This window comes from Nicotiana tabacum, chromosome 4, assembly GCF_000715075.1.
Source record: "Nicotiana tabacum cultivar K326 chromosome 4, ASM71507v2, whole genome shotgun sequence".
Lineage (NCBI taxonomy): Eukaryota > Viridiplantae > Streptophyta > Magnoliopsida > Solanales > Solanaceae > Nicotiana > Nicotiana tabacum.
In genome coordinates, this window is record NC_134083.1 from 96408109 (window position 1) to 96480197 (window position 72089).

Below are 72089 nucleotides of genomic sequence, written 5' to 3' on the forward strand. Positions count from 1 at the left end.
TTGTGCTTTCAAATAAGACACCACCCTACTGGGAACATAACCCAATGAACCTCTCGACTCTAACGGTTGCATCCTGCCATTGCCAACGTCATGATCTTAGCGTGATAATCCAAAATAGTATGATATGGTGACAATCAGTCCATGCCCAAAATAAAATCATAGTCCACTATGTTGAGTAAACGAAGATCTACCCTAGTCTCGTAACTTTCGATAGAAACCACACACGAGCAATAAATATGATCTACCATAATAGAATCTCCCATAGGCGGTAGACACATAAACAGGAGCACACAAAGAATCATGAGACATATCCAAATATGGGGCAAAATAGGATGATACATACAGATAAGTGGAACTAGGATCAAATAAAACTGAGGCATCTCTATGGAAAACTGGAACAATACCTGTGATGACCGCATCAGATGACTTTGCCTTAAGTCTAGCTAGAAATGCATAGAAACGGGGTTGAGCCCCACCAGTCTAATCTCCACCTCTTTGACACCTCTCCTTGGCTGGCCTCCACTTCTAATGACCTGACCACCACCCCAGGTTGCCTAACCCCGCCTCTAGCTGGCTGAGCAGGTGGTGGAGCAACTGGTGCTGGAACCATGGAACTAGAACCCAGCTGAGGCACACTGCTCTGAAGTCTCGGACAGTACCTTCTTATATGACCCATACCTCCATACTCAAAGCACTGTCTCAGCTGTTGTGGCTGCTGAAGCTATGACTGACCCTGACGGTCTGGATAACCACTGTGATAGCTCTGAATCGGTGGTGCACTGATAGGACCTCGAGGTGCACTATAGGCTAGCTGCTCAGGACGAGACCCATAAGAACCATGACTGTCTAAAGCACCATATGATGCCTGAAGTGCTGAGTGAACCGGCTTGATAGGATGGCCTCTACCAAAAGAACCCCACTCCAAATGAGGCACCACTGAAACCACTGAAATGACGAGGCCTCTTCTCAGATACCGCCTCTCTACCCTGACCATGAACCATCTCAATACGTCTAGCAATTATACAACTCGGTTGAAAGAAATATCATCCTCAATCTCTTTGGCCATATGTAGCTTGATACCAAAAGTAAGGCCATCAATAAATCTCCTCACCCTCTCCCTCTCAGGAGGGATCAAGACAACTGCATGGCGAGATAAATATATGAATCTGTTCTCGTACTGGGTAATGGTCATACTACCCTGATAGAGGCACTCAAACTGGCTGCAGTACTCCTCTATTAGAGTAAAAGGAATGAACTTGTCCAAAAATAGTTGTGAGAAATGATCCCAAGTGAGTGGAGGTAAACTTGCTGATCTGCCTCGAACATACTCTTGCCACCACCTTTTAGCGGAACCGTGCATCTGAAACACCGTGATGTCGACTCCATTGGACTCCATAATACCCATGTTATGCAACACCTCATGGAAATGGTCTATGAAATCCTGTGGGTCCTCAGAAGGTGTGCCACCAAAGTGAAGAAAAATAACTTAGTGAACTTGTCCAACCTTTTCAACCCCTCAGATGACATAGCATGCCTCTCCATGGGCTGAGTAACAATGACAGGCTGAACTACTCCAACTGTTGGGACTGCCAGAGTCTAATATATAGGAGTCATCTGCTCTGGAGTGTGAGTAACGGGAGTCTAGGCACCTCTCCCACCTTGAGAGATGGTTGGTGCCATAGGAAATACTACGGCATGGGCCACACTCTCCATAAGGCACACAAGACAAACTAGAACATTCTGAAGTACGGGAGCGGCTATGAACTCCTCCGGGACCCGAGATGGTCCAACTGGCGCAGTATGAACAAGGATCTCCTCCTTCTGCTCGATCTGAGGCTTTTTAATAGGTACTGCTGCACGTGCCCTAGGCTGAGCTCTGCATCTGCCCCTACCTCGGCCCCGGCCCCTACCCTTGGTAGTGGCTGCAACTTGGGGCTCCGGCTCCTGATTTGTGATGGATGATGTGCGTGTCCTCGCCATCTGTGAGAGAACAAGAATAGAATAATTCAAACTCAATGATAAAATAAAATCGTACGTTTGAGAAAGAAAGAAAAGTGAAATTTCTTAAAGCCCTATTGTCTCTAGAAGATAAGTACAACCGTCTCCATACCTATCCTTCACACTCTACTAAGCTTTCCCATGACTCGTGAGACCTAGGCAACCTAGTGCACTGATACCAACTTGTCATGACCCGAAATTCCAATCGCGGGGCAGTGATGACAACTAACGTTCCTTGCTAGGCAAGCCAACATTAGTACACAACTATTCTATTTAAAACCAATTTGAAAGCAATTTAATAATAAATAAACCTGTAGTGTTTTAAAACAGATATAATTACTCCAAACGCCAGCTAATCAAATCCCGGAATCTGGTGTCACAAGTACATGATCATACTAGAAGTGCTACAACCAAAGTCTGAATAAAAATACAACTATGAACTTATGAACTTTGGGCAAGTTAAATTATGAACTTTTGAGTATATATTAATTTATTTATATAATATTTGGCTAGTTTCGGGTTGTTTGGCACCAAGTTGAGGATTTAAAGCGTATTTGCGGACCGAAAATGAGCTTGAGGACGAGGTAAGTCGCTTGCCTAACCTTGTAAGAGGGAATTTACCCCATAGGTGATTTAAATTACTATTTGATTCTAATTGTGGGGGCTACGTACGCACGAGGTGACGAGAATCCGTGCGTAGCTACTAGTTATGCTTAAGTCGGGGTAGTTTAGGACCCAAATCATGAAATACTTGTGGTGTTTGCACCCTACTTGTTAATTAAAGTGCCTAAATTATATTGAAACTTGTTAAAGGATTTGTAAAGACCGAATTTCACTTACTTGAGTTTTGGCGGGTCACTTGACCGTCAATAAAGATTGTGCTTCTTTGTGTATTAGCCTTATAATAGCTTTTTAATCGAATGTTCATAAAGTAATCTCTCTTCTTGTGGAGCGAGTCGAACGCTTCGGCAGTATAATAGCTGCATCTATGGTTCATGCCACTCGACCCTCGGTAATGTACACATTATTCTGGATTGGGTCGTACGACCTCGGCATAAATCGTGCGTGTTAAATGTTTGGAGCCCGAATACACTTGATATTATTTTCATGAATTGGGAAGTTATAAATTTATTTGTTGTTCGGAATTAATTTGGAATTAGTAAGTGTAAGTGGAAGACTTTTGGAATTTACTATTAGTTAAAGAATCATTTAATCACTTGTTGTTGTGTTATTATTATTATTCACATATTCTATGCCTATTTAGAATTCCTGTATTTTATTGTTAGCCCATAGTACATGTCGATGTCGACCCTTCGTCACTACTTCTTCGAGGTTAGATTGGATACTTATTGGGTACATGTTATTTATGTACTCATGCTATACTTTTGATCGAGGTTTTATTTGGTACGAGGTTTACTACCGGTACCAGATTTTCTTCTTGGGCAACTATGGTGGTCAGCAATTATTGATGTGAGTATCTGAGTTATGTGGTATTATGTAATTACAACTTGGGTTATGGTTATGGCTTGACACAGCTTGTTCAAACTTATAGTGTATAGATGCGAGATTCGGGTCTTGTAATGAATTCTGATATTATGTTGACAGGCTTGCGGGGATTGGGGTAACGTGGGATTGCCCCCGGGTTTGTCTGTGGTGAGTTTATACAGTGATTTGATGGCTTTGGAACGACACTTGGCACGTTCGAGGGAGAACATATGTTTAAGTAAAGGAGGATGTAACGACCCAACCGGTCGTTTTGAGAATTTGCATTTTGTTCAGCTGTTTGAAGTCTCGCGTAGTTTCATCTGATGTATTATGACTTGTGCGAATCATCGGTTTTGGTTTTCAGGTGATTCAAGATCGACTTAGAAGAATGAATCTCATATTAGAAGCCTTAAGTTGGAAGAGTTGGTCAAGTTTGACTTTTGCATATTTGATCTCGAATCGGAGTTTTGATGGTTCCGTTAGGTATGGATGGTGATTTTGTACTTAGGCACATGCCCGGAGTTGTATTTGGATGTTTCTTGAAGGTTTTGGCGTTAATTAGCGAAAGTTGGTAATTTGAAGGATTGAAAAGTTCATAGGTTTAACCGGGAGTTGACTTTGATTATATTGGGTTCGGATTGAGGTTCCTGGAATTGGAATTGCTTCATTATGCCATTTGGGACTTTTGTGCAAATTTTGAGGTCATTCCGGGTAGATTTGATATGGTTCGGCACGAGTTATGTAAGTTGAAAGTTCAAAAGATCATTAAGTTTGATTTGAGGAGCGATTTGTGGTTTTGATGTTCTTATTTGTGATTGTGGCCTCGAGTAGGTCCGTGTTATGTTCTGAGACTTGTTGGTATGTTTGGAAGGGGTCCCGAGGGGCTCGGGTGAGTTTCAGATTGATTTCGGACCCTTTTCCTCATGTTTGGCATAGCTAATTCTCTGTTGGTCTGGTGTTTCAGGTTTTCTTCGCGATCGTGTCGGAAAGACGCGATCGCATAGAGTATTGGGGAGCTGTTAGTTGTTTCTTCATCGCGTTCGCGAGAGGTAAAGCGCATTCGCAAAAGGTTGAAGGGTTGGTACATCGCATTCACAGGTGAAGGCTCGCGATCGCGGAGCAGCTGGGAGCTAGGGACTTCTTCTTTGCGTTCGTGTGGTTGTGGATGTGTCCGCGTAGTGTTGGTGCATGTGTTCATTGCATTCGCAAGGGTAGTGCCGCAAACGCGAAGCACATTTTTGGCTAAGTTCATTTTTGTGCATCGCGATCGCGTGGGTGCAACCGCGATCACATAGAGTGCCACTGGTCAATGCACTTAATTACTCTATTTCTGACCTTTGAGTTATTTTATCACATTTTGAGTTAGGGAGCTCGGATTTTGGCGATTTTGGAGGCGATTTTGACCACAAGGATTGGGGTAAGTATTCTATACTTGGTTTTTATTATATTTCATGAATCTATATTCGATTTTAGTATTTGGATTATGATTTTTAAAGAGATATTTTGGGGGTTGTCTAAAGTTTTCTAAAGTGAATTTTTGAGTTTTGAACATCGACTCGGAGTCGGAATAGAGTGAAATTATTATGGTTGAACTCGTAATTGAATGAGTTATCGGATTTTATGAGTTTTGTCGAGTTTCGAGGTGCGGGTTCGGGTTTGACCTTTTGGTTGACTTTGAGCAAATATGTAATGATTCGACCTTTATTGATTGGGTTTGCTTCATATGGTATTATTTGATGATTTGGAGTTGCTTTTGGCTAGTTTCGAGCCGTTCGAAGGATGATTTGAGCGAGATGGAGCTTCAAATGTATCGATTTGTCTTGTTTGAGGTAAGTATCTTGCCTAACTTTGTTGGGAAAAATTTTCCTACTAATTGATATTGTTTGCTACATGCGGGGGAGATGCATATATGAGGGGACAAACGTATATGCATGTGTCAGGATTAATCATGCTCGGGGGTAAATTATACGATTAATTGTGCATTGTAGAATTATGTGACCTTCTTGTTTCAGGTCTTACTTGACTTCTAGATTACTAAGAATATGAAATTAAATTTAAAGGATGTAAGGCCCCGTAAAATTTTACCTAAAACCCGAGATTTTGTGGTGTCGAAGTAGACTTATGCGTTGATGATTTTAGAGATTCTTCGCAGCGAGCTTGCTTGCCGCGGTTCAGACTTTTTGAGTTGAACAATACGTTGGGGAGTCAAAAAAAATTTTGGAAGTGTAGGGCGTTTCTGCGGTCCATTCTGCGGCCGCAGAACTGATATGCGGACCGCAGACTGGTCCATTCTGGAGGGAGGTTCTACGGCGCATTATGCGACTGCAGAATAGGTCTATGGACCGCAGACTGGTCGTAGAGTGAGGCAGAAATGCCCAGTTCCGAAGGGCCATTATGCGACCCATTTTGCGGACCACAAAAGCGTGCGACTGTAGATGTGCATTGGGGCTTCATTTTTTCTAAATTTTGAATCCGACCCCATTCTTATAAAACAACATTAGGGATCATTTCAGAAGGTTAAAACTTATATTTCTAGAGAGAGGGAGCATCATAGAGTGAGAGGGGAATTTCCTAAGCTTATCATTCATCAATTCTTGCTCAAAGTTGAGGAATTTACAAGAAGAACTCACTAGGTCTTCATCCTAGAGGTAAGATTTTACTCCCTAGCCCTCAATTCCGGGATTTAGTTGGAAGTAGGTAATGAGTAAGGAAATTCTTGGGGATGGGAGTTATTCATTATGCATGCATGTACCATCAAGGGTAGTGGGAAGATTGTTGAGCTTATTTGGGTAATCTTTGGGTAATGTGATGAAAGAATCCACTATAGGAGGACCTTGAAACCTTAATGCACACCTAGTGTTTGATAAAATGCTCAAATGAGCTGAAACCATGAATATCTTCCTAAATTGTGTTCAATTTTGCTATGTCTCTAAATAGATCGAAGTTGCTAGGATTTTCGGAACTATGTAGTGAATTAAGGAAAGCTCAAAGTGAGGTATGAAGGCTAAACTCTTCTTCTAGTATAGGAATTCCCGAATCCTTGTGAAATTCTATCATGTGTAGTCGAACTTGAAATGATATTGATGTGGGGTATTCAAACTAGTAAAATTGATTCTTGATTAGCATAACGTGTTAGAACCCTCGTGTATTAATGACTCTTTATTTTTGACTTAATTATGTTATACCCCTTTTGGGAAGAAGATCTTGTATGAAATCAATGTGATTAAACACTTGTTTCTCACATGATAAAACCTTATGAACTTACACTTGCTAAGGCCAAAGGTGCCAAATGGTTGATTTAAAAGGGAACTCTTTTGTACAAACTATTATTGTCTTGGGAATCCGAAATCTGGCATTGTGAATACACCTCCGCCCGCATACATTGGAGTGAGGCGGAGGAGCCGCTTTGTGTAGAGTTGTGGTATTGTGAATACACCTTCACCCGCATACATTGGGGTGAGGCGGCATGACCGCTTTGTATAGAGTTGTGGAATATTGAATACACCTCCACCCGCATATATTGGGGTGAGGCGGTGGGGCCGCTTTGTGTAGTGTTTCTGGTATTGTGATTGCACCTCCACCCATATACATTGGGGTGGGCGGCAGGGCTGCTTTGTGTAGAGGTAGTCGTAGAAGATCCCCGACTTATGAATTTATAAATGTTATTGAAAGATCTTAATAGATTTTCTATGGAATTAACAGCTAACTAAGTCTTTTATTGTTACCATGATTCATCATATTCATGTTGTATTTCCAAGTTTTTGTATAGGTGTTTGGTTTTCCTACTACTATTTGACATGTATTAACACCCTTTTATGTCGAGGGCGTTGCATCTTTAATGGATGCAGGCGGTTCCATACCAGGTGGCATTGACCAGTGATAGCAGTACACCCTCTCCTCAACTAACTTGGTGAGCCCCATTTCATTCCAGGGTCCTGTATCTCTTGTTCCATGTACATAGTGTTTTGAGGTATAGCCAGGGCCTTGTTGATGGCACTGTCGTAGCACTCTTTTATTTATGTTAGAGGCTCCGTAAACATAGTGTGGATTGTATTATGTTTTGGGAAGATTGAACTAAACTCGTTGTAATTGTATCATCTGTCCCACTTTAACTATGAATGTATAGTGTACTGTTTTGGGGACTTATTAATGACGTAACTAATGGAAGTTAATTAATGTTATTCACATGAACTCTTAATGTTTAATTAATGATATAAACGTATCTTCTCTTTATTCATGGGCGAGTTGGGTAGAAGGTATTGTACATGCTTGCTCGGTCGGGGTATATCGGTTGAGTGCCTGTCACGCGCCTTGAGGTAGGGGCGTGACAAGAAACCAAGATTTAGCTTAATATAACTTGATTAAAATTTGACGATTTTTTGTGAAACTATTGATGTGCTAAATTCGGTCATCACTATGCTTAATCACTAATACATCGATACGACCGTTATTCTTGAGATATTGAATTCTATACTTGAGTTGAAGATCATTTTTGAGACTTTTTGAAATACTTGAACAATAAGTTTCTTGAGGTTTATTAAATTTTTATTGGCTTGAAAGTTGTGATTGATATTCATTTGGAATATTCGTTTAATCATTCTCCTTGATGTTATTCATGCTTCCTAGCATGCTTGTTATTGATATACATGTGCTTGGTGAGGAAGAGTGTAAAGCACTAAGGGTGATGTCGTGCCATTGCATATACATTATCATTTGCACTAAGGGTGATATCGTGCCATTGCATCTACATTATCATGTGAGAAAGAGTGTAAAGCACGAAGGGTGATGTCATGCCATTTCATTTACATTATCACGAGAGGATGAGAGTAAAAGCACGAAAAGTGATACCGTGCCATTTCATTTACATTATCATGCTTTCATTTATATTATCATGTAAGGATAAGAGATAAATGCACGAAGAGTGTTGTCGTGCCAATTGATTTGACCTACATTCATATATTTGGTGAGGATGAGATAAATGCACGAAGGGTGTTGTCGTGCCATTCGATTTGATATCTTGAGTACATTTCTCACACTATGAAAGTTATGAATTTACTACCGTGATTTTTTCTGGTGATTCTTTTACTACTTCGCATATTTATTTTTATTATGATCATGTGAGGATGAGAGTAAAATCACGAATGGTGATGCCATGCACTTACATTTATCTAATATGGAAAGGATGGGAGTAAAAGCATTAAGGGTGATATCGTGCGAGTTTGTTAAATTCATTGTTTTACTTGATATTTAGTAATGTGAATTTTGACTTAGTGGTTTCGTTGCCCTTTTTGGAAAGGGGTTTACTTATGATTCTTTATTTATTATTGTTCTGTGTATTGTCCCCTATACTTGCCCCTATTCCGTTGTTTTATTTGGCTCTTTACTTGTTATTCCTTTATATATATATATATATATATATATATATATATATATATATATATATATATATATATATATATATATATATTGCTAGTCTACTGCATAGGTTATATCAGTGAGTATCTTTTAACTAAAAAGCCTCGTCACTAATTCATCGAGGTTAGTCAATATTTATTGAGTACATGGGGTCGGTTGTACTCATGCTACACTTCTGCACCTTGCGTGCAGATTTTGGAGCGAGAATTACTGTTTATGGCGGGAGCTGGCATCGAAGATGTACCTGCGTTCTGGTTATAGCTGTCACTTGTCCTCGATAGCTTTAGATTTTGCTAATTTATTTATGTAAACTCCGAACATATAATGTATTTATTTCGTACCAATTTTTGTAAATTCTAAGTTTTAGAAGCTCATGATTTGTACTACCAGTCAATGGGTTATTGTATAAATGTTCAAATAATTCTTTACTATTTTCTTATAAATCTCATTTGGATTGTGTTGACTGTTAGTTGGCTTACCTAGCAGGTCGAGTTAGGTACCATCACGACTAGTGAATTTTGGGTCGTGACATTATATCTCAATTTTGAGGGTGTTTGTTGAAGATTAGAGTTGATTTTGGTTGGATGTTAGATTGAAACCCGAAAGAAGAAGAATACATGACATACAATATACATACTGAATTATATTTAAATTGTATTAAAGTTGTATGTAAATTGTATTTAAGTTGTATTCTGTTGTAGTTATATATATTTTTATTTGAATATTGTATGAAAGTTGAAAAATAGTTGTATAGTGGAAAGAGGTTGTAGAGCATGCGAAAAAGGAGAGGAGAGAAAAAAGGAAATGGGTGTAACTGAATCCACTAATTTAAGGTATTAATAAATGATTGTATATAAATGGTAAGCAAATCTTATTTAGAGCGGGTAATATACAAAATTAAGATAATTTTGATAAATAAGTTTCAAAGATTGTATAGGAATGAAGAAATTATAGCACAATTAATATGAAATATCAAACAGTAATTTCAACAAATATTATCTACAGAAAGAGAAAAAGAAAAGAAAAAGAGAGTATATTTTGACTGAAGCTTCAAACAGTAATAGACATTTTAATCGCTAGAAATTGAAAAATAGTCATAGTTTCAAAAGTAATCGAAATTTAGCCACTTTTCATGTATAGATAAATCTGAACGAAAACACTATTCAAAATCCAGAAAATATTCCAGCATAATATACTGGAGTTCCAGCATAATATACTGGTCCAGCATAATATGTTGGAAGTTCATACACATGTGCTCTAATCTCCAGTATATTATGCTGTAACTTTTCGTGTGTTGGAATTCCAACATAATATGCTGGAAGTTCATACACAGGTGCACCAATCTCCAGTATATTATGCTGGAACTTTCCATGTTGCAATAAAATAGTGACTATTTTTCAATGGCTTTGCAAACGCTGGCTATTTTTCAATTATCAGTCCGAAAACTAGCTAGCCTGTGCTATTTTCACCTTTGGATAGAGTGCATCTTTTCTCTACCTTTTCTGGAAAATTTCATGACCTTAATTAACGAGTTGCTATACTTTGAAGCATTTTTCTCAATAATTAAAAAATAATAATAAAAAAAAGGCTTAACAGATCATTGAGAAGAAGGATCTGGGACTAAAATGGTAAGGTATCAGGCGGCGGCAACAACAACAACAATCACCCAGTATAATCCCACTAGTAGGGTCTGGAAAGGGTAGTTTGTACGCAGACCTTACCCCTATTCTGGGGTAGAGAGGCTGTTTCCGATAGAAACTCGGCTCTCCTCCCTCCAAGAACTCCCCACCTTGCTCTTGGGGTGACTCGAACTCACAATCTTTTGGTTGGAAGTGGAGGGTGCTCACCACTAGAGCAACCCACTCTTGTCTAAGGTATCAGGCAAGTTGTTTCAATTATTTCAAGCTACATCTAATAATATACCTTAATGCGTCCCATCCAAATGATATTAAAGTTAGATTTAGGATTAATGAATTTTTATGTTCTGGCTATGAAACCTAGCTCCAATAAATATATGGTTAGGCAAAGGTGTGATAACTAAAATATTACATGTTCAAAAAATTTGTAATCATTGGAATAATTAATCATCAATCATTTATACAGTACAAGTAATACATAAGAAAAGTCAGAGCCATTTATCAGTTACAACAACCATGAAACTATAGAGCATCCAAAGAATAGGTCTGAAACAAGTATGATGTTATCTTCTTGTAGTCACCAATTTGTGTGCCTGTATTTGGATCAACAAGGTAAGGCACCTGCAAAATGAATTTGACTTCAATTTAATTTCCACTAGCAAAAAGCTGTCTGATAACATATTCCAAGTGCTTAACAAGGAGGGCCCTAGAAATGCAGGTAATAACATAGCAACTAAGCAGAATGATGATAAGTACTTAACAAGAGGAAGTGGTATAAATGGGGGAGGTCAAAAAGTTCCCAAACAAGGGAATGGTTAACTGACTTTGCTGGAATGTAAGAGGGCTAAACAGCCCAAGTAAGCAAAAGGAAGTTAAATTCCTTTGCAATAAAGAATGGGTAGGATTAATTGGATTGTTAGAAACAAAAATAAAAAGTAACAAGATTGAAGTTATGGCAGGGAATCTATTTGGAGGATGGCCTTATACTACAAATCTAGATAGTCACTATAATGGAAGAATATGGATCACATGGAAGCCAGACTACTACACTGTGAGACCAATAGACATTACAGCTCAGGTTGTCACTTGTGCTGTCCAACATATACCATCAAGATTGGAAATTTATTATGTCATTTGTTTATGCTTTTAACACTAGAGAGGAAAGGAAGGAACTATGGAGCACATTGGAGAAATATAGCATGGTCTGTAAGCAACCTTGGATAATATCAGGAGATTTTAATTCAGTTCTGACTGTAGATGATCGTGTGGGAGGCAACCCCATAACATGGTCAGAGGTTGTAGATTTCCATCAATGTGTGGAAACTTGCGGATTAATTGAGCTTCCCCATGTAGGACAAAGATATACATGGAATGATAGACGCAGTAGTGGACAGAGGATTTTCTCAAAGATTGATTGGGTTTTCATCTACAATGAATGGCTAGACACAATGCCATTAAGTAAGTCGAATTATCTCCCAGAAGGTATAAGTGATCATAGCCCAGTAAAGATCACATTCCCGGAGGAAAAGCAAAGGTACAGGAAGTCATTCCAATTCTATAATGTTTGGGCCACGCATCCTCAGTTCAAAGAGAAGATAGCAGGGTGGAACATGCAGATACAAGGCTGTAAAATGTTGCAGGTGGTCAGAAGACTTAAATGTATGAAAAGAGGGTTGAAAGAACTAAATTCAAAGTCTTGTAGGAGCATCATTGCAGAATCAGAGCAGGATAGAGAGAAGCTCAGGCAAGCCCAAGAGTTACTCCAATCTGATCCTCTGAATGTGGCCTTCCAAGAATTGGAGAAAGAGAGATACACCAAATTTAGACAATCCTCTTACATAGCTGAAATGCACCTGCAACAGGCAAGTAAGGCTAGCTGGGTGAAACTAGGTGACGCCAATACAAAGTATTTCTACTCAGTAATCAAACATAGGAAGTTGAAGCAGGATACCACTCAATTAAAGGATGCAGCAGGTAACTGGCAGACTGATCCTGACATAATTGCAAGTATTTTAGTTGACTACTATAAGGAACTGCTAGGGAGGAGAAGCAATTATAGAATTAAGGCATTTGGAAGTATACTGAAGCTTGGGCCAATGTTGGACACTATACAACAGCTCAAACTACTTGAGCCATATACTGAGAAGGATGTTAAAAAGGCTTTTTTCCAGAATGATCAAAATAAGAGTCCAGGTCCAGATGGATATGGTAGTGGTTTCTTCAAGGCAGCCTGGGACAAAGTAGGCAGAGACATTACTGCTGTTGTTCTGAAATTCTTTCATAATGGCAAACACCTGAAGCAGGTAAATTCTACCAACATTGCTTTAATACCAAAGACTGCAGCACCCGAAAATGCTAGTCAGTACATGCCTATATCATGTTGTAATGCCCTATACAAGGGCATATCAAAATTGATTTGCACAAGACTGAAAGATGCAATAAATGCTATTGTTGCTGATAACCAGTCTGCCTTTGTGCAAGGTAGATCCATGATACATAATGTTTTGATTTGCCATGACCTCCTGAGGCACTATGGAAGGAAAACTACACCAAGATGCATGATGAAGATTGACCTATGATATGAAGTTTATGATATGGTAAGCTGGGAGTTCTTAGAGGAAGTTCTAAGAGGTTATGGATTTTCTGAAAGATTCACACATCTAGTGATGACATGTGTGACTTCTCCAACCTTTACCATAAAAGTAAATGGAGAGGGCCGTGACTATTTTGAAGGAAAAAGGGGACTTAGACAGGGGAATCTTATGTCTCCCCTCTTGTTTGTCCTCCTCTCACACTTGATTTTTGTTGATGACCTAATGATCTTCTGTAAAGCAAACACTAAATCTATCAAAAGAGTTATGGAGGCCTTAGCACATTTCAGTGATGTCTCTGGATTGGTTGCAAACATGGAAAAATCCAGCATTTTCATGGCTGGGATAGATGATCAAATAAGGGGTCAATTACTTGACATTACAGGATTTACACAAGGTACCTTTCCCATAAGGTATCTTGGACTGCCTCTCTCATCTAAGAAGTGGAACAAATTGGAATGTCAGCAACTAGTGGACAAAATCACTGAAAGAATCAACACTGTGTACTCTAAGCAATTGTCCTATGCAGGTAGACTTTTTTTTTGATGAAGGTGTTGTATTACTGGCATCAAGAAGATGCAGATAGTACAAAAGAAGATATGTTAGCTCCAATACATCATGTTCTATTCTAATAGGGAGCTAACCAGAAAAATAGGCCATCAGGACTGGCTCATTGAGCCAATAAAGTCTAGAAAAGGAATAACATTGTTTACAGGGGAGATATTACTCCAATTAAAAAGATACACCAGACATCTAGCTTTCAAGAAGTGATTAGGACTTGAAATGCCATCAAAACATCTTCGATTCATTTCTGTCCAAAGACACCAAAATATGCACCCTGGGACCATTTTCCAGATGCTTTTGATGGCCTTGCTGACTTTCCAAAAGCTCCAACTTTCAATTGCTTCCTTAATGCTCTGAGGTAGAGTCCAGTTGATACCAAAAATTGAGAAGAACATGCGCCAGAGATCAGTAGCCACTGTGCAATGCAAAAATAGATGGTTGATTGATTCTGAATTTAACTGGCACATGTGGCATCTATTCACAATCTGGAAGCTCCTCCTACAAAGATTGTCTTGGGTCAAAATAGCACCTTTAAGAGTCGTCCATGCAAAACAGCTGACCTTTGTAGGCAGTTTGGTTTTCCAGATTAGCTTCCAAGGCCACATGTCAATAGCTTCATTCGATGCACCAAGTTTGTTGTAGCCTTCCTTCACTGTGTATGCACCTTCCTTAGAAGTGCCCCATCTTAGCTTATCTGCGTGCTGGATTCTCATTGTAAAGTTTGCTAACCTTCCAAGTAGATCCACCACCCCTTCTATCTCCCAGTCTTGCATATTTCTCCTGAAAAGGACCTCCCAAGTGTTGTTGGATCTATTCTGTGCTACTGTTGAGTTAGGATCACTAGCTAGTTGGAATAAATATGGATAAGTTTCTTGTAGTGTGAAATTCCCTAGCCACTTGTCCTTCAAAAATTTCACATGTGCTCCATTACCAACTTTGAAGGACACTTCTTGTTGGAAGACTTCCTTTAGGCTGTTAATGTGTTTCTAGGGCCCAACCCCATGAGGAGCTCTAGTGGTTCTAGTACTAGCAGTATTATTTTCCATTCACAGTTTCTGGGGATCTACTTTCATTCTCCCCCAAAGCATCCTCAAAGAAGTTGACAGAAAATGCAGGGACTACTTGTGCGGTGGTACAGTAGAGAAAAAGAAGATTTCATTAGTGGCATGGGAAAAAGTTTGTAGACCAAAGAAATATGGGGTATTGAATGTCAAAAATTGCAGGGATTGGAGCATGACATCAGTTGGTAAATTGCTATGGCAACTATCAAGAAGGATTCCCTGTGGGTGAAGTAATTTCATGGCATTTACATGAGAGCAGATACTAATATTTGGACACATAAACCACCTCAAGATTGCAGTTGGTATTGGAAGAAGGTAAATGCACTGAAAGATATCATGCACGGATGGTATACTCAGGGAAAATATAATTTGAAAGAGAATGGGCAATACTCAATAACTAATAGCTACAATGTACTGGTGGGACAACAAGGTCTACTAAAGATAGCTGAATTAATATGGACTGCACTTGCCCAACCAAAACACAGATCTGTCATTTGGTTAGCTGTGCAGGGTAGGCTACTGACTAAGGCAAGATTGAGACATCTTCATTTCCCAGTAGAAGATGATATCTGTTGTCTTTGTTCCAGCCAAGCTGTGGAGACTTCATTGCATCTGTTTGCAGAATGTGACTGGATAGGAGAGGTGAGAGAAGGCATTCAACAATGGACAGGAATTCCTATACGAAAAGGAGTTCACAGGATGCTAGAAAGAGTAAAGAGAAGGAAATGGCAACAATTTCAAAAGGAGTTAATTGCAGCCATCTGGGGAACAGTGATCTATCATGTATGGAGAGCTAGAAACTGTTAGAGAAATTAATGTAAATAGCGATGTAGTGCTGTCACAGATCAAAAGAGAGATTGCACATAGAATAGAGCTACTCCAGAATTCTAGGAAAGCTAGAGGTTGCCATAGTTTGATACATAGACTACTTTTTAACTAGCTGATATGTCGGAGGCATGTTCTTCCTAACTTTGGAAGAAATGTGCTCTTTAGGTGTATTTGTTTTTTTGCGAGTTATGGTATTATTTACATTTTTACCAAATAAAAAATAAAAATGGGGAAAACAGTTTATGTCAAAACTACTCTTTTGAAGCTAGAAATATTATGAGCAATGATGCACTCTCTTGATTTAGCTTGTTATGAAACATAAAGAAATAAAGTAGAACGAGTTGCAACAAAACGATCACATCATATTCCTAAAGCAATCTAGCCAAAGTCATGATTCTTCGGATCTTTTGCAAGAGAAAACGTCAATTACAGATGGTGTTTCGCTGATGCTGCCATGATCGTGGGTTCAGTTTACTTAGAGGCGGAAAGCCTAGAAGAGGCCTAGAAGTCATAAGGAATAGGCACTGTACCGGCAGCGAACTCTAAGGTTTGGCTTTTTCTTTTATTGACTTATTTAGGTATTTTGTACTAGATGGTAGCAGATATGACCAATACTGACATAGAAGAGGGATAGACTATAAATCAGTCAATTATATATTACTCCCAACTAGTTGGAATCAACCATATGAATCCTTTGCATCCATTCCACTCTCTTCGAGACTAACGTGGCGGCGCGTGCATAGGACATGTTCCGAAAATTCAATGTTCATCGAATTCATCAAGTTTGACTATTTAGGCAGTCTGTCAACCTACCACGATCCTCCTTTAAACTGACTAAGCGAAGCTCCATTAGCAGAGCTATAGAAGGGTGATAGACTGCAGGTTAACAAGAACATCGAAAAGGAAACCTAACATCCTTTCCACCAGATATTTTTATGAGTAACTTTTCACGTGCTGATCCTTCAGCTATGTTATTCAGTATGTAAGGAAGCTCCAGTTCACAAAGTGCTTCTCTCACTATACGAGCATACTGTGACAGGATATAATTGAAAAAAGGAAGGAAACAATTTTGTCATTTTCAAAAATGTTATAGGTTTTCCTGGGATTTCCTAAGTATTTAAAGATAGCATAGATAATAGTGCATTTAGTCAAACCATGAATTGCATATGTGCTAATCTACATATTGCTTTTCATGATCAAAGGCTTATGTGAGGCAAATACGATTCAAATATTTATAGAACCTGAGCAATTATGAGAAGCTCTCAATCAATTAAATAAGCACATTTTACACAAGCTTAGCTATATGTTTCATTGGTCATTAACATTCGATACGAAGTCAATTTTTCAGGAAATAGCAGGTTCATGACTAAAGGGCCTGTATAATTTTATGTGCAAATAAATCTCGTAGCTTGTCCAGTAAAAGCTACAGCAGATCATCCAAATGACTAGTGAATGGAATGATGTGATTGGACCTTTCCTGGTAGGGATTATAAGAAGAATAGTTTCTGATAATCATAAGTGATGGCCGCCACAATATTTTCAACTTTAGCCAGTTTGTATCTGATTATCTGAAGTCTCAAATTAAATTATCACCTACGTTCATAGTGCAAAGAAAATCTGCCAAGTTACAAAATGAACAGTCAATATATTCTCTGAAATAAGCATTGATTAAGTAGTAGTCTTACAGGATTATTCTCATATGAGAAGAGTTCCAGCTTTTTAGGTGGTGGCTCTTTCCTTGATCTATCCCATAATGCCATTCCTCTTCCTGCTCGAAGAAGAGTTGGCATCCATCCTGTTACGATGGTACTGTATTTTGCCAATATATAAGTTTATGTTAAAATCATAAACAATCAATCTACATTTGTCTTCAAGCCATAAACTGGAATTCAGACTCCTGCAATATTTAGCATCACATACTTTGAAAGGAAATAATACCATCATCCTAAAGTATGAGTGACTACTGTCTTAATCAGCTGGTTTACATTGCATTGTTTCACTGCTCAATGATGTTTATAGAGACCGTGAAATTTCTCCTGTTCTGTGTGATGGTAAAACACTCTTATATGTATGCAGAAACTATCCTCAGGTTTTAGTCTGAGAAATTATAGCAGTCCAGATGGTAGAAACCTAAATGTTTTTGGCAGTATGCATAATTGTTTGTGTTACTAAGTGAAAGAAGTTAAAAAGAACTTGCTAACATATAGATATTCACTTAAAGATGCATCCATTCCTCACCAGTAGGGGTAGCAAACGAGCGGGTCGGGTCGGAGGTCGGGTTCAGGTCGAAAACGGGTAATGAAAAAACGGATAAATTATCCGACCCAACCCATATTTAATACGGATATCCATGACTTCTTGAATATGATCACTTTTGGGAGAATTCCTAGTCTCCCAAACTTGAGGAACCCCCAATTTGAGGTTTTACAAATGTAAAAGTTAAACCCATTAGTTATCCATTGGTTATCCATTTAGAAATTTTCTAAATGGATAATATGAAAAGAACAAACCCAGCCGTAAAAGAAATAAAAGAAAGAAGACAAAAGCTATAAAAGTAGACAAAACAAAAGAAAGAAAAGTCAAAAAGAGATGAAAATATGATGTAAGCACGTACGTCGGCATTCTTATGATGTAAGCGCTTACATCGGCATTCTTATGATGTAAGCGCTTACGCCAGCAGGGCATTCAAATGCCTATAAAAGGGGTATGCATTTTCATTTCCAGATCATCCCTCAACTTCTTCTTTCTCTTCAATTAATAAAGAGCTATTTTTTGTGTGGTCGTGGAGTAGGCAAAAATTACCGAACCACGTAAATCTTGTGTTGTCTTGTCTTGTGCAATTTATTGATTTTCTCTTTTAAATATTTTTTCCCTTCTATTAGCCTGACACGCTTCCCAACATCTGGTATGTGTCCAAACTTGCAGCCCAATTAGTCCTACATGAAGTCACGTTTTTATAATATAAAAAGGACTTACTTGATGTCAAAAAAAAGGTACAATAGTCATGCTAGAAGTTGAGTGCAAGTTGGTGCCAAGTTGCTTGCAAATTTCCTTCAAGATTTCCAAGATTTTATCCAAGATTGGTTTTGGACTTTCAAGATCCTATCCCAAGGTACTTGGACTTTTTGTCCAAAGTAGTTAGGACTTTCTTTCTTTTTCAAGATTTCTAAGATTTCCAAGATTGATTTTGGACTTTCAAGATCCTATCCTAAGGTAGTTGGACTTTTTGTCCAAAGTAGTTAGGACTTTCTTTCTTTGTTTTTGTGGTAGAATTTTGTGACTCCCTCTCTATATAAAGGGGTGTCGTCTTTGTTTTTAAGGCTACAATATCAACAAAAATTGTGAGATTTTTCTTGCACTCTTGTGTATGGCTACTCTTGGATTTATTCTTCAACCTTCAAAAATCAACTTAAGGTGGTAAGATTAAACCTTTTTCGAAATCTTAGATCACTTCTAGGTATTCAAGAAAGGTGATAAGTTTAGGCTTATTTTTGTTCTTGTTATTCCAAAAGGTCGGGTTTCACAATCTATCTCTTATTTTTAATTTTCTACCAAAGGCGATTAGTTCTACGTTAGCTAATTGTTGTTGCTAGGATTCAACTTCAAGAATAGACTTCTTGAATTCAAGAAACTCTTTCTTGAATTCAATCTATCTTTAATTTCTGTCTTCTTTTTTCGTTACCCTAAGTCTTTCATTTCAAACTCCTCCGCCAGTTGTTGCTTAACCAAGTTGATCTCATTTATGCTAGATCCTGCAATTAGCATATCATCAACATACAACAGTAAAATGATATAGGATTCATCAAGATTTTTGATATAACAACAATGGTCCATCTCACATCGTGTGAAACCATTGTTATGCATGAATCCATCAAATTTCTTGTACCATTATCGGGGAGCTTGTTTCAAACCATACAAACTCTTCTTCAACTTACACACAAGTTTTTCTTTACTAGAAACTTGAAAACCTTCAGATTGCTTCATGGAGATGTCTTCTTCAAGGTCACCATGCAAGAAAACATTTTTAACATCTAGCTGCTCCAAATGCAAACTTTTTTCAGCTATGATACTTAGCACCAATCTAATAGTAGTTAATTTGACTACAGGAGAGAAGATCTCGGTGTAGTCAATTCCTTCCTTCTGCTGAAAGCCTTTTACTACTAATCGTGCTTTCTATCTCTCCTTACCATCGTGTTCTTCCTTGACCATGTACACCCACTTGTTTTGCAATGCCTTCTTTTCTTTTGGTAACTCTGTAAGTATCCATGTTTTATACTTTTGAAGAGAGTTCATCTCTTCTTTTATGGCTATCTTCCACTTATGAGAGTCTATCACTTGCATTGCTTCAACAAAATGCTCTGGTTCTCCAGCATCAGTCAGAAGTAAATAGTGAAGAGAGAGGGTTAACCTATCTGGAGCATTCGTGACTCTTTTAGATCTCCTTAATGTAGGTTCAGGATTAACTGATCCCGAATTTGATTCAAGACCTGACTCCAGATCTGGTTCTCCATCTGATTTTATCTCTGGTTCTGGTTCTGGTTCTGGTTCTGGTTCTGATCCAGATTCAACTTTTGGTTCTTCATCTTCAATTTCAGAATCAGTTGTAATCCCTCTAGACACTTCATTTTTTGAGACTTCTTCTAACTGAACTGTTTCACATGTCTGTTTGCTGGTGTTGGTTGGTTCTACTTCAAGCTTGTCCTTGTACATCACATTTTCATTAAATGTGACATTCATGTGCTTTAGGATCTTTCTATTCTGATCATCCCAAAATCGATAACCAAAATTATCACCACCATAGCCAATAAAGAAACATTTCTTGGCCTTAGGATCAAGCTTATCTCTATCATTAGAGTTTACATGCACATAAGTAACACAACCAAAAATTATCAAATGTGAGAGTTACCTCCTTTCCTGTCCATACCTCCTCAGGAATTTCAAAATTCAGCGGTATAGAGGGTCCCCTGTTTATGAGGTAAGCTGTCGTGTTAATAGCCTCGACCCAAAAATACTTTGGCAATCCAGAATGTATTCTCATACTTCCGGCTCGTTCATTCAGGGTTCTGTTTATCCTCTCAGCAACGCCATTTTGCTCCGGTGTTCCAGGAAATGTCTTGATCATTCTTATCCCATTCTCCAAGCAGAATGCTTTGAACTCTTGACTATCATATTCTCCTCCGTTGTCAGACTTTTTAACTTTAGGTTTGTCTGATTTTCAACTCCAGCTTTCCATCTTTTAAAGGTAACAAACACATCAGATTTATTTTTCAGAAAATAAACCCATACCTTTCTTGTGGAATCATCAATAAAGGTGACATAATAGCGTGAGCCTCCAAGAGAAGTTACAGAAGCTGGTCCCCACACATCTGTATGCACTAGTTCCAGCTTCTCTTTCTTTGGCGTATTTCCCGCCATTGAGAAACTCTCTTTTGTTTCCCGTAAATGCAATCTTCGCACAAACCTAATTCAACATGCTTCAGGTTTGACAACTTTTCTTTGAATACCAACAACTTCATTCCCTCTCACTCATATGCCCGAGCTTCCGGTGCCACAATGTTGTATCACGACCATGATCAATTGTTGCTATAGTATCTCTCTGTATTGCAGTTACATACAGTGTTCCCTTCTTGAAGCCTCGTGCCACAACCAAAATTCCTTTGGTTATCTTCTACGATTCATTACCGAATGTTGTTGTATATCCTTCACTGTCAATCTGACCTATAGATATCAGATTTTTCTTGAGGCCAAGAACATGTCGGACATTTTGCAATTTCCATAGCGTGCCTTGTGAAGTGTTTATATGAACTTCACCTTTCCCGACAATGTCCAAAGGTTCGCCGTGTGCTAGATAAACCTTCCCAAATTTTCCAACAATATAATTATGCAATAATTCTTTGCATGATGTAGAGTGAAGGGATGCACCTGAGTCCAGAATTCAAGATTCGACTGGACTGTCTGCACAACAAATTAGTGCACAACCGACTTGTTCAGCAGCAATTGCATTTGCTAAATTATCATCCTTGTATTGATCATGCTTCTTCTTCTTTGGTTCTCTACATTGACTACTGTAGTGACCCTTTTTATCGCAATTCCAACACGTAATGTCTTTACGATTTTTGGATTGTCCTATTCTCCTTGACTTTGATCTGCCACGACCATGACTTAGTCCTCTTTGGCTGCTTCTCCCCCTGCTCTATCCTAGGGAATCACTTGATTCTCTGCGGCGAATAACTTCATTTAGAACCAAGTCTCTAATATCATCCAATTTGAGTTTGGTACTTCCCGATGAACTGCTAATTGCAGTTATTGTTGAAGACCAACTCTCCGGTAGAGATGATAGTAGAATCAATGCCCTGACTTCGTCATCGAATATTATATTGACAGAACTCAACTGAGTTAATATTACATTAAACTCATTGATATGTTCCGTAATAGATACCTTCTGTCATCTTTAAGTTGAACAATCGACGCATCAAATAGACTTTATTTGAAGCATATGGTTTCTCGTACATATTTGATAACGCCTTCATCAGGCCTGCAGTGGTCTTCTCATTAATGATGTTAAACGCCACATTTCGTGTTAGCGTCAAACGAATCACACCAAGAGCTTGGCGATCTAATAGATCTCAATCCGCTTTGGCCATATTCACGGGTTTTACCTCGGTCAGAGGTAAGTGTAATTTTTTCTGGTACAAATAATCCTCTATTTGCATTTTCCAGAATCCAAAATATTTGCCATTTAACTTGTCAATCTTATCTTTCCCTTCTTCCGATGCCCTTTTTCAAAAAACAATTATGTGAATAGTGCCTGTGAATAGTAACGATGATCAATAGTGTCACACTATTCTTGTGAATAGTACATGCACCAATACCGTACTTTTCTACCAGAATTACACTATCTGTGCTTTGATACCAGTTGTTGGCAAGTGTGTCATGCTAATAGAAGGGAAAATATATTTAAAAGAGAAGCAATAAATTGCACAAGACAAGATTTACGTGGTTAGGCAATTTTTGTCTACTCCACCGTCACACAAAGAATAGCTCTTTATTAATTGAAGAGAAAGAAGAAGATCTGCAAATGAAAATGCATACCCCTTTTATAGACATTTAAATGCCCTGCCGACATAAGCGCTTAAATCATAAGAATGCCGACGTAAGCGCTTACATCATAAGAATGACGATGTAAGCGTTTACATTTTAAGAATGCCGATGTAAGGGCTTACATCATATTTTCATCTCTTTTTGACTATTCTTTTTTTTGTTTTGTCTACTTTTACAGCTTTTGTCTTCTTTCTTTTATTTCTTTTACAGCTGGGTTTGTTCCTTTCAATAAGAATTACACTATCTGTGCTCTGATACCAGTTGTTGGAAAGCGTGTCAAGCTAACATAAGGGAAAAACATATGAAAGAGAAAAAAAATAAATTGCACAAGACAAGACAAGTTTTACGTGGTTCGGCAATTTTTGCCTACTTCACGGTCACACAAAGAGTAACTTTTTATTAATTTAAAAGAAAGAAGTTGAGGGATGATCTGCAAATAAAATCCGTTGTTGGAAAAAATAATATCCCGCCCAGGAATAATATCCACGATAAATAATAATGACACAAGAAAGTAACAATGACACCAAATCTTTTAACGGGGTAAAATACAATACCCGAAATGAGCATATAATATACCACTATAATATTACAATTTTGTAGTGTCAAAAGACTACTACAACTCAAAAGAAATAACACTCTTTATTTTAAATATCCCACCACAGTATTATTCCCACACTATTTTCTCACAGACTATAATAGTTTGTGGCTTACTCTCACAGCTCTAATACTTCTCTCTTATTTTTGGTGTGTTTGAGATGAAACTGAATGGCTCTATTTATAAGGGAAGGACTCGTCCAATTCAGCTAATCAAATTTGACTTTTGCAAAATGCAAATTGCTCACAGGCGCCCACAATTGCTTGACATTGCATTCCTTGTCCGCCTACAATGCTTGACCTTTAATTTCAACTTGCATTCCTTTTGCTTTTCCTTTTCTAAATCATTTTCTCTTTCTTTTCTCTATTCTTTTTTTATTTAAATAGGTCCCACAAATTTCCCCCTTAATTTTGATTTTTCTTCTTCATTCAAAGATTTGATCTCAATCTCTGAAAATCTTCAAACTTGAGAGGTTTGGTAAAAATATCTGCAACTTGATTATGAGACTTCACATATTTGAGCTTGATTTCCTTCTTGGCAATGCATTCTCTGATGAAGTGATACCTTGTATCTATATGCTTGCTTCATAGTCAATGCCTTGCCTTTGCTTGTAGCCTTTTGAACTCGTATCATAGCCAACAAACACATGCTTGACACTTCGATCGTCAAGCTTCGCTCTCCCTTGATGTGGAACATGAGCATAGGCTATGCTCCCAAAGATTCTCAAGTGCTTGGCACTTGGCTTTCTTCCACTCCATGCTTCTTGAGGGGTTTGATCTCTAACATTCCTTATTGGAGACCCGTTGTTCACATAAACTGCACAAGAAACAGCTTCGACCCAAAATTCCTTGGGCATGCTTTTAGCTTTCAACATACATCTAGCCATATTAAGAATCGTTCGATTCTTTCTCTCTGCAACTCCATTTTGTTGGGGTGAATAAGGTACCGTTAGAGGGCGACGAATTCCATGAGACTGACAGAAGTCATTAAATTCTTTTGAAGTGAATTCGCCTCCTCTATCGGACCTTAAAGCTTTTATTTCATAGCCACTTTCTTTCTCCACAAGTACTTTGAAATTTTTAAAAGCGGCAAAAGCTTCAATTTTTTTGTTAAAGAAATAAACCTAAGTCTTTCTACTAAAGTCATCAATGAAGAGAAGAAAGTATTTTCTTTTACCAAAGAAAGGTGGATTGATTGGCCCACACACATTAGTGTGAACAAGTTGGAGTGGAATGGTTGCTCTTGACATGGACTCCTTCGGAAAACTCCTCGTTGCATATTTTTCTAAGAAAACAAGCTTCACACAATTGATTGGGATGGTTGATTGATGGTGTACCATGCACCGTATTCTTTTCTCCCATTGATTTGAGCGCTGCAAAATTCAAGTGCCGAAATCGCATGTGTCAACACCATGATTCATCTTGCACATTAGCCTTCAAACACTTTGCATCAATTGTTTTAAGATTCAAAGAAAATAATCTATTTTTTGACATATGCACTTTAGCAATTAGAATTCCACTTGAATCTCTAAGCCAAAGATACATATTTTTCATGTGGATGTCATATTCCTTTTCAAGAAGTTGGCCCAAACTCAAAATATTACTTTTTAATTTTGGGACATTTAAAATATTACTTTTTAATTTTGGGACATAATAAACATCTTGAATTAACTTGTAGTCACCATTTTTACAGGAGATCAGAATCGTACATATTCCTTCGATTTGAATCTTTGAGGTATCTCCAAATGACACATTACCTCTCATTGTTTTATTGATCTCCACAAACTTCTCTTTGCATCCACACATATGATTGTTTGCTCCATTGTCCAAATACCGCCTTCCTCACTTTGTCAACTCCTTGAAGAGAATTTTGTAAAATCTTCCAAGCTTCCTTTGAGGTGGTAGCATCTGCCACCTTCTCAAACATGGCATCATCCAAACATTGGTGGATGAGTGTGAGGGCTTGTTGATCCTTCTTCCTTGTCTTTGCCATGACATCTTTCTCAATTTAAGGCAGAGTTTCCTCATTATCGTGTTTTACATACCCTCTATCTACGATTTTTCACACATTTTGAAGGCTAACTGATGTAAGCGCTTACGTCGGCAGGGCATTCAAATGCCTATAAAAGGGGTATGCATTTTCATTTGCAGATCATCCCTCAACTTCTTCTTTCTTTCTTCAATTAATAAAGAGCTATTCTTTGTGTGGCCGTGAAATTGCTGAACCATGTAAATCTTCTCTTGTCTTGTCTTGTGCAATTTTATTACTTTTTTCTTTTAAATATTTTTTCCCTTCTATTAGCCTGTTGTTGGGAAGTGTGTCAGGCTAATAGAAAGGAAAAATATATAAAAGAGAAAAGCAATAAACTGCACAAGATAAGATTTACGTGGTTCGACAATTTTTGCCTACTCCACGACCACACAAAGAATAGCTCTTTATTAATTGAAAAAAAAAAAGGTAAGGGATGATTTACAACTGAAGGAGGGGATGTCTATTAATAGGCAGAACGTCTGTTGAAAGAAAATTTTCAGCGAATGTGAATACGAAGAGGACGGCACCGCAAATTGCGCATTTTTCCACGTTTTCTTTCTTCCCTTTTTCTGTCTTCTTTTATAGCTTTTGTTTTTCCACGTTTTCTTTCTTCTCTTTATCTTCTTTTACGGCTTTTGTCTTATTTCTTTTACAGTTGGGTTTGTTCCTTTCAATCTCCCACTCAAACCCATATACATCAAGAAAGATAATTAAAAAAAAGATATGTTATTCTCTGGTGGCGCCTTTACATTATCAATCTTGAAGGCTAGCTGAGGCGGTGCACAGCCTCAGTTTGTCAACATCGACAACTTTGGTTAACATGTCTGACGGGTTCTTCGATCCTGGTATCTTCTGCAGGGAAAGAGTTCCTTCACTTATCAACTCTCGGATATGATGATACCTCAACTGGATGTGCTTTGATCTTGCATGAAATACTAGATTTTTGGCAAGATGAATTGCACTCTGGCTATCGCTGAAAAGCTCACAATTGTCCTGCTCTTTAAGAAAACTCTTGAGCCAAATCATCTCTTTTCCAGCTTCTAAGATTGCCGTGTACTCTGCTTCAGTGGTAGATAGAGCAATACTTTTCTGAAGTCTGGATATCCAGCTAACAGCAGTACCACCCAAGGTGAACACGTAGCCTGTGGTACTTTTTCGACTATCAAAATCGCCACCTAAATTTGCATCAGCAAAACCTTGTAAGATAATATTGCTCCTTTTAAAACAAAGTGTCATACCTGAGGTGCCTTTGAGATATCGCAATATCCATTTCACCTTCCAAATGCTCCTTTACTGGATGTGACATGTATCTACTGACAACTCCAACTGCATGGGCTATGTCAGGTCTATGCGAACCATAGCATACATCAAACTTCCTACTGCTGAAGCATATGAAACTTTGGACATGTACTTTCTTTCTTCATCTGTCTTAGGTGATTGATTCTTCGACAGATTAAGATGGCTTCTGAGTGGAGTGCTTCTGGTCTTTGCATCATGAAGACTGAAGGAAGGAATTGACTACACCGAGATCTTCTCTCCTGTAGTCAAATTAACTACTATCAAATTGGTGCTAAGTATCATAGCTGCAGAAAATTTGCATTTGGAGCAGCTAGATGTTAAAACTGCTTTCTTGCATGGTGACCTTGAAGAAGACATCTACATGAAGCAACCTGAAGGTTTTCAAGTTTCTGGTAAAGAAAACCTTGTGTGTAAGTTGAAGAAGAGTTTGTATGGTTTAAAACAAGCTCCCGGACAGTGGTACAAGAAATTTGATGGATTCATGCATAACAATGGTTTCACACGATGTAAGATGGACCATTGTTGTTATATCAAAAATCTTGATGAATCCTATATCATTTTACTGTTGTACATTGATGATATGCTAATTGTAGGATCTAGCATAAATGAGATTAGCTTGGTTAAGCAACAACTAGCGGAGGAGTTTGAAATGAAAGACTTAGGACCAGCTAAGCAAATGCTTGGGATGAGGATTAACAGAAACATGTCTGAAGGAATCTTAAAATTGTCTCAAGAAAAGTACATACAGAAGGTATTAAGTAGATTCAGTCTTCATGATGTAAAGACCAGAAGCACTCTACTCGGAAGCCATCTTAATCTGTCGAAGAACCAATCACCTTAGACAGATGAAGAAAGGAAGTACATGTCCAAAGTTCCATATGCTTCAGCAGTAGGAAGTTTGATGTATGCTATGGTTCGCACTAGACCTGACATAGCCCGTGCAGTTGGAGTTGTTAGTAGATACATGTCAGATCCAGGAAAGGAGCATTGGGAAGGTGTAAAATGGATATTGCGATATCTCAAAGGCACTTCAGGTATGACACTTTGTTTTAAAAAGAACAATATTATCTTACAAGGTTTTGTTGATGCAAATTTAGGCGGCGATCTAGATAGTCAAAAAGTACCACAGGCTACGTGTTCACCTTGGGTGGTACTGCTGTTAGCTGGAGGTCCAGACTTCAGAAAAGTGTTGCTCTATCTACCACTGAAGCAGAGTACATGGCAATCTCATAAGCTGGAAAAGAGATGATTTGGGTCAAAAAATTGCTTAAAGAGCTAGGTAAAGAGCAGGACAATTGTGAGCTTTTCAGCGATAGCAAGAGTGCAATTCATCTTGCCAAGAATCCAGTGTTTCATGCAAGATCGAAGCATATCCAGTTCAGTGTTATCAAAGGCGCGCTTAAGCCCCTGAAGCGAGGCTCAAAACATGTTGAGCGCTTTGCCTCGCTTTGTGTGCGCTTAAGTGTCGCATCAAGGCTCTAAGGCATACTTTTCATTGCCAATGAGTGTAATCCTGAAAAGAAGACATTAAAAAATTAATATTTCACTTTCTCGTAAATGTTTTCCAATTTTTTTGTCCATATATTTGTTATTCATGCTTAAAATTGTTAGTATTGGACTACATATACATATTTATATTTTTTCTCCAGTTGCGCCTTTTTTCATTAAAGCCCACACTTTATTTGCGCTTTGCGCTTAAAGCCCCAACGGACCTTAGCCTTGTGCGCTTTAGTGTCGCATCAAGGCTCTAAGGCATACTTTTCATCGCCAATGCGTGTAATCCTGAAAAGGCGACATTAAAAAATTGATATTTCACTTTCTCATAAATTTTTTCCAATTTCTTTGTCCATATATTTGTTATTCATGCTTATAATTATTAGTATTGGACTACATATACATATTTTTATTTTTTCTCCAATTGCGCCTTTTTTCATTAAAGCCCACACTTTATTTGCGCTTTGCGCTTTGCGCTTAAAGCCCCAACGGACCTTAGAAATCTTTTTGCTCTTTTCGCCTTTGATAACACTGATCCAGTTGAGGCAGAAGATACCAAGATTATAGAACCCGTCAGACATGTTGACCAAAGTTGTCGGTGTTGACAAACTGAGGCTGTGCACTACCTCAGTTAGCCTTCAAGACTGATAGCGTGAAGGCGCCACAAGAGAATAGCAAATCTTTTTTTTTTATTTCTTTCTTGATGTAACATAGGTTTGAGGGGGAGATTGATAGGAGCAAACTTGTTGTATGTGAAAGAAAGAAAAGTAGACAAAACAAAAGAAAGAAAAGTCAAAAAGAGATGAAAATATGATGTAAGCGCTTACGTCGGCAGGCATTCAAATGCCTATAAAAAGGGTATGCATTTTCATTTGCAGATCATCCCTTAACTTGTTCTTTTTCTTTTCAATTAATAAAGAGCTATTCTTTGTGTGGCCGTGGAGTAGGCAAAAATTGTCGAATCACGTAAATCTTCTCTTGTCTTGTGCAATTTATTGCTTTTCTCTTTTAAATATTTTTTCCCTTCTATTGTATGGAATAGTTGCATCGACAAGTATTTTCAAGAAATGGGTTACTCATTGTCTCCAAGAATATGCTCTTTACCTTAAAGTTCATACTAATGAAGATATCTTGTTTGTTTGTCTTTATATTGATGATCTTATTTTCACTGTAATAACCCAAGTTTGTTTGAAGCTTTTAAGAAAGGTCTCCTCCTTCATGGCTTGTCTCCAACTTTTGTCTGTAATAGCTTTATCAAAGTTCATTGGCTTGTCTCCACCTTTTTAAATAGTGTTATTTCCTTTGAGTCGTAGTAGCCTTTTGACACTACAAAGTTGTAATATTATAATGGTATTATATTGCTCCTTTCGGGTATTGTATTTTACCCCGTTAAAAGATTTGGTGCCATTGTTACTCTCTTGTGTCATTATTATTTATCGTGGATATTATTCATGGGCGGGATATTATTTTCTCAATAACGTGGTATCAGAGTCATGGCGAATAATGGTCCGTTGTCTTTTCAGTACCCCCGTCTCACAAAAGATAATTATGAGAAATGGTGTATACGTATGAAAGCCATTCTTGGCTCCCATGATGTGTGGGAAATCGTAGATAGTGGGTATGCAAAATCCGATAATGAGGAAACTCTGTCTCAAAATGAGAAAGAGATCTTGACAAAGACAAGGAAGAAGGATCAACAAGCCCTCACACTCATCCACCAATGTTTGGATGATGTCATGTTTGAGAAGGTGGCAGATGCTACCACCTCAAAGGAAGCTTGGGAGATTTTATAAAATTTTCTTCAAGGAGTTGACAAGGTGAGGAATGTAAAATCTCAAACTCTAAGGACTGATTTTGAAGTTTTAAAAATGAAAGAATCTGAATGTATTTCGGATTATTGTTCAAAAGTGAAGGCCATTGTAAATCAATTGAGAAGATACGGGGAGGACATAGAAGATGTCTGTGTGGAAGAAAAGATCTTTCGCACTTTAACACCTAAATTCGATTTTGTGGTGTGTGCTATTGAAGAGTCGAAAGATTTAGACTCTATGATAGTAGAGCAATTGGAGGGTTCTTTACAAGCCCACGAAGAAAATATCAAGAGGAGACAAGAAGTGTCATTGGAGCAACTTCTTAAAACTCAGGCATACTTTAAGGATTATGGAGGTGAAAAGAGCTAACGAGGGAATTGGCGAGGACGAGGCCATAGCGGTCATGAAAGAGGAACAAGTAATGGTAACAACTTCAACAATGAAGTTAAAATCCACCAAACATTCAGAGGTCGTGGCCGTGGACAAAGAGGAGGAAGAGGACGTGGCTGCTACCAAGAAAATAATGGACAAAGGTATGACAAATCAAAAATCGAATGTTATAATTGTCATAAATTTGGTCATTACTCTTGGGAATGTCGTAGCAATGTTGAAGAAAAAGCTAACCTTGTTAACGACAAGAAAGAAGAAGATGAGTCAACGTTGTTGCTGGCACTCAAGAAAGTAGACAAGGATGATTGTAGCTCGTGGTATTTGGACAATGGCAAGCAATCATATGTGTGGATGCAAAGAGAAGTTTGTGGAGATCAATAAAACGGTGAGAGGTAATGTGTCATTTAGAGATACCTCAAAGATTCAAATCGAAGGGATAGGTACGATTCTGATCTCCTGTAAAAATGGTGACCACAAGTTAATTCAAGATATTTATTAAGTCCCAAAATTAAAAAGTAATATTTTGAATGTCCCAAAATTAAAAAGTAATATTTTGAGTTTGGGCCAACTTCTTGAAAAGGAATATGACATCCACATGAAAAATATGCATCTTTGGCTTAGAGATTCAAGTGGAATTCTAATTGCTAAAGTGCATATGTCAAAAAATAGATTATTTTCTCTGAATCTTAAAACAATTGATGCAAAGTATTTGAAGGCTAATGTGCAAGATGAATCATGGTGTTGGCACATGCTATTTGGGCACTTGAATTTTGCAGCGCTCAAATCAATGGGAGAAAAGAACACGGTGCATGGTATACCATCAATCAACCATCCCAATCAATTGTGTGAAGCTTATCTTCTTGGAAAACATGCAAGGAGGAGTTTTCCGAAGGAGTCCATGTCAAGAGCAACCATTCCACTCCAACTTGTTCACACTAATGTGTGTGGGCCAATCAATCCACCTTTCTTTGGTAAAAGTAAATACTTTCTTCTCTTCATTGATGACTTTAGTAGAAAGACTTGTGTTTATTTCTTGAACCAAAAATCTGAAGCTTTTGTTGCTTTTAAAAATTTCAAAGTACTTGTGGAGAAAGAAAGTGGCTATGAAATAAAAGCTTTAAGGTCCGATAGAGGAGGCGAATTCACTTCAAAAGAATTTAATGACTTCTGTCAGTCTCACGGAATTCGCCGCCCTCTAACGGTACCTTATTCACCCCAACAAAATGGAGTTGCAGAGAGAGAGAATTGAACGATTCTTAATATGGCTAGATGTATGTTGAAAGCTAAAAGCATGCCCAAGGAATTTTGGGCCGAAGTTGTTTCTTGTGCAGTTTATATGAACAACGGGTCTCCAATAAGGAATGTTAGAGATCAAACCCCTCAAGAAGCATGGAGTGGAAGAAAGCCAAGTGTCAAGCACTTGAGAATCTTTGGGAGCATAGCCTATGCTCATGTGCCACATCAAGGAGAGCGAAGCTTGACGATCGAAGTGTCAAGCATGTGTTTGTTGGCTATGATACGAGTTCAAAAGGCTACAAGCTCTACAACCCAAGTAGCAGCAAGGTGGCGGTAAGTCACGATGTTGAATTTGATGAAGAATTGGCATGGAATTGGGAAGCTCAGGAAGAAATTTTATATGATTTTCTTCCATACTTTGGTGATGAAGAAGAAGCAGAGACCGTGGAACCTGTGCAGGATACAACTCCACCTCCTTCTCCAACAAATGTTGCATCTCCCTCTTCTCAAGAAAGTTCAAATGAACAACCGCAAAGGACAAGGATTATTCAATAGCTCTATGGGAACACAGAAGAAGTTACTAATTTTGATTTTTTATATTGTCTCTTTGCTGACAGTGAACCAATGAACTTTGATGAAGCTGTTACAGACAAAAGGTGGAGACAAGCCATAGAGGAGGAGATTGAGTCAATAGAGAAGAACAACACTTGGGAGTTAACAACTCTTCCCGAGGGTCATCGAGCAATTGGAGTAAAATGGGTATACAAGACAAAGAAGAATGTTGATGGCGATGTGGAGAGATACAAGACACGACTTGTGGCTAAAGGCTAGAAACAAAGGCACAGCATTGACTATGAAGAAGTCTATGCACTTGTTGCCCGCATAGAGACGATCCGTTTGCTCATCTCTTTGGCGGCGAAAATGAAGTGGAAGATCCATCAACTAGACGTCAAGTCAACCTTTTTGAATGGCTATCTTGAAGAAGAAGTCTATGTTGAACAACCATTGGGCTTTGTGGTCAAAAACCATGAAGATAAAGTGTTGCGGTTGAAGAAAGCTTTATATGGATTAAAGCAAGCCCCACGAGCATGGAATAGTTACATCGACAAGTATTTTCAAGACAATGGGTTTACTCATTGTCTCCATGAATATGCTCTTTACCTTAAAGTTCATATTAATGGAGATATATTACTTGTTTGTCTTTATGTTGATGATCTTATTTTCACGGGTAATAACCCAAGTTTATTTGAAGTTTTTAAGAAAGATATGTCCCGTGAGTTCGAGATGACAGACGTAGGGCTCATGTCATACTACCTGGGCCTAGAAGTGAAGCAGATGGAGGATGGAATTTTTATCTCTCAAGAAAGCTATACAAAAGAGATATTGAATAAGTTAAACATGCTCGATTGCAACCCCGTAAACACACCGATGGAGAGTGGGACAAAATTGTCCAAGTTTGATTAAGGAGAAAAAGTGGATCCCATATTTTTTAAAAGCCTTGTGGGAAGTTTGAGGTACTTGACTTGTACCGGGCCAGATATACTCTTTGCGGTTGGAGTAGTAAGCCGCTTCATGGAAACTCCTACCTCCACTCATTTGAAAGTCACTAGATGAATTCTTCGTTACCTAAAAGGTGCGATCGACTTTGGGTTATTTTATTTTTCTTCTAATGATTTCAACCTTATGGGATATTGTGATAGTGATTATGCGGGAGATATTGATGATAGAAAAAGCACAACTGGTTTTGTGTTTTTCTTGGGTGATTCTGTTATTTCTTGGAGTTCAAAAAAACAATCCATTGTTACTCTCTCGACCTGTGAAGCCGAATATGTAGCAGCAACGTCAAGTACCTGTCATGCTATTTGGCTGAATAGATTATTAAAGGAGCACAATTCGCCACAAATTGAAGCTACGGAGATTTGTATTGACAACAAATCCGCACAGGCACTTGCCAAGAATCCGGTGTATCATGATCGAAGCAAGCATATAGATACAAGGTATCACTTCATCAGAGAATGCATTGCCAAGAAGGAAGTCGATCTCAAATATGTGAAGTCTCATGATCAAGTTGCAGATATTTTTACCAAACCTCTCAAGTTTGAAAATTTCCAGAGAGTGAGATCAAATCTTGGAATGAAGAAGAAAAATCAAAATTAAGGGGGAAATTTGTGGGACCTATTTAAATAAAAAAAGTATAAAGAAAAGAAAGAGAAAACGATTTAGAAAAGGAAAAGCAAAAGGAATGCAAGTTGAAATTAAAGGTCAAGCATTGTAGGGGGACAAGGAATGCAATGTCAAGCAATTGTGGGCGCCTGTGAGCAATTTGCATTTTGCAATTGCAAAAGTCAAATTTGATTGGCTGAATTGGACGAGTCCTTCCCTTATAAATAGAGCCATTCAGTTTCATCTCAAATACACCAAAAATAAGAGAGAAGTATTAGAGCTGTGAGAGTAATCCACACACTAGAGAATAGCAAATCTTTTTTTTAATTTTCTTTCTTGATGTATATGGGTTTGAGGGGGAGATTGAAAGGAACAAACCCAGCTGTAAAAGAAATAAAATAAAGACAAAAGTTATAAAAGTATATAAAACAAAAGAAAGAAAAGTCAAAAAAAGATGAAAATATGATATAAGCGCTTACGCCGGCATTTTTATGATGTAAGCGCTTACATCGGCATTCTTATGATGTAAGCGCTTACGTCGGCACGGCATTCAAATGCCTATAAAAGGGGGTATGCATTTTCATTTGCAGATCATCCCTTAACTTTTTCTTTCTCTTCAATTAATAAAGAATTATTATTTGTGTGGCCGTCGAGTAGGCAAAAATTGTCGAACCACGTAAATCTTGTCTTGTCTCAGTGTTTTTGAGAGCGAGAAGCGCAAAAAAGCGACATTGCCTTGCCTCGCTTCAAAAGCGAAGCGCACGCTTCATTGAAGTGAAGCGCAATTTTTAAAAAACATAATGGAAACCTTGCAAAGACACAATATAAATAATAAAAAAATTCAATTTAAAAACTTTGGGACATTTTTAAATCCCTATTAATATAAGAAAATACATAATCAAATAAACTGAAAATACATATAAAATTAATCAAATAAACTGAAAATATAACATATATATAATAATTAATTATATAAACAAAAATACACATTAAAAAATTCAAATAAACTGAAAATAAAACATATCATATATATATATATATATAATAATTAATTTTATAAACTGAAAATGCATATAAAATTAATCAAAATAACTGAAAAATAACATATATATATATATAATAATTAATTTTATAAACTGAAATACACATTGAAAAATCAAATAAACTGAAAATATAACACACATGTATAATAATAATTAATTTTATAAACTGAAATACATATAAAATTAATCAAATAAACTGAAAATATAACATATATATAATAATTAATTTTATAAACTGAAATACACATTAAAAAAAATCAAATAAACTGAAAATATAACATTTTAAAAAATCAAATAAACTGAAAATATAACACACATGTATAATAATAATTAATTTTATAAACTGAAATACATATAAAATTAATCAAATAAACTGAAAATATAACATATATATAATAATTAATTTTATAAACTGAAATACACATTAAACAAATCAAATAAACTGAAAATATAACATATATATAATAATTAATTTTACAAACTAAAATACATATTAAAATTAATAAATAAGAAGAATAAAGAGGATTGGGGGGGAACCAACGCCTGCCCTAGCACAGACACTGGACGAGAAAAACTAAAAAAGAGAAGAAGAAGAAGAAGAAGAAGAAGAAGAAAGAAGAAAGAAGAAAAATTACCTGGAGGCTGGAACCCTAGTTGGCTGCTACTGCTGCTAACGTTCAATTTTTGGCAAGACAAAGAAAGGTCTTTTCACTTTGGGTCTGTTTTGTATAACAAAAACAAAGACCCAAACTTTTTTTTTTTCAAAATGACCCCTTTGGGCAGAAGCGCTCGCTTCTGCGCTTTTCGCTTCTGGATCGCTTCTCGCTTTCTTGGCTGAAGCGATCGCTTCTGCTGGTCGTGTCGCCTTGGTAAGGAAAAAGCGACAGCTTCTCGCTTCGCCTCGCTTCTCGCTTAAAGCGACGAAGCGCTCGCTTTTCAAAACACTTTATGAATTATATGCCCAATTGGTATGTGGGTTCATTATGTGTTGTGAAAACTGTTTACGGAATTTATTAAAAAGAAGAAAGAAAGGGAATGGAAAATTTCAGTTGGCACACTATGCAAAATACCTATGATTCAGAGATGAGGACGAGATCCTCGTATTTTATATGATGTGAAATATTTAAACCAGACTACAAGCCATAGTGAAAGTTATATAAGGGTGAGGTCCTTGTGGTGAAAACTTTATGTGTTTAAATTCTTCCTTTGTGAAATTTAAATTTGTACTATAGTATTAATAAGGAGTCATGCCTGTTAGGCTTATTCGGTTATTTTGTATGTATTTTCTATGCATATTTAGCCATATTTGTGCTGTAAATATTGAGTGTTAGCCTACGAGGTGAGTGCCCAGGAGGCGTAAAATGTGACTCGTTAACTCGGGTAAATAATTATGGCGTGTTCATGCCTCGTGTCTCGTTGTTAGTAAGGCGAAGGTTTGAAACGAGATTTTTGTTAACATGAGGTTAATTGGCGATGTTGTAATTGATTATGAACAACTATTATGACTAAAGATGTGGTTATGGGCATACGTATAATGTGTGTGTAGGCACAAAACAAAATTGCTACAGCCGGTTGAGACTAACACAATGTGTTAATATGAAAATCAGGCCTTTTTGAAATTTATTGGAGTGTAGGAAATTGGCTTCAAAGTTTATAAATGAGGACAAAAGAAATAATCTCAACTGAGGTGGCGTTGTCGGATCCATGTTACATTTGTGGTGAAGTAGAATAATGCGCGGGTATGTGTGTAATAATACACTCAGTAATTTAATGTGCTCAAAAAGATTCTTGGCACGTTCGAGGACGAACGTATGTTTAAGAGGGGGAGAATGTAACGACCTGACTTGTCATTTTAAGGATTAGCATCTCGTTCAACGACTTAAGGTCATAAGCAACTTTGGGATGTGTATTATGACTTGCGTGCGTGGTTGAGTTTGGTTTTCGGATGATTCAGGAATAAATTGAAAGAACAATTCTCATTTTTTGAAGCTTAAAATGAAATGAGTTGACTAGAGTTTGACTTTTGAGGAAACAACTCCTGAATGGAATTTTGATGATATTAATAACTTCTTATGGTGATTTCAGACTTAGGCGTGTGTCCGGATTTGGATTTGGAAGTCCGTAGGACAATTCGACGCATTTTGGAGAAAGTTGGAAAATAGAAGATTTTTGGAGAGTTCGACCAAAGGTTGAATTTTTGATAACGAGGTCGGATTTCGATTTCGGAAATTGGAATAGCTCTGTTATGTCATTTATGACTTGTGTTCAAAATTTGAGATCGATCGGACTTGATTCGTTAGGTTTTGGCATCGGATATAGAAGTTGGAATTTCTTAGTTTGATCAATCTTGAATTGGGGCATGATTCATGGTTTTAGCGTTGTTTGATGTGATTTGAGGCTTCGACTAAGTCTGTAATATGTTTTGAGACTTGTTGGTATGTTCGGAAGGGGTCCCGAGTGGCTCGGGTGAGTTTCGGAGTGGTTTTGGACCATTTCTAGGCCATTTTTAGTTGTTAGTTTTTGGCCACAGTGGTATGCATCGCGATCAAGGACAAACGGTTGCGATCGCGAAGAGCAATTTTGCTGTTTGGACACTGTGAATCGCGATCGCGGAAGCCTTTTCGCGATCGCGTAGAGGAAACTCCTGCTGCACTGACCCGACTGTGGAACCTTATATCTCGAAATCTATAAAGAATCCAAAAATTTTCAAACATGAAAATTATAGCCCTTTGATTCTAGTTTCCCGAAACTTAAACCATTCATCATTTGGACATTTGTACAGAAAGTTATGGTCGACTGAATGAAGGCCGGTAAAGCTGTTTCACTAGAAATTTCTGATGCATGGAGCCTAATTTGGAAGCTTATATCTCGAAATGATTTGTATGGGATGATGCTGGGACTTACGGTATTCCCGCTTCCTTAATAATTCTATATTTCAGTACCAGCGAGGTCACATAAATAATTTTAGAATACTCGGGGTGCTACAGTAAGTTCTTTTAATGCACCACCAGCACAGGGTTCCTATAGTGGTTATTCCCGTTATCCGGCAGAGACTCATTATGAGCAGCCGAACTCGTAGAAGGGTTGTTATCAGTGTGATTGTACTAGGCAAGTCATGAGAGAATGTCCTAGACTTGGAAGAAACGTATTTCATCAGAATACTTAGGCTACAAGCTTTATTCCAGTTAATACTCCACGTGCACAGCCAGTTAGGGGTGGAGGACAGGCGGGTAGAGGGCGGCCAAGAGGGGGAGGCCTGGCCCGTTGATATAATTGCTATGACTTGGTTGGGGCCAATACACCAGATGGTGTCATACATGCATGATTTAATTTATAATAAAAGGAGCATTATTCTTATTTTGATTCAATTCTGATTATCGAGGTGAGACCTCCTATCGTGTTTCATATAGGGCGAGTTTGTGATTTGTACACCACTCACGTGTTTACCCCTGTTGGGAGATTTGATGATGTTAGTCCGTGTCTATCATTTTTATTTTTGTTCACTATTGAGGGCTATAAGTAAAAAAAAATGACTTTCTATTACTCACTACAGTGGGTTTTGATATGATTTCGAAATAATTGATTTCAATTGCAAGTTATTGCTTTTCTCTTTTAAATATTTTTTCCCTTCTATTAGCCTGACAAGCTTCCCAACATAATATGGTTCTTATTCATATTTGACCCATTTTTAAAAAGTTCATTATCCAACCCATTTTTTGTGGATAATATGAGTGGTTAACTATTTTCTTTTAACCATTTTGCCACCACTACTCACCAGTAGTTTTACTACTATAGTATTTATGTACTATGATCTCTTTCTCTAAATTCCATTTCTAAACAGACATGGAACCGTAAGGCAAATGACATGAATGTCATTTTAAGTCAAACAGCACGTGGACTATAATGAGGAAAAGATCTTTTTAGAATTATGTTTCTACAGGTGTACATGTTGCCTACGTTAGGTTGATTAAGGACATGTATGATGGAGTAAAGACCCGAGTAAGGACGGTGGGTGGGGACTCGGACCATTTTCCGGTTATGATGGGGTTGCATCAGGGGTTCGCACTCAGCCCTTTTTTGTTTGCTCTGGTGATGGACGTACTGACGCGCCACATCCAATGGGAGGTGTCGTGGTGCATGCTATTTGCAAATGATATTGTATTGATTGACGAGACGCGAGACGGTGTGAACACGCAATTAGAGGTATGGAGGCAGACCCTGAAATCTGAAGGTTTCAAGTTGAGCAGGACCAAGACAAAATACTTGGAGTGTAAGTTCAGTGGCGAGACTTAAGGAGGGAAAGGGGAGATGAGGCTGGACTCGCAGGTCATCCCTAGGAGAGGGAGTTTTAAGTACCTTGGATCTATTATTCAGGGGATGGAGAGATTGATGAGAATGTCACGTATCGTATTAGAGCGGGATGGATGAAATGGAGACTCGCTTCCGGTGTTTTGTGTCACAAGAAGATGCCACCGAAACTTAAGGGTAAGTTCTACAGAGTAGTGGTCAGACCAACGATGTTGTATGGGGCCGAGTGTTGGCCAGTCAAGATCGCTCATGTACAGAAGATGAAGGTAGTAGAGATAAGGATGTTGAGATGGATGTGCGGGCACACCAGGTTAGATAGGATCAGAAATGAGGTTATTCGCGACAAGGTGGGTGGGACCCCTATTGAGGACAAGATGCGGGAAGCACGGGTTAGGTGGTTTGGTCATGTGAGGAGGAGGAGCACAGACGCCCCGGTGAGGAGGTGTGAGAGGTTGATATTGGAGGGCCTACGGAGAGGTAGAGGTAGGCCAAAGAAGAGGAAGGGAGAGGTGATTAGGCAAGACATGGCGCAACTTCAGCTGACTGAGGACAACCCTTGATAGGAAGGTATAGAGGTCGAGGATTAGGGTAGTAGAGTAGGTAGTCTAGAGTGTTCATAACAATGGCATTGGCACGCAGTCTCGCTTTCTGATGGTAGTAGGTTTTTATGACTAACCGTTGTTTCTTTCATTGTTGATCACCTTACAGTCTTGTGGTTTTTATTCTGCTTTTATATGGCTATTGGTATTTTCCCTTCTTGTCTATAATTTCATTAATGTGGTGCTTATGCTTTCCTAAGCCGAGGATCTATTGGAAACAACCTCTCTATCCTTACAAGGTAGGGGTAAGGTCTGCGTACACACTACCCTCCCCAGACCCCACGGTGTGGGATAATATTGGGTATGTTGTTGTTGTTGTTTCTACTGATGTTATCATGAACACATTATTAGAAATGAAAACTCGTTCAGAAGTGTTTATAGTAATATACTTGAATCGTGTTTTATTAATAATGTCAAAATTCTGTTTTTGATTTGTTCATTTATTCACTTCTTTAAATGCCGACACCACTTACAAAAATTCTGAGTATGCACTGAAAATATTTATAATACCTCTCCAAGAGGCCAGTAGATGGATTCCTTCCTTGACCATATTGCTGAAATAAATATTTAACAATATCACCTGAGAAAGAAAAAAATTCATTAGTTTACTAGAGGAACGGAGTCATATTGAAAGCTCGTGCAGCCCTGCATGAAGAGTTGGTGCTAGAATGCAGGTCGTCTCATCAGTTCTTTCTAATATCATATCCCAATTAAAAAGGAGGTGCCTCTTGATAAAAAGGAGTTGACACGATGCATGACACCCACTGCAGCTATTGTTCTCTCTTTATTTGCTTTTCTTTGCTTTTGGTAAGTCGTTCATTTGCTACGACATATGGGTCCTAGCATTCATTCTAAAGTAGCTGATGTAATTTAAAATGGACAATGGTGTGCTTGGCTGGAAGAAAATGATCTAGAGAACTACAACAGTTGGTGAACCCCATCCTTATGGCTATGCTTCCTTCTACAGGAGCTGAAGAATCGAAATGGAAAGGAGACACATGTAAATATTCCATTAGAAGTGCTCATGAACTGCTAAGAAACAGGGGAATGGGCACCTTTAATGTGGCTCCTAAAAAATCCCCCGAGTAGCTTTCTTTGCCTTACCAATCAGAACAGACTTAGCACACTGGACAGATCTAAGTGTCGCGAGATTGTCGAATATAAATATCTGCTACTTTTAAACTCAGCCTGAGAGGCTGAGACAGTAAAGTTTATTTTTTTCTGGCAGTTGTTCTGGCCTATGTGCCGCCAGATTCTGCAGAATTGCCTAGTACATACAGTTCTTACCCTTGTAATGATGAGCATGCATGGTAATCCAGGTCCCAAAAGCAAGTCCTCTTTCAATAGTGGGTACTAAAGCTTGGCTTTTCTTGTCTGAAACTGTAGAAGGGGCGGTAGAATAGTAGTCAAGTTGCTAAAACCAGACATATCTGAGAACGAAGTTGTTCTCTCCTTGTTTGATGCATCTACCCCTACAACTGTACACCAAACATAAAAGTTCCTCCCTCGACCGCTAGGAAAAAAAGAGAGGATAGCCATCTGTTCTTAAGCTATTTAAGACAATCAAGGGCACAACTATGCTTAGTCTTCATTTTAATCCAGGGTAGCACAAATTAAAGGCTTAACCCACCCACTAAGATTCAAAAACTGAAGCATCTACGTAATATTGCTAACTCATTTGGTTGGAATGGAGGCTTGCATCCGCCGTCTTGTGTGATAAGAATGTGCAACCCAGTCTTAAAGGTAAGTTCTACATAGTGGTGGTTAGACCGACTGTGTTGTATGGGGCGGAGTGTTGGCCAGTCAAGAACTCTCATGTCTAGAAGATATAGGTAGCGGAAATAAGGATGTTGAGATGGATGTATGAGCATACTAGGAGACATAGGGTCAGGAACGAAGATGATCGAAATAAGGTGGGGTGGCCGCCATGGAGGATAAGATGCGGGAAGCGATGCTGAGATGGTTCGGGCATATGAAGAGGAGATGAGCAGACACTCCAGTGAGGAGGTGTGAGAGGTTGATAGCCTGTTTGGCCAAGCTGGAAAAATCTGCTTATTTTGAGAAGTGTTATTTCTAGAAGTGCTTTTCGAAAAAGTACTTTTGGAGAGTAGTTTGTGTTTGGCTAATCAATCTGAAAAGCACTTTTGAACAATAATTTGTGTTTGGTCAAACTTTTCAAAAAGTGCTTTTAAGTATCAAATTACGAATAAGGACATGAAGAGATTTACTTAATAGTTAATATTATATGAATAAATAAATAATCTCAAATATTTATTATTAAAGATAATAATTAAGTTTTTTCATTTTATTTAAGTAAAACATGAAAATAAAATTCAAAAGTACTTTAATTCTTTCAAGATGATTTAAATATATCAAAATATTATTTAACAAATAAAAGCATTCATCTCAAAAGTCACCATATTAGAAAGCTATCCTAAAAATAAAAATAAAAATATTTATACATTAGGAGAGTTCAATAATATAATCTCTAATTCTAAGTATTAGGTTTAAAATAAGTAAGGTTATTTTGATATATACCATATTTTGCTAAGGGTATTTTTGAGAAGAAGAAAAGTCAAAACCGCTTCTGCTTCTGGGGAGAAGCCACTTTTTTCTGCTTCTCCAAATCTGCTTCTGCTTCTTCCCAAAAGCACTTTTTTCCTCAAAAAAGCTTGGCCAAACACCTCAAGTTGAGAAAAAAAATGTTTTTTGAGAAAAAAAGCACTTTTGGGGTAGGGAGAAGCTTGGCCAAACAGGCTATGAATATGGTGGGTCTAAGGAGAGGTAGAGGAAGGCCGAAGAAGTATTGGGGAAAGATGATTAGGCAGGACATGACCCATCTTCAGCTTACCAAGGACATGACCCATGATAGGAGGTTGTGGAGGTCGAGAATTAGGATAGTAGGTTAGTAGGTAATAGAGCGTACTTCCTTTCCTTTCTAGTAGTTTTGGTATTAGTCTAGTTTTGCTTGTTCTTAGACTTCTTCTACTACCTATGTTGCTTCTGCTTCAGTTGTTACTATCTTCTTGTTGTTATTGCTTCTTTTCCATGACTCCTTTCACTATTATATTTCATTCCCTTACTGCTGTGATTATGCTTGACTTGAGCGAGGGTCTATCGGAACACCCTCTCTACCTGCACAAGGTAGGGGTAAAGTCTGCGTACACAATACTCTCCCCAGACTCCACTAGTGGGAATACCCAGGGTATGCTGTCGTTGTTGTTATTTGGTTGGAAAACGAACAGTTAATTAGTACTTAGATGAAACTGCCTTAAACATAAAAAATTAATAAAGAAAAGGAACTCCCAGCTTCTTACCACTTTCATAGAGCGAAGTTCCAGTATTTGGGTCCACAAGGAATGGGAACCTGCAAAGTATCAACAATTTACTAAGTTAGGAACCTAAACTTTGAAAACTATGGCCCTAAAAAAAATACCTTGTAATAGCTTCTTGTCTCTTAGTGAACCTTTTCAGTTTGAACTATTTCACCCCTGTAAATAGTGCTGACTATTTTTTGGATTTTGTTAGCTCCTTAATCTTAGCATAAACTCATTTGTACTGAAGCTATCTATCCCACCCTTTTGTACTCATGCATCTGCTTGATGCCTTTTAATGAATTTCACTTACTTCATAAAAAAATTTAGCTTCTTGTCTCTTATCCATATGAATATACTAGGCAAGGATATCCAATTAAGGGGTTATAAAAAGATAGGATTCAGAAAGACACAGCCAAAATAAGAAAACGATATAATAGAGTCATCCATGAATGATCACTTTGCATCTTCAACTTCTCATGGTTCAACATTCTTTATTCTATCTTATAACTAGCATTTCAGAACTTGTTTTCTTACAGAAAAGGAAAAAAATCTTCTAGTGCTTGCCAAATTAACAAAACCTTAATTTAAAATTCAATCTGAAGATTATCTACATACTGTTCTTTGCCTCCCAATCTTCTAACCATTTCTCGGTGTCTTACAGAACCCTTTGGACATGGATAAATCTACAAAATCACATTCGGGCCGTAAGGTAACCACATAGCAAATTACATAAGAGATAAAGCAGAAATTAAAAAGATAAATAACTTTAGTATTCAACATATCAATGTGATTATATGTTGCGGCAAAAGAATATGTTAAAACTCATAATCAAGTCACACCAAAAGAACCAACCACAGAAAGAGCTTTGCATTTAAGCCATGTTCTTTTTATTCCTATTAACAAGTGATGAGGACCAATCTGGATCTTTGAATAGCTGGAAGAATTGCAGATTTTCGTGTTTAACAGAAAGCAAATAGTCCGATGATATATCTAATTTATATACTTATGTAACGTAATGCCATGGTTTTGAGGTGAAACAGAAAGAAGACTTAATTTAGCTAGTTTGGATGAACCTCAGCTTCAGGTAATCTCCAAATAGATGCTGAGTATCCCTTTGAGGAATAGAAATTGAGATAGCATCTAGCTCGATGATGGGCGCATTGCTAAATTGTATTTCCCCTGTACATCTTCTAACAAAACCTAATAAATACAATCAATAACAACAACAACCCAGTAAAATCCCACAAGTGTGTCTAGGGAGGGTAGCGTGTACGCAGACCTTACCCCTACCCCGACGGAGTAGAGATGTTGTTTCCGATAGACCCTCGGATCAAGAAGACGAAAAGAGACAATAAATCAGTAACAGCAACAGAAACCAGAAAGATAATACCAAACCGGAAAATAGATGGAAAAGCGATAACAATAACCAGTAATAATGGAACAATACTATGAAAATAGAAAAATAGTATAAACACAACATTAACCACAATAAGTACAATCAATGATAACAGAAAAATTGGATTTTCTCAAATCTTGCTAATATCGTGATCGTACATAAGATAAATTCCCGTGCTCAATCAAGGGCGAGAAAAAATTAAACTTTTTCAGCATAAAAAGGTGGAGATCTGAATTCCCTATATCTCAAAGTTGGAAGAAGGACACTCATTTACTTTTGCTGCTTCTATGTGAATGCTAGATACAAGGATCAATCTGAATTTTGACATTTCTTGCAAAGACGCTGTATCAGCACCAAAACCAACAGCAACTCCTACTGGTTGGAAAAAGAAAACGAAAAATAAAGAAAAAACAGGAGCCAGTCCTTGCAGTGTCCCTCTATCTCCTCAAGATATCTTATATGACTGAAATTCTCACAACCCTCGTTTCAAGAAAATAACAAAGAAAAAGAAACCAACTGCTCTCCTGTCCTTAACTTGCAAAGAATGCAATTATGTAAAATTGGCTAAATACTTCCTTCCATTTTACTTGAATCCTGTTTGACTACCATGGAGATCAAGAAGAGAAAGTGTGAATGGATTATTATCATGGACTCTTTTTCTCATAAAAGAAAAATCTATTATGGAATCAGTGTGGATTATTACTTGGAAAATTATAACCAAAAGTGTGAAGGTGCGGAGAGTTTTCAAAAGTTAAAAATAAAATAAAATAAAATAAACAAATAATACCTATATCAGTGTATATTACATGGAACTTTTGAGATGGAAACTTATCCAATTGGGGAAGGGGTCAAGTACTTGGGTAGTCTAGCACTGCCTAAAATGGTAAGTTTTGTTAAGTAATTTGGAACAGAGAGGGTAAATGAGTGTGTAACTCTAATTTGGAACAGTTATCTGTGTAACTTTGATGGATGTATCTACATTCTAAAGCTAGTAACGAATACGTCAGTATAGAAAATGCAGCTCTCTTATCCACGTGAAAAGATCTTACAACAAAAATCTTACCCCATGGGTTTTGAATGAGGAATTATACTCAAAGAAACAAAGGAAGAAATCTACTTATGCAACTGAAACCAGAAAAGCTGATATCACTTATTTTAGCATATGTTCCTTCTGAATATGTAAAAAATAAACTGCAGCAAGTAAAGGATGGGGTAAACTAAAGGGTTTCTATTACATATGGAAAAACCGAAACCAAGACTAGGAATTTTGAAGAAACAGGAACAAAAATCATTACTCTTTCGTTTCGAAACAAGAAAAAGGGATTTTCCTAAACCATAAAAAAATTTAAGAGGAAAAAAAATAAAGAACAACTGAGGCTAACCGCATTTGTTAAGAAGAGCATTATGGGACATCAGAAATTCGGTGTGGACATGAACCTAGTCTAGACTCATGACTCGCTCCAAGAATATTGCACCTAATTACAACATATATGAGGAGAGATGAGGATTATCAAATTAAATCTAGAAGACAATACTCACTTCTGCAGATAGATCAAGTTCGGTCAATGCCTCTCTAACCCTTCTGCAAAATGGGCACGCCTCTGTTGACAATTCCTATAAGAACCTGAGTTATTCCATTATGAAGTAACACATACATTCCGTTGCATCATTACACGAGATAAATGTGGGTGCTACACCCCTTAACAAAAGTTTCTAATAGGGTTCATATTTAGAGTTGTATGAAAAGTTAATACTTTAATGCTCCTACAATCAGTTTAGGTTTCACATTTACTCACATTACTTAGGGGACTTTTCCAGATTTAAAGTGTGCTGTGTGCATAGATTGAGAAGCGAGAGAATACTGCAAAAGCAGACATATCAATAGAATAAGCTAGTTTTCGTCTAGTTCAACTGACTAGGAAACAAATAGCTTACCCCTTCATTTTGGGTAAAAGATGCTAACTGTTAGATGACAAGCTGGGTATTTACCAAATATAAGCGTTGATACTTTGTCACATGAGCATTCCAAGCTAAAATTCTGAACTTTCCACTTTGTTTTTGCTCATGCGTGTATGAGAAAAACATACTTCAAAGATTTTTTAGTTTTCAGCAGTCTGATTTCTTCGGTGTGTCAAATCTCATAGATACAGAAAAATTGCTAATGTTTATATTAGTCAACATCATGGATTATAATTCGAAAGGACTGATGATTTAAACTTAGCACACAGCAAAGAGATGCTCACCAAATTCAAAGATCTGCAGGTGCATTGGAGGATTAACTTTACTACCATCTTTACTACCTAATTTACCATATTGTGCTCTTGAACCCCATGGAAGTCTTGCCAAGGTAGAAAGTCTAGATGTTGCTTCCTACAAGAAACAGGTTCTCAAAGATTAGGTGAAACATGAAAGGATAAAATGGCAGCAATAAGTAAAAATCTAAAACAAATTAAGCCATCAACTCGTCTACAAGGTTAACAGCTATTTTGCATACATCCCCATAATTATGTTCAGAAAAATAAATGTGTTAGATGAGATTGTAGCTATCACATATAATTCTACAAAGTTCAAAAATCCTATCTACCCAAAACCATGTTATCTCAGAAAGACAGTTAAAAAATCAGACCATTACTTCCTTTTTCTTATTCTTCTTTTCCAGAATAAGGAAATCCAAGTTTTCAAGGGTTGTGCACATACATCAGCAAAGTCTATGCTGCTCTAAGAAAATAGTAACTTTGAGATTGACGTCTATTACAAGTAACCTAATTGTTTGCTGATCTAAGGGGGTTTAGTGAAGTATTAATTTTCACTTCTGTTGCTAATTAATCTCTAATACATCATATATCGAAATAGTCGAAATCCATGTAAATTTCAAAGTTAGCATGATCAAGTTAACCACAAAATGAATGAATTGATTTACAAACTTAAAAGTCGCTAATTTCTGCAAAATCTAGGATCATTTGGCATGGGAAGTCAATAACTGGTGAAAAGTTTGAGTCCTCCTTCTTGAGTCTCTGATTTTTCACTACTGTATCTCATGATGTTTTTGTACTTATTTCTCATCCTTCTTTCTCGTTTCCCTTCACAAGATTCATACAGCAATCTCATGTTTATGTTTCTTTAAATCGTATTATGTATTAAGTGGCATTAATGCCTAACTTTTGATAAATTCAACCTCTCTCATACATAATTATCTAAAGATCTAGCACAAATGTTATCGGAAAAATATAAAATCACCATACTCTTAATGTAGCTCAAATTTATGTAACAGCAGGAAGGAAATAAGAAGAAAAGTACAAGCAAATCTTGAACAGGATATTTATTTACAAGAGAAGCACTGGATTTTAACAGGTAACCCTGGGAAGTAACCAGCTAAGGACAAGATAACTTTACGGATCCAAACTTGCAGCTTCGTTACAAATCAAGCTATATATCCTATAAAAAGATTCCTAACCGTTTGTGAATAATAATGTTAAGATTCATTTTTCTTTTGGCAGATAAACACACGACTAGATCGTTAATCCAAGATTAGCTCCATTGTTTTTCTTTTTCCATTCCATTTGTCTATCAACCTCAAAGTAATTATGTGTGCCTGTTCGAACAACTTCTATACCAATACTGATAATGCATGACCAATTGACAATAAGAGCAATAGAAGACAAAAGTGTGCACAAATAACAGGTGCAGAACTCTACCACTTGAAATGAAAAAACAACTCGAAGAACTTATAACGTGATGGTACCTCCAATAAATAGTTTCTTTTGCTTGACGGGTCTCCTCCCTGCACGATGAACAATAATATTAGTAAACATAAGAATGTCAAATAATTTTTGCATGAAGAAAGCAGAAAAGAAAAAAAATAACATTCAAAAAATAGAATCAGCAGCACAATTAACAAACTACTAGGCATGACCTTAGACTAGACGCATCCCCTGGTAAGCAGTTGGTTTATAAATGTTAAATTGATTATAAATGAGAAATCCCAAATTTTCGAATATTGAAATGAGGAGAAAAAGAGAGTGAAAGAAGAAAACAACACCAAAGCAATATAGGAAAAGAACAAACTCACTGAAAAGAGTTTAAGCAAGGGGCAAAGAAAAGACAATAAGCTGGTAGAAGGGCTGCTGCTGCTGCTAAGGCCAACATTAATCTCAGAAGTTTCTGAGGAATCTTGGGTTTCCATTTCTTGGTCAGAAGATTTCAATTTCATTGCTGGGAATCCATTTCCTTTGCGGACGGAACCCGACTTCCCATTTCTTGAGATTACATGTTTTTGGCATTTGAAGCTGAAAATTGCAAATATTGAGGAATTAGTGGAATTGTAGGATTTGAATGGCAGAGTTGGAGGAGCGCATAGTGAGTGAGTGGGAGAGAATGTAAAGGATGACATTGACAACTATTCTGGAGGGTTAGGACCGTAGCTACAACTTTTACTTGGTTTTGCTCGATCTTTGATAATCTATCTAGTAGCGTAGAGGAAAAGACTTAGAAAATCCCATAACTATGCCTATAGGATTTTATCCCTTATCTGTACCATTGAATATAAAATATCCATTGTCTTGGTATAAGTAGACAAAAACTAACGGATATGACCCTCTGTTTGGGTTAAAAATAACGGAGCTTTACCCCATCAAAACCCAGTTAAAAATAACGAACTCTCCCTCTTTCTCTTCAACCGTCGACCCCTTTTCCCCTAAATTTCCTATCATACTGGAGGAATTCTGCTCCATTGCGAACCTAACTATGGACTGCAACTTGAAAAATTCTGCAATACAAAAATTTCTGCTGTATAAAAATTTCTGCACAACTAAATTTCTGCAAATCTAAAAAATTCTGCAATTTGTAATCAGTTCTAAAATTATATGATGCATTAAAGTATTAAAACATAGTTATAGCAATTTGCTCAAAATATGAACAACATATTGTATATGATGTTGTAAAAACATTTAACAAGAATCACTTTCTTGCACCCAACCCAAGGGTGTGGCGTCAATGAAGTGGGTTAGAGCATGGGGTCTCGGGTTCAACTTCCAGTGGAGACAAATATTAGGTAATTTCTTGTCATCTATTCAAGTCTTGATGGATAGAGTTACCTGGTACATGTTATTGGTGGGAGGTGACATGTATCCCGTGGAATTAGTCGAGATGCACGCAAGTTAGCCCGGACACCACGGTTATAAAAAAAAATCACTTCTATTGTGACTAGAAACAACAAAAAGTATGACTAAACAACATCCATGTTCCAAAGTCTTCAACGATTCCTAAACAGCAGCAAATATGACTAGAACAATGTCCACGACACAGCAGCTAAGAATTCCAACAGTAGAATGTCTTCAATAGTAGTGAGAACTACCCTGTTCTACTTCTCTTGTTCTAACCTACAAAATACAGAAATATGTTTAATGTGTAGTATGTAAATGGAACTTATTTGAGTAATTCGGCTTCCAAAAAAGAAAAATAGCAGCAACTATTAGTTAAACATCATCCAAAAATAGCAGCAAAATAATTCGAAGAGCATCCAACTTTTACCTCATTTACTTCTCCTCTTCTAACCTACAAAATAGAGAAAACATGATTTAACTTTTAACTTGTAAATAGAAAGGCGATTTAAAATATTATACCGGCAATTTTTCAGGATGTGATGATGTAGTTGATTGCCAAAAGACTGGTTCATTTAGGTCAGTTTCTCTCTCCACATAGCTAAACTTGCAAGTTCTCTTGTTGTGACCGGGCTTATGATAAATGCTAGATTAAATAGTTGTTTGCTTCCTTTTCATCCTTGTTCTGCTCGCTCCAGCTTCCCCAAATTCCTTTCTCCTCAATTTTTGCTTTCTTCCTCTTTTTTGTTTCACATTCTTTGGAGGCAAAAGAGGAATCTTACTAGATTTAGGCCACAATTGTGATCCATTAATTGGAAGAATAGCATATTCATAAATTCTCCTATATGTTTCCACCATGTAGCAGTCATCGATGTAGTTGCCGAAATGGCATGCTTGCAAGGATATCCGGTTATAGTCCACTTCCTACAACTACATGTTCTGTTATGTAGGTCCATTACCCAACCATCATCCATGCTCTCTCCAAGGATTTCATAATTCCACTTATTTGACTTTTGAGGAATAAACGCAACTGCTGCAGACTCATTTTTGTGTAAAATATTCTTGATCCTAGGGAAAACATCACCCGAATTCTATTTTTCTCCTTTATCCTTGTTAGCTTGTATCCGAGCCATCAATAAGTATCTTAATTTCTCTAACAATGTTATAATGGGCTTGTATCGGGCCTCAGGTATCATGCTATTAAAGGATTCACACATGTTATTCAACAAGATATCACACTTAGCATTTGAATCTGAGCCTAGATGTGTTCCTTGCATACCTGTCGGGCATGTTACCCGGTAGGGATATTGATTTGGTGCCAGGTACTCAGCCCAACTCTATTCCACTATATCGCATGGCACTTAGTAGAGTTGAAGGAACAATTACAAGAGTTGCTTTATAAGGGTTTCATCAGGCCTAGTGTGTCACCTTGGGGTACATCGGTACTACTTGTGAATAAGAAAGAAGATCTTATGAGGATGTGCATTGACTATATGCAACTGAACAAGGTTACTATCAAGAAAAAAGTACTCACTACTGCGTATTGATGATTTGTTTGATCAGTTTCAGGGTGCCAGGGTATTCTCGAAGAATGAGTTGAGATCAGGGTACCATCAGTTGAAGATTCGGGATTTAGATATTTTGAAGACGGCTTTCAAGACTCGCTATGGCTACTATGAGTTTCTGGTGATGTCTTTTGGGCTAACCAACGCCTAGCAGATTTTATGCACTTGATGAACAACGTATTTCAGCCCTATCTTGATTTCTTCGTCACAGTTTTTATTGATGATATATTGGTGTATTCTCGCAGCTGGGAGGATCATGAGCAGCATTTGAGAATCGTGCTCCAGACTTTGAGGGAGAAGAAGATATATGCTAAATTCTTCGAGTGCGGATTTTGGTTAGACTCGGTGGCATTCTTGGTCCACGTGGTGTCCAATGAGAGGATTAAGGCGGATCTGAAGAAGATTGAGACAGTTTAGAGTTGAACAAGACCATCTTCTGCTACTGAGATCCTGATTTTTCTTGGGTTGGCTGGGTATTATCCCCGTTTTATGGAGGGGTTTTCATCTATAGCAACCCCATTGACTAGATTGATGCAAAATGGTGCCCCATTCAGGAGGTCTGATGAGTGTGAGGAGAGCTTTCATAAGCTCAAGACTGCTTTGAATACAACCAGTTCTAGTTTTACCTTCGGGATCAGGTTCTTATACGGTCTATTGTGATGCTTCACAGATTGGCATTGGGTGTATGTTGATGTAGGAGGGGTAGAGTAATTGTTTATGCTTCGCGTAAGTTGAAGCCCCATGAGAAGAACTGCCCAATGTACGATTTGGAGTTGGAAGCCATTGTTCACGCGCTCATGATTTGGAGGCATTATCTTTACGGCTTGTCTTGTGAGGTGTTTTTAGATCACATGAGTCTCCAATACTTATTCAAGCAAAAAGATATGAACTTGAGGCAACGGAGGTGGTTAAAACTACTAAATGACTATGATATCACCATTTTTTATCATCTGGGGAAGGCCAATGTGGTGACCAATGCTTTCTGTAGGAAGGCTGAGAGCATGGGGAGTCTTTCTTGTATTCCAGTTGGGGAGAGACTGTTAGCTTTGGATGTTCAGGTTTTCACCAATCGGTTCATGAGGTTGGATATTTTGGAGCCTAGCAGAGTTTTTGCTTGTGACATATCACGGTCGTCCTAGTTTGAGCGCATCAAGGCACGCTAGTATGATGATCCCACTTGCTTGTCCTAAGGGACACGGTGCAACATGGTGATGCCAAGGAGGTTATTATTGGTGATGATGGGTTATTGAGGCTACATGGTCGGATTTGTGTTCCAAATGTGGATGGATTGCGGGAGTTGATTCTTGAGGAGCACCATAGTTCGAGCTATTCCATTCATCCGGGGCCATGAAGATGTACCATGATTTGAGGCAGAACTATTAGTGGTGGAGGATGAATAAAGATATTGTTGAGTATGTTGTTCGGTGTTTGAACTGTCAGCTGGTGAAGTACGAGCATCAGAGGCCGGTTAGTTTCCTTCAAATGCTTGATAGTCCGGAGTGAAAATGAGAGCGTATCACTATAGATTTTGTAGTTGGGCTACCACGTACCTTGAGGAGATTCGATGTGGTATGGGTCATTGTGGACGGACTGACCATGTCTACATACTTAATTCTAGTCATGACTACCTACTCTTCAGAGCAACTGGCTCGGAATTATATTCGAGAGATTGTTCGCCTTCATAGTGTGCCCGTGTCTATTATCTCGGATCGAGGAACGCAATTGACATCGTATTTTTGGAGAGCAGTGTAACGTGAGTTGGACATACAGGTCGAGCTGAGCACGGCATTTCATCCCTAGACAAACGGGCAGTCTGAGCGCACTATTCAGATACTGGAGGACATGTTACGAGCATGTGTCATTGATATTTGAGGATCATGGGATTAGTTTCTACTGCTTACAGAGTTTGCCTACAACAACAACTATCAGTCGAGTATCCAAATGGCTCCTTATGAGGCCTTATATGGGAGGCAATGTCGTTCTCCGGTTAGTTGGTTTGATCCTGGGGATGCTGGGTTGTTGGGCATTGATTTGGTCCATGATGCTTTGGAGAAGGTGAAATTGATTCAAGAGCAACTTCATACATCGTAGTCTAGGAAGAAGAGTTATGCTGACAGGAAGGCTCGTGATGTTGCATATATAGTGGGTGAGAAGGTTCTACTCTGAGTTTCGCCCATGAAGGGTGTGATAAGGTTTGGGAAGAAGGGAAAGTTGAGCCCTATTTATATTGGTACTTGTCGTACCTCCAAGTCTATTGGGAGTTCACCCAGTGTTTCATGTTTTCATGCTCCGAAAGTATTATGGTGATCCTTCACTTGTTTTGGACTTCAGCACGGTACAATTGAATGTGGATTTGACTTATGATGTGGAGTCGATGGTCATTTTGGATAGGCAGGTTTGAAAGTTGAGGTCGAAGAATATATCATCGGTGAATGTTCATTGGAGAGGTCAGTTGGTAAGTCGTGTAACCATAATTACACATATGTAAAGCATCAAATAGGGAAAATGAGGCTAAAATACGCAAAACGACTGACCACGTCGTTACAACACTTAAAACAAATATTAAAAGAAAATTAAGTAGATAATTTGATATTCTTTCTTAAAATGAGGAGAGCATTTCGTAGCACCCAAATTAAGTTTACTTTATGGAGAAATGTCATTCTTTTTTATTAATTTTAGGTTGCAAAAACACTACTATCAATTTTCCAAAATCATTATTTAAGAAAAACAAACATTTTATTTTTCTATTTCCTAATAAAATAAGTATACACCTTAATCAAATTTGACCCGTTGACAAATCCTCATAGTATCATCTGTTGATACCCAATTTTGCTCTCATATTTTAAATAAGTATATATACTTTCAAAATGTCATTTTGCATCATTACTTAATTTACAAGATTTATGCAAGTATTTTCTATAATTTTTCATAATTTTTAGAGCTTTAAAATTGATTTCTTTGCATTTAAACTACTCGATTATTTACTAATTACCCTTTCAAATTATTTTGTGATGACTTAATCATCCAAATTTATTATTTACATCTACATACACGTTTTAAAACATTTTACTTCATTTCATATAATTATATTTGTATTTTTGAGCCATTTACATAATTTTGTAATAATAGCCTTTATTTTACAATAAATTGCATCTGTCATTTTATTTAAGGTCAATTTTTTTTTACATTTTTTAATAATCTTAAACTATTATTTTAAAGTATTTAATTGATTAAAAAGCATTTTTATATTTTATTTAACTATTTTATTAAATTATTTCCCCTTAATTCCCTACTTTAAAATCTGGTCCAATTATGCCTTATTTCTCAAACCAATTGAGGTCCAAATGGACAGGCACATCCCAATTGACCGCCCTGAAGCCCAAAACCAAATGACCCAATAGGTCTGCCCATCATCGACCCGCTTTCTCCCGACCCTAGCACCCTCTAATCTCGGCCGTTGATCTCAAATGATCAACGACCCACAATAAATCCCCACCTTTCCTTATATCCCCTCACCCAAACCATAATCCCATTTCCTCACTTCATCCACCTCTAAATCCTCTCTATTCCGCCTGTCTCTGAGAAACCCTAGTAGTCGCCTCCTGATTTCTCTCTAATTCCAACCTAACAATGGAATCTCTTCTTGATTCACCTTCCTTATTTGTGTTACCGCATTAGTATCTATGCGATAATGGTGTTACTTAGTACTTGCCTAAACTTGGCAAGTACTATCTCTCAGAACCGGGCCCGTTCAACTCAATCTTGGAGATTTGGACCAAATCTCGTCCATATATATGAAGAATAGTTTGATTCTTCATACCAGTTGGCCTATTTTGAGTTTTAAACCCCAACTAGGGTTTGGAGTTTGATTTCTTTCCTTTCTAGTTACTCTACTGATTTGCATGTGAAATTTTACTCCTTTTGTTCATGTTTACTTGATTTATTTCCTTGTTTATCCGCCTGATTTTACCACTATATAAATCCCTCCCCTGATTCCCTTGGAACAGACTCGAAGGACTAAGAACTATTGTTAATATCTTACTTTCATCTTCTATATTATTTTTGCTCTCTCTTGATTGTGGTCAGATGAAATCCAAGGCCACCAGAATCTTCTCTATTAATCTTCCTAGTGCGAGCACTGCTCGAGGATCACTAAAGCTCCTGTGAACTCTGACGCACTAGGATTTGGGGGTTCTCACTATTGTCTTTCTTTTGCCATCACTACTGAGATTTTGAGTTACTAACTCTATTGCTCGTTTTTATTCGTATCTGGTTAGCATTCGTGACCCTTATAGCCTTAATTATTACTCCTTTACTTGTTCATGTATGTGTATTATGTATGCCAATACTGTTTGAACTTCTAGACAAGCATGCCTTAAGCTTCTTTGTTATTTAGAATCTTTGTGCTATAGTTAATGTCCATCATGATAAGTTAAGTGATAGGTTTGCCAAATTGTGCCCACTAGCATGTTGTTATGATGTTTGCAACCACATTTTCATTAGGTTCTCATGTTAAAACTTTCATATAATGACTGTACTCTACCTGCTTCTTGTTAGACTATTAGCTAAAGGTATTTAGATTGTTTCTGGATCATGCTTTACTTTGAAACTCTTTGAAATAGTTTGTTGTCCTATGAAGCTCAACCTTGTCACTATCAAACTCTGTTTCTGGAATTACAAATATAAGCTCGCCTCATATGTGTCTCTCGTGCCTTTTTATTTAGTATGATCCTATTTATATGTCTTGGCTAGAACTGTTAATGGTTACAACTATAAGAACTAAGTGCTTAAGTTGTTTTATGAGTATTATGTCACTTGCATAGCTAAATTTAGCATTCGTTTGGGTAAATAAGTTATTCATTGGGCCTGGAAATGGGCCATGTGTGTTGTTGGACCTGGGGCACTGGATTCAAGTGCACTCTGATTGTGTTGTGAGCCTGTGGTTTTGGCCTGCTATTTGTCCGAAGAGTAAGACTATTGAAGGCCTGGGATATCCCTGATTTACTTTTGTGTTGGGCCTGTAATTGCTTTAGTGGGCTTGTATTCGTTTCAGCCCATGTTTTGTCATTTTCAAGTCTGTATTATTTTATTCTTGGGCCTGTAATAATTTGTAAACAAACAATTAGGGTACTAGTGAAATTGGGGATACGAGTATATTCTAATATTTGCATGAAAGGGTAGAAAACCTGCCTATTGGGTCTATGTTTTATGTTTGGCTGTTTCATTCGACATGCCTTGTTTATTGTTTGATATGTGGCACAATAATAGAAACCATGCCTATAAGGAATTATGCACACCTCGCTTCCACACTGTTCAATCATGTTAGTATCTACCATGCTCATTTCTATGTTACTATTGTACATTTAGATAACGTGCCTATAGGAAGTATAACGTATGCTTTGTTGACCTAGATACCATACCTATAGGACTTCAAATAATCAATTGATCAATTACTTATATTACTTTTAAGTGTACTGCCCATCTAGAAATCATGACTATAGGATTCTAATCGATTATTTTTGTTGTTTTCATTACACTGCCTCACCTAGATGACATGTCTATAGGAGTAAAGTATTATAAAATCAAGCCCAATGTCAATCGTTGTAAAACCTGCCCATAGGATGTTTATCGACGACTTCACTGCCTACTTACACAAACGATTAGATATCATGTCTATAGGACTTGCAACATTCTAATTTGCCTACATGTTAGTCCAGAAACTATATTACTGCCTACATAACAATGGAACCAGAATCACGTAGAAATCATGCCTATAGGACTTAACAGTTCCAACACGTCTTAATGTTATATACTGCCTAACCAGAAATCTATTTACGTGTTTTTCCATGCTTATGTGTGGAGGTTTCCTGAGCCCTTTTATTGTAATTATATGCAGTCCTATCTGTTTTTGATTGTTGCCTAGTTTTATCATTTTGAGCAACTGAATTGTGTCTGGAACTACCAAATAGTAGGTCCAAAGCCTCCTGGACCCTAGGCATAGGGCGGGTAGTGCACACATAGGGCACAACTTAGAATTGAATTAGAACGCTTTTAGGTAAACAACTTCAACATAGTAATCGGGTAGAAGGAGATGATAGTCTGTGCCCGCTGAATAATATGAGCAACTCCTACCTAAAGAAAGTTGCGAAGTAATATTTATGTTGCACAGGGTGATCATTTAGGCTAAAAAACTTAGGACCCCCCTTTCCCTTATATGATTGCTAAAGGATTTAGTCATTAAGTATAGACCGACGCAGTTGTAATCCTTTGTGATCTTTAAAACATGTACCAATTATTCATATAGTTTATTTTTCCTTACGCTGGCTTATGTTATACTGTAACTTTCAACTTTCATATCCTTCTTTATTTATATGATTGCCTGGTTTAATTATATAATCCACATAGTATAAAATTCGGCCGGGAACCACAGTTGTGAACCTCGAAGAGTGCCTAACACCTTCTCTTTGAGGTAATCTAAGCCCTTACCCGATCTTTGGTGACATTGACTAGTCAAATAGAATTATTTGCAAATAGGTGTCGTAACGCACCTTAAAAAGTCATTAGGTGATGACTCTTCTCTTTTAATACCCATTTATTACAGTTGTCACATGTCAGAGCCTACTTTTGCGAGAAAACGGGGCACGACACCATCTTTCTTCTTCATAAACAACACCGGTGCATCCTAAGGAGAAATACTCGATCTAATGAACCATTTTCCAAGAAAAACTTTCAACTTCTCCTTCAACTCAGCTGGAACCAAGCGGTATGGTGGAAGAGATATGGGTCCGAGTGTCTGGAACCAAGAACAAAATTGTTCCATTTGAAATAGTTTGGGGCAAATTTGTCCTTTTTGTATTCGAGCGGGAGAGCAAGATATTTTTGAGTCAAAAATTGAATGGAGTTGGAATATTTCGTGGACAAAATTAGCTCGTTTCCCTTAAGAATCATGACTAATGACTATAGAATATGATTAAAAAGTCACGGGCTCAAATAGGGGGGGGGGGAGAAGAAGATGTAATCTTTGTGGTTGATAGCTCAATACTGATAAAGGATAAGATCGTGAACATCGCGCACAAGAGGTCACAGAAGCAGGTTAGAATTCTCCTCTCTGATGTATAATATATTGTTGCCTCAGTGCATTTTATTACTGAAAGTGTTTACCCTTAAAATCAGATAACAATTAAATTTATAAGTGGTTTTAAGGATATGCGAATTAACTTGATACACAACGATAAATTAAGTTACTATTAAATAAACAAATATAAAATAAATTCAAACCACACGAGTTGGATAGTTTCAGCCTTAGTGAAATAGCCACTCTTGAGCCGGACTCACCACGACCGGTACAAATGAAAAAGAGCAAGAGCTAAAGACAGAGAAAATAATAATGTATTGCTTTTTAGTGCTTGTTACAATGTCCTTCATGAATTATTGGACCCCTTTTTTATAGTAGGGGAGTCCTACTTTAGGTACAACTCTATAAAAAATAAATAATTTTCTGATTCACTGATTGTCAGTTCCTTATCGATACGTGCCGAGATCCCCGCCGTGATATTCGGCCAATAATGAATATTTCGGCTTTCTGTTGGCTATGCTGGATTGTCTGACAATGTTCTTCGAAGTCGTTCGAGGCTAGGATCGATTCCGGGACCATGGCCTCGATATTCTCGAGGGCAGGCGTCATGCTCCCGGGTTTTGGCCCAGTGGGACTTTGGCTCGATTTCGGTCCCTTGCTGCCATGTCTCGAGCCTGGCTTATTTTGTCAGAGGCCAGGATGTACCATGATCTCGATTTCACCCACATTCAGATAGTCCCCTCATTTTTTGGAGAGTAAATGACGAGAAACGACACGAGCTTCCGATTCTTACTTCGACACATCGTGACTGAAATGACAAAACATTTGAAACGTCTCATCATAATGACATTAAATGCATGTCAGCCGCCGGTCGGCTGTCCCTGGACGTGAAACACCATTGAACTACTATAAATACCCTCTCCTTTGTATATTTTTACTTTACATCAAACCTTCTACCATCATACCTTAAGGATTTCATACTCTTTAGCACTTTTACCCGGTTATTCGAGGTCCTTTGCAAGAATGCTTACCCATCTTCTTCTCAAGCCAACAAGTCTAACCCTTTAACTTCATTTCTTTCTTCATCTTTCTCAGATTTTCTGCCATCTTCATTTTCTAAAAGAATGGCAAAGACTTCCAAAATCGTTCCCCATAAAGAAGCTCCTTCTACTTTGTGGCCGACTACTGAGGCTGAGGAGGCAGAGGAGACCGCTCCGCGCATGGCCGTCGATGAATCAGTACCCGAACCCCCTTTGAAAATGTTCATCCCCAGGGGATGATCGGTCGACGTCGATTTCAAGATTGAAAATTATTCTTTCATAAAGGGTCGTGTGAGGAGGTCTCGAGATACACCTACTTGATTACTGAAGAGGTCCTCCATACGGTCTGAAAAGACTGTAACTGGGCCGATAAAGGTGTTGTGGTCCCCGAATCCTAAGAGGCCATTACCACCTATGTCAAGGGATATCTAAGTGTTTACACTTATCCTTTTACATTGGGTCCGATTGACCCGGTCATTTTGTATTTCTACAAGAGGTACAACGTGTGCCTAGGCCAGATTCATCCATCACTTTGGAGGATCGTGATCCTCCTCTGATTTTTTGTGAACAAAACCTATGGGTGCTCGTTCACCATTGATCATCTACTCCATTTATACAGTCCCCAAATCTTCCGAGGGGACTGATAAAGCTTGTGCGCCGGGTTAGTAAAGCCTCATTCTCAAGTATTGATGAGGACCAAGATCGAGGCTGGTAAGGCTATTTTATTCGAGCGAGGACTTCAGATTTGATCCCGGTTGAGTGCAGGCATTTCCTCGAGAAGTGGAATACGTCACGTAAGTAGAACTTACTTTCGAATGTTGATTTTATACTTACTTCTCTTTTCCTTATCGGTGCTTTGTGGTGGTGCAGTAGTTGCTCAGGTCCCAAATATTGTCCCTCGACACAAAGAGTGGGTCAAGGGTATCGTTTCACAGATGCCCTACTCCGAGCGCTCGTGGCACAAACTCTCGAAGGGGCGTTGGGAGGCCCGTTCCCATGGTGAAAACTCTTTCCCGAGTTGGTTGTATTAGGATTCTCCTTTTAACATTAAGCCCTTACTCCCTTTACTTCTTTTTACAGGTTTATCTAAGGATGTCGAGCTTAGGCCTCCAGTTGGTGGCGAGGACTTACCTGCCGAGTCCCCTGCTACGAGATAGGCCGAAGAGAGAAAAAGGAAGAGGGCTCCGTGTTCCCCAATCTCAGAGAAAAAGAAAACAAGTAGAAGGCTGGTGCACAAGTCAAAAGAAAACACTAGCTCCCGAGCACCAACTTCGAATTTGCTCTATCAGTTGAGGGATGAGTCCGAGGGAGAATCACCTTTTATTATGGTAGCCCGCGAGTCGTAGTAGCTCAAAGAGTAGGGGGCCTCTTAACCAGAGATCCGTGAGGCCGATCTGCCTCAAGCTAGGGAGGTCGATAAGGAGACCGGGGTTGAGGCTTCCCAGGATGCAGGTAGTGCCTCGAAGTAGGCACTCGACATGTTAGACATTACCGAGTCACCCTCGTTTACTGAGTCCATTTACAACGAGACCCAAACTATGAAAGAGCGCTCCAACAAGGGGGCCCACGGAGCGGACGACCCCCTCTGCTGACTTTTTGATGGTGTGGATTCCACTACCACGGAGGATGTCAGCAGATTAGGTAACTTAGAGGTACTGAGGAAATGTCTATCCTCCGGGGAAGGTGGGCCTTACTCGAGCCCGAAACCGATCAACTGGTTCCCTACCCCGAGTGTGGATCCTGATCGGAAGCGGTCCATAATCATCAACATTCTGGAGGATTCCTAGGTTTTTTTCGCCCCCGTAGGGGTGGCCAGTTACCTCTGGTGCCTGATGACCGAAGAAGACCAGGCCAAAATGAACGAGGTAGACACGCCTTGCCTGTTCAACGAAGTACAACATGCGCTGAACCGGGTAAATCTAGATAACTCCTGATGATTTCAATTTCTCCTATGATATTTGAACTAATTCATTGATAATCCTAACATTTTTCTTCGTATTTGCAGGCCTCGGTGCTTCACCACGAAACCTTCCTCCGGTATCGGGATGAGCTGAACCAACTCGAAGCCAAAGTTAAAGAGCTTGCTGAGAAGAGAGATACGTACAAACTTCTCAACGAGCAATGTGAAAGAGAGGCTAAGAGACTTCGAGCTGAGTTGGAAGCAGCTCGTAAAGAACATGCCTACCTGGTTGAACAGGTAAAAATCTTTGAAATTAGTGACGATGAGCTAGACACGGTGACTAATGGTCGGAACCCGGAGGTCCAATAGAAGATTGATCAGATCGACCAACCCAGAGCCAAGATGAATGCAATCAAGGTCGAGGCCGAAGAGTGGAGAGGCAGGATGGACCTCCTGGCCTTAGAAAAAGAGATTGCCCGAGTGCAGTTGACCTCGACGGAGGCCTAACTTCGAGCGACAAGGGAGAAGGCTGAGGCACGATCCCAAAAAATTGAGGAGCTCCCGTCTCTACTAAGCTCGGATGTTGTCGATAGAGATGCCCTTGCCAAGGAGATTAAAGTGGCTAAGTCGGTGGTTGAAGTAACCAAAGACGATGCCGATGAAATGTCGGCCTAGTATAAAGACAATGCCGAGGTAGACCAGGACCTTCTGAAAGATATTTTGGAATACGTGAAGTGGCAGTCTCAAAGGTAGGCCTTCGAGGAAGTTCATGCTCGCAGTTTTGATTTGTCGGCCAAGGTCGAAAGTGCTAAGGGGTTCAAGGCCGAGGCCAACAAGTTGGCATATCCCAAGGACGAAAAAGACTCCGAGGATCTGGCGGATCTGGGGGTGGAGAAGACTCTGATGGTCCCGGTGATGAGGCGGGCTCTGGTAGAGACCAAGCCGTTTAAGTGCCTTGTAGATTTTCCCTTTTTTTTTTGTACCTTTGTACTTTTTTGTCGAGGCCGTTTGGATTTTGTAAATATATATATATATATATATATATATTTATATATAAGGCTCTTTTTTCCTTCGACAGTTTTTAAGCTTGTTTCCTTTCGCTCTTTTCTTTATGATAGTAAAGATATCGAATGCCTTAGCACGTAATAATTAGGTCTTGTTCGGAGGTTCGATCAAGCCTTGATCTCGATATTATTTTGCTTAAGACTCGTGAGGGGCTTGGTATGGCCGGAAGCATTTCCCAAAGTACTAAGAATATTTTAGATTACAATTTGCCGAGGGTAGCCTTTTGAACCGATTTAAAAATTCTGAAGGCTTTATGTTTTGGTTACGGGTCTCGGACGTCTCCGAGCCGTTCTAGGGAGGATGTAGCCTTTATATTTTGGGTGTTTCCCAGTGGGCTTGTTACCCCAAGTCGTCTGGTCTTAACCGAGACAACCGTCCCCGAATGAGGATGGCCGTAGCCTTAAAGGTTCGGGCACTACCTAATAAGCTTTGTGCCCCCGAGCTTCGTTATCCTGAGTCGTCCGAACCTGCCTTGGGTAGTAGTCCCCGAGTGAGGTTTACCTTGGGCTCGATGTCTTTAGGGGATCAAATGTAAGAAAGAAAAATTTTCAAGGGATAAAATATTTATCCGCAAGGTAGAAACTTCCTTTCATTTTTGTGTATAATATACAAAGTTACACATGTGTTCTAGCTTTGTGTCAGGGCTCGGGCGGTCTATGTGGGCATGGTTCATTTGACCGTTTGTCCCTTACAATAAATCCTATCGATCGAGCCTAGATTATTCAAGCATAAGGTTTCTTTCCTTGCCAAAATTATTATCTGAGGGTGATGCCTCCCAGTGTTCGAGGCTGATCATAGAGAAGCCTCAAATACTATTGATGTGATCCTTAAGATTGGTTCACAACTGGTCTTCGATTCCAAGTTAGCACGATCCATTGTTGCTTCATTAAAAACCTTCCCGGAAAACACATTTGGGACAAAACCGCTTCAAGGGAAAAAGAGTGCAGCACGTGCTTTCAGGCCTAACAAATTATATCATTTTTTGACGGTCACCTGCAAGTGTTAGTCCAAAATGTAAATAAATAAAAGAAGTAAACGGGGTCATAAATTATTAGTAATATCGTTTCAAGTGATTTATGTTCCAGTTTTTCTGTAGTCAGTCACAGTTCATTGCTCCGAGATTGTACGACCCTTTTCCGGTGATCTCGATAATTTAATACGGACCTACCCAATTCGGCCCCAACTTCCCTTCATTCGTGTTCAGGATGTTTAATGTGACCTTAAGTCCCCGACATTGAAGTGTCCTAGGGTGGCTCTTAGATTTTAATACATATCGATCCGTTATTTTTGGGCGGCCAGCCAGATGAGGGCAACTTCACCCCTTTCATCTAACATTTCCAGGCTCGTATTCATGGTCTCTTTTTTTGATTCTTTGGTTGTATATCAGAACCTGAGACTCGGTTCTCTGACTGGTATTAGATCTTCAGCGCCGTAAACCAATGATAACAGGATGGCCCCGGTACTAGACTTCGAGATCGTACTATATGCCTATAAGACTTCAGGCAAGATTTCTTTCCATTTTCCTTTGGCGTCGGTCAATCTCTTTCTGAGGTTTTGGAGTATGGTTTTGTTCATGGAATCTTCTTGCCCATTCCCACTATGGTGATAGGGTGTTGACAGGACTTTTTTGATCTTATGATCTTCGAGAAACTTGCTTACTTTTCTGCCAATGAACTGCTTCCCATTGTCACACACAATCTCGGCCGGCATTCTGAACCGACATATTATGTGGTCCCAGATGAAATCAATGACTTCCTTCTCTCTGACTTTTGCAAACGCCTGGGCTTCCACCCATTTAGAAAAATAGTCAGTCATAAACAATATAAATTGAGCCTTACCGGGTGCCCATGGAAGGGGCCCGTCGATGTCCATCCCCCATTTCATGAACGACTAGGGTGACAAGACCGAATGTATCAGCTTCCCGGGGTGATGAATCATCGGAGCATGCCTTTGATATCCATCGCATTTTCATACAAACTCCTTCGCATTTTTCCATGTCCATCCAATAGTAGCCAGCTCTGATTATTTTCTAAACTAATGATTCGGCGCCCGACTGATTTTCATAGGTGACTTCGTGGATTACCCTCATTACATACTCGATTTCTCCTGGTCCTAGACATATTGTGAGTGGGCCATCGAACGGTCTTCGGAATAGTGTACCGTCTTCGGACATGATGAACCATACCGCCTTTGTACTCAGAGTCCTCGATTCCTTAGGGTCTAAGGGAAGTTTTTTGGTCTTCAAATATTCTATATATTTGTTTCTTGAGTCCCAAGTTAATCTTGTTGAGTTTATCTTGGCGTGGCCTTCTTCCACTACCGATTTTATAAGTTGTACGATCGCCCCCGAGTTGAACTAATCGTATCGACCGACGATCCCAAGTTATAAAGGGCATCGGCCTTACTGTTTTGATCCCGAGGCACATGTTGTAGAGTCCACTCCTTGAACCGATGTAATGTTACCTGCAGTTTATCCAGGTATCTTTGCATTTGTTCTTCTCTGACTTCGAACATCCCATTAACTTGGTTCACCACAATGAGGGAGTCGCAATTAGCTTCAATCACCTCTGCCCCAAATCGAAGCCGATTCGAGACCTGCAATCATGGCCTCATACTCGGCCTCATTGTTAGTTAATTTTGTAGTCCTAATAGATTGTCTAACTACATTACCTGCGGGTGGATTCAATATAATTCCAAGTTCGGACCCCTTTGCGTTCGAGACATCGTCTGTAAAGAAGGTCCAGATTCCCGAAGAAGTCCCCGAGTTTAACAATAACTCTCTTTCGACCTTGGGTATTAGGGCCGGCATAAAGTAGGCTACAAAGTCTACCAAACTTTGAGATTTAATGGCAGTTCGAGTCCGATATTCGATATCGTACCTGCTGATCTCTACGGCCCATTTGGCTAACCATCCCGAGAGCTCGGGTTTATGCATTACATTACTTAATGGTTAAGTGGTTACGACTCATATGGGGTGACATTGAAAGCATGATTTTAACTTTCTAGAGGCGCTTAGAAAAGCAAGCGCCAATATATGTAGGTTAGGGTATCTAGTTTCAGCTTCACCTAAAGTCCTGCTAACCTAGTAAATTGGAAATTGCGTACCTTCTCTTCCCGGACTAGGACTCTACTTATCGCTATCTCTGTTACTACCAAGTACATGTATAGATGTTAGTATGTTTTTAGTGTATGAAGCAGGGGTGGGCTCGATAGATATCGCTTGATCTCCTCTAAGGCTCGTTGGCAATCCGGGGTCTATGAGAAGTTACTCTTTTTCTTCAACAGTGAGAAGAACCGGTGGCTCTTGTCGGAGGACCTCTAAATAAATCGTCCCAAGGCGGTTATGCATCTGGTTAACCTTTATACGGCCTTCACGTTGTCCACAACAGTGATATCTTCGATGCCCTTGATCTTATTGGGGTTGATCTCGATTCCCCGATTGGATACCATAAATCTGAGGAATTTACCAGACCCGACTCCGAATGCACATTTCTCCTGGTTCAACTTCATATTGTATTTCTTCAATATGCTGAAGGTTTCATGTAAATGATTCAAATGATCCTCTACTCGCAAGGACTTAACCAACATATCATAAATGTAAACCTCCATTGATTTTCCTATTTGTTCTTCGAACATCCGATTTACTAGGCGTTGGCAAGTGGCGCCGATGTTTTTTAGTCCGAATGACATCACATTATAGCAGTAGGTGTCGTACTTGGTGATGAAGGGAGTTTTTTCCTGATCACCCGGGTCCATCCGAATTATGTTGTGCTCAGAATAAGCGTCGAGAAAATTGAGGATCTCGTGGCTGGCCGTTGCATCGATCATGCGATCGATGTTAGGCAAAGGGAAAGAGTCCTTGGGACACACTTTATTCAAGTGTTTATATTCCACACACATTCTTAATTTGGTTCCTTTTTTGGGGGCTACTACTACATTTGCTAACCAGTCCGGGTATTTAACCTCCCGAATGGACCCTATTTTAAGGAGTTTAGATACCTCGTCCTTGATGTAAGCATGTTTGACCTAGGACTGGGGTCTCCTCTTCTGCCTGACCGGGTGGAACTTAGGGTCCAGGCTTAGCTTGTGAGTGTTTATTTCTGACGGGATCCCTGTCATACCAAGGTGGGACCAAGCGAAACTATCTACATTAGCTATAAGAAATTGAATAAGTTTTTTTTTGAGCTCAAGATTCAACCCCGTGCCCAGGTATACCTTTCGATCGAGCAAGTGTTCGATCAATACGACTTGCTCCAGTTCCTCGACCTTTGATTTGGTAGCATCGGAATCGCTAGGAGCTATGAAAGACCTGGGAACCCTGTAGTCGTCGTCCTCATCCATATCCTGCTTCTCCAGTTGGGACAGAGTCAGTGTCAGTAGTTGCTATTTGGTTCCTCCCTTGGTGACCATACTCAGCTCCTTCGGTGTAGAAAGTATGGATATCGGGACCACCTCGTCGACCGTGAACATCTCTTTCGCAATCAGTTGTTCTCCGTAAACAATTTTTATTCCTCCTGGCATCGGGAGCTTCAACACTTGGTGAAGAGTCGAGGGTACCTCCCTCATGTTGTGAATCCATGGTCTTCCGAATAAAGCATTGTACCTCATGTCCCCTTCGATCACATAGAACTTTGTTTCCTGAACGGTCCCGGTGGTGTTCACCGGTAATGTTATCTCCCCTTTAGTGGTCTCACATGCCATGTTGAACCCGTTTAGGACTCAGACCGCAAGCATCTGATCTTGCAGGCCGAGCTGTTCCACGGCCCTCGATCTGATGATGTTGGCCGAGCTACCTGTATCAATTAACACACGCTTAACTCGAGATTTATTTATAAGTAATAATATTACCAGTGCATCATTGTGGGGCTGCACGATCCCCTCAGTACCTTTGTCATTGAAGGATAGGGTTCCCTCTAGCACGTAATCTCGAGTTTGTTTTTCCCTTGCAATGGATACTTTGGTGCGCTTCAACATCGGCCCATGGGGAACGTCGACCCCACCGATAATCATGTTATTGACATGCTGAGTTTCCTCCTGCGCATTTTGCTTACTAGAATCTCTATTCCTGAAGTGGTTCTTGGCTCGATCGCTCAGGAACTCTCGGAGGTGTCCGTTGTTGAATCGCCGGGCTACTTTCTCTCTTAATTGTCAGCAATCTTCTGTTATGTGGTTGTGAGTTCCATGATATTTGCACATTAGGTTATGATCCCTTTGGGCTAGATTAGAATGTAGAGATCGAGACCATTTGGTGTATTTGATGCGTCCAATGGCGGATACGTTGGCGGCGGCGACGACGTTAAAGTTGTACTCCGATAGCCTTTGTGCCTCCTTATGCCCGATGGGCTTGTCGAAACCATTTTTTCTCATGAGTCCCCGATTAATTTTACCTCGATCACTCCTTTTTTCACTTTTCATGGGGTTTCTCCCAGATCTGCTACCTCTTTGGTCTCCATTGTATGGCTGATACCGATCCATGCTCGACCTCGGTTCACAATCAACGTCTCTCCTGACTCTATCGACTGCTCTGACAGGGTAAATGGAACCGAAAGGGCCCCCGAGTTGATCGTCTTCGACCCTGATTTTTGATTGATACCGATTATGCATGTCGGCCCACGTGACAACCGGGTACTCCACCAGATTTTGTTTCAACTGTTGTGAAGCCAACGAGCTTCAAGCATTGAGTCCCTGGGTGAAGGCTTGAACGTCCCAATGGTCCGTGACTAGAGGCAAGTCCTTCCGTTCCATTTGAAACCGGGACATGAATTCCCTGAGCATCTCATTACCCCCTGTTTCACTTTGAAAAGGTCTAATTTCCTGGTCTCAACCTTGATATCCCCGGTGTGTGCTTTTACAAAGGAATATGCAAGTGTAGAGTGAATATAATTATGAGGTAGGTTGTGATACCATATCATAGCTCCATTGGACAGAGTTCCCCCGAACATTTTCAGTAGGACAAACTCGATCTCATCATCCTCCAAGTCATTCCTTTTGATGGCGCATGTGTAGGAAGTCACATGCTCATTTGGGTCGGTTTTCATTGTACTAAGTAATCTCGGGCCTGCAGAACGTATTTGGGATCGGCTTCGAGACTGCGCTCGGAGGAAAAGGTTTATGAACAAACTTTTTGGAATCCAGGCCCTTTAATATCGGAGGTCCTCCTGGGATTTGGTTGGCCCTCGAATTGTAGGTTTCCACCTTTTTGCCATTGGCTTCAATTTTCTTCTCCCCTGATTCTATCCGTTTTGTCAATTCCTCGAGCATTTTTATGATCTCGGGGTTGGTCCCTGATTCATTTTCATTTGGCCTCTCCGTGATTGGTTCCTTTCTACGGGTGACTTCCCGGGATGGCTCGGGCTCAACCTTGCTCGACACTCGACTTTGGTTCTGCAACTGGGCTATCGCTGCATGTTGAGCCTATAATATTTCAAAGATCACTCGCAAATTGATCCCATCATTTTCACCGTTGTGCGTATTCTTGGCAATCGATTGCACTTCCTTGTGTACACTATTCTCTAGATCGGTAGGCAAATTTTTATTTATGGCCACATGCGAACTGGCGTCAATAGGGTCCGCGACCGGAACTCCGACGAGATCGACTAGGGGCACCTCGTTACCGGGTGCTACATTATTTTTCTCGCATTGGTGGCTGGACTCAGCATCTATGTTTAGAGGGGCAAACTAGGGGTTTGACATTTTAACTTTGACCTGGAATCAAAGACAATTCAAAGAATAAGTGTAAAATTGGGTATGTTACGGGAATTTGTATCAAATTGCCGCTATTATCCTTAGCCCCACGGTGGGTGCCAAACTGTTTACCCTCAAAATCGGATAACAATTAAATTTGTAAGTGGTTTAAGGATACGTAGATTAACTTGATACAAAGCGATAAATTAAGTTACTGTTGAATAAACAAAGATAAAATAAATTCAAACCACACAAGTTGGATAGTTTCAGCCTTAGTGAATTATCCATTCTCGAGTCGGGCTCACCACGACCGGTACAGATGAAAAAGAACAAGAGCTAAAGACAGAGAAAATAATAATGTATTACTTTTGATTGCTTGTTACAATGTCCTTCATGAATTATGAGACTCCCTTTATATAGTAGGGGAGTCCTACTTTAGGTGCAATTCTATAAAAGGTAAAAATCTTCTGATTCACTAATTGCCGGTTCCTTATCGACACGTGCCGAGATCCCTGATGTCGCCCAAACTCACACCACTAATTGAGATTGTGAGGCGGTCGATGCAATTATAAATAGCCAACGCGAGTCGGGGTCGATTACACAGAGAGCTTTATGTTGTTATATGTATATGCCTCGTCTAAGTATATGACGTGCCCAAGATTGCACTTCCACATATTCTGTTGTTTCTTTTCTACTTCTAATTTATATGCTAATGCTTGTAATTATAAAGCTAAGGGACAATGTTTTTGGTATTGTTGTTTTTCAGGTTATAAAAGATCTAGGGTTGTAACTTCCGCCTAGTTGGTTACCTACAGAATTGAGAGCTTTAGGGCATGTTTGGTTGGTCGGGATACAATATAGCAATCACACGTGATTACTCACTCTATACCTCTCGGTATTTTGAGTGATTTTGCCCAATTTGTCTTTCTCAAGTCCAAATGGGTATCTCACAAAACAAGTGATAGATGCTCAAGTTGGGTTTTACTATCTCTAGATTCGACCCTTTAATCGGGGTTATCAATTTCTCGAGTTCACCCTAATTTCTTGTTAGCCAAGTTTTCCTTGATTTAGTCTCTCTTTATCAAGTAGAGATTAAGTCAATTAGGCATGAATCAATATTTACAACCATCAATTCTTAAATTCAAGCAAGAACTAGGCTAAATATCATATACCCAATCATAAATAAGCCCTAAATTAATTACCCATTAGATACCCATACTAGGGTTGGGTCACAACCCTAGCTAAGGGTTTAAATACTCATAGGAAATGAAGAAAGTAAAGAATAAACTAAGATAAAACTCATAATAGACGATTAAGGGAAGAAAATCTAATGTTAAAATGATAAACTATTACAAAGTTACCCAAAACAGTAAAGAAAAATGGCTATCTATTTTTTGGAGTTCAAACCTAACCTAAAAATGACAAAAAGATCTATTTATACCCAGCTAAAATTATCAGACAAAATTGCCCCTGCGGAGGTTGTGCGGCCGCAAAATTCTGTGTGCGGTCCGTATTTTAAGGTTGACTTGACATGGAGACCTTCTACGGCCGCATAATTCTGGGATGCGGCCGCACTTCTTCTGATTGTGCGGACCGCGCATTTATGTGTGCGGCCGCACTCTTGAATATGACTTAGACCTGGATAATTTCGGCAGACCACACATTTATGAGTGCGACCGCACTTTAGCATTCTGCGGACACACAATAATAGTGCGGTCCGCACTTCTTCAGGCCCCAAAACACCATCTCTCTGAAACTTGTCTTCTGCGGCCGCACAATAATTGTGGGGTCCGCACTTTATGAAGGAATTTTGACAGTGGCTTTTCATAGTTTGCGGCCGCACACAGTATTGTGCAGTCCGCACTTTGCTCTTTTATGCTATGTTTTGGTCCTTGTCCAATTTTGCTCCTTCTTGAGTTGATTTTCATCTTTTTTGGCTCGTTTCCCAATATTCCTGTAAGAAAGCACATTTCCTTAGTTCTGGGGAATATCTTTAAGCATTTTTGAGCTAAAATGTAAGTAAAAGAGTGCCAATAAGTGGTCAAAATCCCATCTTATCAACTCCCCCAAACTTAAGCTTTTGCTTATCCTCAAGCAATTAAGGTAATTCCTACCTCCACTAGAAAAAACCTATTACAGCTGGCCTAAGTTGAATCAAACACACATCAATTGGGACCAACAATTACCCACATACTCATGAATCATTAACAAGCCTATGATTTGAATATTAAAGCACAAATAGCTCTAATGTGACGCTTGAGCATCAAAAGTTGACTTTATTCATCAAGGAGGTTCGCACTTTCATATAGGTCGCTGTGGATCCCAAACTCCTCCTCCTATACTCTCTGGAAGCTCATCTCACTCAAGAATATAGCACTCAATGCAATGAGTCAAGAGAGGTTCGCTCATTACTCTCAAAGGAATGTCATAAGCCTGGCTCTAGGTACCATTTGCTTGCCCCTCATGTAGCTTACCACTAATGTAAGCTTACCCGGTTTGAGATCACGTAGGGCTTTTTTGGCATATAATGAAGGCTTTTGTACTAAGGAGGGAAATATTGGAATTAAATTGGTTCATCTTTCCTTTAGCACTCCATTTTGTCTATTTGGCTCATATTTTGCCGACTGTTTGAGTCATTTTCTTTCTTTTTTTCCTTAGGGGAACTAGAGAGACTTGACATCACTCTTTATTGGTCATGCTATTCATATTCTCCTTCTTTGTTTTCTCCATGCTTTTCACTTTTGCTTTCTTTTGAATCTTTTCAACCCTTTCACATTATTCACTTTATTTTTATGTTTTTCTCTTGTCCTTTCTTTCTTTTTCTTTGCCTTTCCTCTTCTTCATTTATTTTCTCTTTTTTTGCCTTGATACCATCTTTAAACTCCTCTTCTCTCCCCTAAACTTATATTTTTTGCCATTTGTTTCTCATGAGTTCTAAGGAAAGCTCGAGTGCCAAGAGAAGGTCGCTATAAAATGGGTAAAGGCTTGTAACGCGGTTATCGAATAAAAGAAGCTTTAGGATCAAAAGAGTTGACTAAGGATGATATCATTGGTGGGCCATGGAAGGTTTCAAAACTGGTCAAGGAGAGCCTACAATCACTTCTCAAGCCAAGCTAACTTAAAATTTCGCCTAGAGACACATTCGGGGTAAGTTCTAGACCATTCGTACGGGTACTTAGACTTGTAATAAAATACCTCACTTCTCACACAACCGGATTGTTAAAGAGAATAGAGTCGAGGGCCCACAACAATCGCATTCAAGATTGAAAATTGCTAATGGTTCAACTAAACCACCCGAT

General features: G+C 38.7%; 1 protein-coding gene across 3 annotated transcripts; it reads right to left on the reverse strand.

Moving 5' to 3' along the window:
* Window positions 1-10916: 10916 nt before the first annotated feature.
* Window positions 10917-49246, reverse strand: LOC107771552 (uncharacterized). Of its 3 annotated transcripts, XM_075252230.1 has the most exons (11): window positions 48432-49225; window positions 48105-48143; window positions 46606-46732; window positions 45902-45963; window positions 43582-43649; window positions 42967-43016; window positions 40160-40229; window positions 30715-30756; window positions 17265-17388; window positions 16493-16609; window positions 10917-11156 (listed from the first exon to the last, which is right to left on the reverse strand). In XM_075252230.1, the coding sequence occupies exons 1-11, from the start codon at window positions 48750-48752 to the stop codon at window positions 11058-11060; spliced, it is 1119 nt and encodes a 372-aa protein (XP_075108331.1). In that variant the 5' UTR covers window positions 48753-49225; the 3' UTR covers window positions 10917-11057. The 3 variants fall into 3 exon arrangements, with proteins under 3 accessions (XP_075108331.1, XP_075108333.1, XP_075108332.1); XM_075252232.1 differs by lacking the exon at window positions 16493-16609 and having other exon boundaries at window positions 48432-49246; XM_075252231.1 differs by lacking the exon at window positions 30715-30756 and having other exon boundaries at window positions 48432-49206.
* Between the last annotated feature and the right edge of the window lie 22843 nt (window positions 49247-72089).

Excerpts from the sequence above, each read along its gene's own strand:
- LOC107771552 (XM_075252230.1), bottom strand. The coding sequence starts at position 48,752 with ATGTCATCCTTTACATTCTCTCCCACTCACTCACTATGCGCTCCTCCA. Across the intron at positions 43,650-45,901 it reads AACTTGATCTATCTGCAGAA|ATTTATCCATGTCCAAAGGG; the intron begins GTGAGTATTGTC and ends GTGATTTTGTAG. Across the intron at positions 30,757-40,159 it reads TCTACTGGCCTCTTGGAGAG|GAGATCAGAATCGTACCTAT; the intron begins GTATTATAAATA and ends CCATTTTTACAG.